We start from the raw sequence: 71,631 nt of genomic DNA, 5'->3' as shown, positions 1-71,631 counted from the left end.
TCAGAGGCGGGGAATCAGAGGCGGGGATACAGAGGCGGTGAATCAGATATGGGGAATCAGAGGTGGCGAATCAGAGGTAGAGAATCAGAGATGGGGAAGCAGAGGTGGGGAATCAGATGTGATGAATTAGAGATGGGGAATCAGAGGCGGGGTATCAGAGGCGGCCAATCAGAGGCGGGGAAACAGAGGCTGGGAATAAGATATGGGGAATCAGAGGTGGGGAATCAGGGGCGGGGAATCAGTGGCAGGGAATCAGGGGCCGGGAATCAAAGGCGGGGAATCAGAGCTGGGGAATCAGAGGCGGGGAATCAGAGTTGGGGAATCAGAGGAGGGGAATCAGATATGGGGAAACAGAGGTGGGGAATTAGAGGTTGTGAATCAGAGGCAGGGAATCAGAGGCGGGGAATCAGAGGCGGGGAATCAGAGGCAGGGAATCAAATGTGCGGAATCAGAGATGGGGAATAAGAGTTGGGGATTCAGAGGTGCTGAATCAGAGAAGGGGAATCAGAGGCGGGGAATCAGAGGCAGGGAATCAGACGCAGGGAATCAGAGGCGGGGAATCATAGCTGGCGAATTAGAGGAGGGGAATCAGAGTTGGGGAATCAGAGGCGGGGAATCAGATATGGGGAAACAGAGGCGGGGATTCAGAGGCGGGGAAACAGAGGCGGGGAATCAGATATGGGGATTCAGAGGTGGGGATTCAGAGGTTGGGAATCAGAGGCAGGGAATCAGAGGCGGGGAATCAGAGGCAGGGAATCAGATGCGGGGAATCAGAGGCGGGGAAACAGAGCTGGGGAATCAGAGGCGGGGAATCAGAGTTGGGGAATCAGAGGCGTGGAATTAGATATGGGGAAACAGAGGCGGGGAATCAGAGGCGGGGAAACAGAGGCGGGGTATCAGATATGGGGAATCAGAGGTGGGGATTCAGAGGCAGGGAATCAGATGTGCAGAATCAGAGATGGGGAATCAGAGGCGGGGAATGAGATATGGGAAATCAGAGGCGGGGAATCAGAGGCGGGGATACAGAGGCAGGGAATCGGATGTGCGGAATCAGAGATGGGGAATCAGAGGTGGGGAATCAGAGGTGGTGAATCAGAGAAGGGGAATCAGAGGCGGGGAATCAGAGGCAGGGAATCAGATATGGGGAAACAGAGGCAGAGAAACAGAGGCGGGGAAACAGAGACGGGGAATCAGATATGGGGATTCAGAGGTTGGGAATCAGAGGCGGGGAATCAGAGGTGGGGAATCAGGGGCAGGGAATCAGTGGCAGGGAATCAGACGCGGGAATCAGAGGCGGGGAATCAGAGGCAGGGAATCAGACACGGGGAATCAGAGGCGGGGAATCAGAGATGGGGAATCAGAGGCGGGGAATCAGAGGCCGGGAATCGGATGCCGGGAATCAGAGGCGGGAAATCAGAGCTGGGGAATCAGAGGCGGGGAATCAGAGTTGGGGAATCAGAGGCGGGGAAGCAGATATGGGGAAATAGAGGCGGGGAATCAGATATGGGGAATCAGATGCGGGGAATCAGATATGGGGAATCAGAGGCTGGGAATCAGAGGCGGGGAAACAGAGGCGGGGAATAAGATATGGGGAATCAGAGGTGGGGAATCAGGGGCGGGGAATCAGTGGCAGGGAATCAGAGGCAGGGAATCAGAGGCGGGGAATCAGAGGCAGGGAATCAGACACGGGGAATCAGAGGTGGGGAATCAGAGATGGGGAATCAGAGGAGGGGAATCAGAGGCAGGGAATCAGACGCTTGGAATCAGAGGCGGGGAATCAGAGCTGGGGAATCAGAGGTGTGGAATCAGAGTCGGGGAATCAGAGGCAGGGAATCGGATGTGCGGAATCAGAGATGGGGAATCAGAGGTGGGGAATCAGAGGCGGTGAATCAGAGATGGGGAATCAGAGGTGGGGAATCAGGGGCGGGGAATCAGTGGCTGGGAATCAGAGGCCGGGAATAAAAGGCGGGGAATCAGAGCTGGGGAGTCAGAGGCGGGGAATCAGAGTTGGGGAATCAGAGGAGGGGAATCAGATATGGGGAAACAGAGGCCGGGATTCAGAGGCAGGGAAACAGAGGCGGAGAATCAGATATGGGGAATCAGAGGTGGGGAATTAGAGGTTGCGAATCAGAGGCGGGGAATCAGAGGCGGGGAATCAGAGGCAGGGAATCGGATGTGCGGAATCAGAGATGGGGAATCAGAGGTGGGGATTCAGAGGTGGTGAATCAGAGAAGGGGAATCAGAGGCTGGGAATCAGAGGCAGGGAATCAGACGCAGGGAATCAGAGGCGGGGAATCATAGCTGGCGAATTAGAGGAGGGGAATCAGAGTTGGGGAATCAGAGGCGGGGAATCAGATATGGGGAAACAGAGGCGGGGAATCAGAGGCGGGGAAACAGAGGCGGGGAATCAGATATGGGGAATCAGAGGTGGGGAATCAGGGGCAGGGAATCAGTGGCAGCGAATCAGACGCGGGGAATCAGAGGCGGGGAAACAGAGGCAGGGAATCAGACACGGGGAATCAGAGGCGGGGAAACAGAGATGGGGAATCAGAGGCGGGGAATCAGAGGCAGGGAATCGGATGCCGGAAATCAGAGGCGGGAAATCAGAGCTGGGGAATCAGAGGCGGGGAATCAGAGTTGGGGAATCAGAGGCGGCGAAGCAGATGTGGGGAAATAGAGGCGGGGAATCAGATATGGGGAATCAGAGGCGGGGAATCAGATATGGGGAATCAGAGGCTGGGAATCAGAGGGGGGAAACAGAGGCGGGGAATAAGATATGAAGAATCAGAGGTGGGGAATCAGGGGCGGGTAATCAGTGGCAGGGAATCAGAGGCGGGGAATCAGAGGCGGGGATTCAGAGGCAGGGAATCAGACACGGGGAATCAGAGGTGGGGAATCAGAGATGGGTAATCAGAGGCGGGGAATCAGAGGCGGGGAATCAGACGCGGGGAATCAGAGGCGGGGAATCAGAGCTGGGGAATCAGAGGTGGGGAATCAGAGTCGGGGAATCAGAGGCAGGGAATCGGATGTGCGGAATCATAGATGGGGAATCAGAGGTGGGGAATCAGAGGCGGTGAATCAGAGATGGGGAATCAGAGGTGGGTATCAGAGGCAGGAAATCAGACACGGGGATTCAGAGGCTGGGAATCAGACGGGGGGAATCAAAGGCGGGGAATCAGAGCTGGTGAATCAGAGGCAGGGAATCAGAGTTGGGGATTCAGAGGCGGGGAATCAGATATGGGGAAACAGAGGCGGGGAATCAGAGGCGGGCAAACAGAGGCGGGGAATTAGATATGGGGAATCAGAGGTGGGGAATCAGAGGTGGTGAATCAGAGATGGGGAATCACAGGCGGGGAATCAGAGGCCAGGAATAGAACGCGGTGAATCAGAGGCAGGGAATCAGAGCTGGGGAATCAGAGGTGGGGAATCAGATATGGGGAAACAGAGGCGGGGAATCAGAGGCGGGGAAACAGAGGCGGGGAATCAGACATGGGGAATCGGATGCGGGGAATCAGAGGTTGGGAATCAGAGCTGGAGAATCAGAGGCGGGGAATCAGAGTTGGGGCATCAGAGGCGGGGAATCAGATATGGGGAATCAGAGGTGGGGAATCAGAGGCAGGGAATTAGATGTGCGGAATCAGAGATGGGGAATCAGAGGCAGGGAATCAGAATCAGAAGCCGGGAATTAGAGGCCGGGAATCAGAGGCCGGGAATCAGATGCTGGGAATAAGAGGCCGCGAATCAGAGGTGGGGAATCAGAGTCCGGGAATCAGAGATGGGGATTCAGAGGCGGAGAATGAGATATGGAGAATCAGAGGCGGGGAATCAGAGGCGGGGAAACAGAGGTGGGGAATCAGATATGGGGAATCAGAGGTGGCGAATCAAAGGCGGTGAATCAGAGATGGGGAATCAGAGGCGGGGAATCAGAGGCAGGGAATCAGATGCGGGGAATCAGAGGCGAGGAATCAGAGCTGGCGAATCAGAGGCGGGGAATCAAAGGTGACGAATCACAGGCGGTGAATCAGAGATGGGGAAACAGAGGCGGGGAATCAGAGGCGGGGAAACAGAGGTGGGGAATCACATATGGGGAATCAGAGGCGGGGAAACAGAGGCAGGGAATCAGATATGGGGAATCAGAGGCGGGGAATCAGAGGTGGTGAATCAGAGATGGGGAATCAGAGGCGGTGAATCAGAGGCAGGGAATCAGACGTGGGGAATCAGAGGTGGGCAATCAGAGGCGGGGAATCAGATATGGGGAATCAGAGGCGGGGAATCAGAGGCGGGGAAACAGAGGCGGGGAATCAGATATGGGGAATCAGAGGTGGGGCATCAGAGGTTGTGAATCACAGATGGGGAATCAGAGGCGGGGAATCAGAGGCAGGGAATCAGACGCGGGAATCAGAGGCAGGGAATCGGATGCCGGAAATCAGAGGCGGGAAATCAGAGCTGGGGAATCAGAGGGAGGGAATCAGACGCCGGGAATCAGAGGCGGGGATTCAGAGCTGGGGAATCAGAGGCGGGGAATCAGAGTTGGGGAATCAGAGGCAGGGAATCAGATATGGGGAATCAGAGGCGGGGAATCAGAGGCGGGGAAACAGAGGCGGGGAATCAGATATGGGGAATCAGAGGTGGGGAATCAGGGGCAGGGAATCAGTGGCAGGGAATCAGATGCGGGGAATCAGAGGCGGGGAATCAGAGGCAGGGTATCAGACACGGGGAATCAGAGGCGGGGAATCAGAGATGGGGAATCAGAGGCGGGGAATCAGAGGCAGGGAATCGGATGCCGGGAATCAGAGGCGGGAAATCAGAGCTGGGGAATCAGAGGCTGGGAATCAGAGTTGGGGAATCAGAGGCGGCGAAGCAGATATGGGGAAATAGAGGCGGGGAATCAGATATGGGGAATCAGAGGCAGGGAATCAGATATGGGGAATCAGAGGCTGGGAATCAGGGGCGGGGAATCAGTGGCAGGGAATCAGAGGTGGGGAATCAGAGGCGGGGAATCAGGGGCGGGGAATCAGTGGCAGGGAATCAGAGGCGGGGAATCAGAGGCGGGGAATCAGAGGCAGGGAATCAGACACGGGGAATCAGAGGTGGGGAATCAGAGATGGGGAATCAGAGGCGGGGAATCAGAGGCAGGGAATCAGACGCGGGGAATCAGAGGCGGGGAATCAGAGCTGGGGAATCAGAGGTGGGGAATCAGAGTCGGGGAATCAGAGGCAGGGAATCGGATGTGCGGAATCAGAAATGGGGAATCAGAGGTGGGGAATCAGAGGCGGTGAATCAGAGATGGGGAATCAGAGGCGGGGAATCAGAGGAGGAAATCAGACACGGGGATTCAGAGGCTGGGAATCAGACGGGGGGAATCAAAGGCGCGGAATCAGAGCTGGTGAATCAGAGGCAGGGAATCAGAGTTGGGGATTCAGAGGCGGGGAATCAGATATGGGGAAACAGAGGCGGGGAATCAGAGGCGGGCAAACAGAGGCGGGGAATTAGATATGGGGAATCAGAGGTGGGGAATCAGAGGTGGTGAATCAGAGATGGGGAATCACAGGCGGGGAATCAGAGACAGGGAATAGAACGCGGGGAATCAGAGGCAGGGAATCAGAGCTGGGGAATCAGAGGCGGGGAATCAGATATGGGGAATCAGAAGGGGGGAATCAGAGGCGGGGAAACAGAGGTGGGGAATCAGACATGGGGAATCAGATGCGGGGAATCAGAGGCGGGGAATCATAGCTGGGGAATCAGAGGCGGGGAATCAGAGTTGAGGCATCAGAGGTGGGGAATTAGATATGGGGAAACAGAGGCGGGGAATCAGAGGCGGGGAAACAGAGGCGGGGAATCAGATATAGTGAATCAGAGGTGGGGAATCAGAGGCAGGGAATCAGATGTGCGGAATCAGAGATGGGGAATCAGAGGCAGGGAATCAGAATCAGTAGCGGGGAATCAAAGGCCCGGAATCAGAGGCCGGGAATCAAATGCTGGGAATAAGAGGCCGGGAATCAGAGGTGGGGAATCAGAGTCCGGGAATCAGAGATGGGGATTCAGAGGAGGAGAATGAGATATGGAGAATCAGAGGCGGGGAATCAGAGGCGGGGATTCAGAGCTGGGGAATCAGAGGCGGGGAATCAGAGTTGGGGAATCAGAGGCAGGGAATCAGATATGGGGAATCAGAGGCGGGGAATCAGAGGCGGGGAAACAGAGGCGGGGAATCAGATATGGGGAATCAGAAGTGGGGAATCAGGGGCAGGGAATCAGTGGCAGGGAATCAGAGGCGGGGAATCAGAGGCGGGGAATCAGAGGCAGGGGATCAGACACGGGGAATCAGAGGCGGTGAATCAGAGATGGGGAATCAGAGGCGGGGAATCAGAGGCAGGGAATCGGACGCCGGGAATCAGAGGCCGGGAATCAGAGCTGGGGAATCAGAGGCGGGGAATCAGAGTTGGGGAATCAGAGGCGGGGAATCAGATATGGGGAAATAGAGGCGGGGAATCAGATATGGGAAATCAGAGGTGTGGAATCAGAGGTTGGGAATCAGAGGCAGGGAATCAGAGGCGGGGAAACAGAGGTGGGGAATCAGATATGGGGAATCAGAGGTGGCGAATCAAAGGCGGTGAAACAGAGATGGGGAATCAGGGCAGGGAATCAGAGGCAGGGAATCAGAGCTGGGGAAACAGAGGCGGGGTATCTGATATGGGGATTCAGAGGTGGGGAATCAGGGGCGGGGAATCAGTGGCAGGGTATCAGAGCTGGGGAATCAGAGGTGGGGAATCAGAGCTGGGGAAACAGAGGCGGGGAATCAGATATGGGGAATCAGAGGTGGGGAATCAGGGGCGGGGAATCAGTGGCAGGGAATCAGAGGCCGGGAATAAAAGGCGGGGAATCAGAGCTGGGGAATCAGAGGCGGGGAATCAGAGTTGGGGAATCAGAGGAGGGGAATCAGATATGGGGAAACAGAGGCCGGGAATCAGAGGCAGGGAAACAGAGGGGGGGAATCAGATATGGGGAATCAGAGGTGGGGAATTAGAGGTTGCGAATCAGAGGCAGGGAATCAGAGGCGGGGAATCAGAGGCGGGGAATCAGAGGCAGGGAATGGGATGTGCGGAATCAGAGATGGGGAATCAGAGGTGGGGATTCAGAGGTGGTGAATCAGAGAAGGGGAATCAGAGGCGGGGAATCAGAGGCAGGGAATCAGACGCAGGGAATCAGAGGCGGGGAATCATAGCTGGCGAATTAGAGGAGGGGAATCCGAGTTGGGGAATCAGAGGCGGTGAATCAGATATGGGGAAACAGAGGCGGGGAATCAGAGGCGGGGAAACAGTGGCGGGGAATCAGATATGGGGAATCAGAGGTGGGGAATCAGGGGCAGGGAATCAGTGGCAGGGAATCAGACGCGGGGAATCAGATGCGGGGAATGAGAGGCAGGGAATCAGACACGGGGAATCAGAGGCGGGGAATCAGAGATGGGGAATCAGAGGCGGGGAATCAGAGGCAGGGAATCGGATGCCGGAAATCAGAGGCGGGAAATCAGAGCTGGGGAATCAGAGGCGGGGAATCAGAGTTGGGGAATCAGAGGCGGCGAAGCAGATATGGGGAAATAGAGGCGGGGAATCAGATATGGGGAATCAGAGGCGCGGAATCAGATATGGGGAATCAGAGGCTGGGAATCAGAGGGGGGAAACAGAGGCGGGGAATAAGATATGGGGAATCAGAGGTGGGGAATCAGAGGCGGGGAATCAGAGGCAGGGAATCAGACGCGGGGAATCAGAGGCGGGGAATCAGAGCTGGGGAATCAGAGGTGGGGAATCAGAGTCGGGGAATCAGAGGCAGGGAATCGGATGTGCGGAATCAGAGATGGGGAATCAGAGGTGGGGAATCAGAGGCGGTGAATCAGAGATGGGGAATAAGAGGCGGGGAATCAGAGGCAGGAAATCAGACACGGGGATTCAGAGGCTGGGAATCAGACGGGGGGAATCAAATGCGGGGAATCAGAGCTGGTGAATCAGAGGCAGGGAATCAGAGTTGGGGATTCAGAGGCGGGGAATCAGATATGGGGAAACAGAGGCGGGGAATCAGAGGAGGGCAAACAGAGGCGGGGAATTAGATATGGGGAACCAGAGGTGGGGAATCAGAGGTGGTGAGTCAGAGATGGGGAATCACAGGCGGGGAATCAGAGGCCGGGAATAGAACGCGGGGAATCAGAGGCAGGGAATCAGAGCTGGGGAATCAGAGGCGGGGAATCAGATATGGGGAAACAGAGGCGGGGAATCAGAGGCGGGGAAACAGAGGCGGGGAATCAGACATGGGGAATCGGATGCGGGGAATCAGAGGTGGGGAATCAGAGCTGGGGAATCAGAGGCGGGGAATCAGAGTTGGGGCATCAGAGGTGGGGAATTAGATATGGGGAAACAGAGGCGGGGAATCAGAGGCAGGGAAACAGAGGCGGGGAATCAGATATGGGGATTCAGAGGTGGGGAATCAGAGGCAGGGAATCAGATGTGCGGAATCAGAGATGGGGAATCAGAGGCAGGGAATCAGAATCAGAAGTGGGGAATTAGAGGCCGGGAATCAGAGGCCGGGAATCAGATGCTGGTAATAAGAGGCCGGGAATCAGAGGTGGGGAATCAGAGTCCGGGAATCAGAGATGGGGATTCAGAGGTGGGGAATGAGATATGGAGAATCAGAGGCGGGGAATCAGAGGCGGGGATTCAGAGCTGGGGAATCAGAGGCGGGGAATCAGAGTTGGGGAATCAGAGGCAGGGAATCAGATATGGGGAATCAGAGGCGGGGAATCAGAGGCGGGGAAACAGAGGCGGGGAATCAGATATGGGGAATCAGAAGTGGGGAATCAGGGGCAGGGAATCAGTGGCAGGGAATCAGAGGCGGGGAATCAGAGGCGGGGAATCAGAGGCAGGGAATCAGACACGGGGAATCAGAGTCGGGGAATCAGAGATGGGGAATCAGAGGCCGGGAATCAGAGCTGGGGAATCAGAGGCGGGGAATCAGAGTTGGGGAATCAGAGGCGGGGAATCAGATATGGGGAAATAGAGGCGGGGAATCAGATATGGGGAATCGGAGGTGTGGAATCAGAGGTTGGGAATCAGAGGCAGGGAATCAGAGGCGGGGAAACAGAGGCGGGGAATCAGATATGGGGAATCAGAGGTGGGGAATCAGGGGCGGGGAATCAGTGGCAGGGAATCAGAGCTGGGGAATCAGAGGTGGGGAATCAGAGCTGGGGAAACAGAGGCGGGGAATCAGATATGGGGAATCAGAGGTGGGGAATCAGGGGCGGGGAATCAGTGGCAGGGAATCAGAGGCCGGGAATAAAAGGCGGGGAATCAGAGCTGGGGAATCAGAGGCGGGGAATCAGAGTTGGGGAATCAGAGGAGGGGAATCAGATATGGGGAAACAGAGGCCGGGAATCAGAGGCAGGGAAACAGAGGCGGGGAATCAGATATGGGGAATCAGAGGTGGGGAATTAGAGGTTGCGAATCAGAGGCAGGGAATCAGAGGCGGGGAATCAGAGGCGGGGAATCAGAGGCAGGGAATCGGATGTGCGGAATCAGAGATGGGGAATCAGAGGTGGGGATTCAGAGGTGGTGAATCAGAGAAGGGGAATCAGAGGCGGGGAATCAGAGGCAGGGAATCAGACGCAGGGAATCAGAGGCGGGGAATCATAGGTGGCGAATTAGAGGAGGGGAATCAGAGTTGGGGAATCAGAGGCGGTGAATCAGATATGGGGAAACAGAGGCGGGGAATCAGAGGCGGGGAAACAGAGGCGGGGAATCAGATATGGGGAATCAGAGGTGGGGAATCAGGGGCAGGGAATCAGTGGCAGGGAATCAGACGCGGGGAATCAGAGGCGGGGAATCAGAGGCAGGGAATCAGACACGGGGAATCAGAGGCGGGGAATCAGAGATGGGGAATCAGAGGCGGGGAATCAGAGGCAGGGAATCGGATGCCGGAAATCAGAGGCGGGAAATCAGAGCTGGGGAATCAGAGGCGGGGAATCAGCGTTGGGGAATCAGAGGCGGCGAAGCAGATATGGGGAAATAGAGGCGGGGAATCAGATATGGGGAATCAGAGGCGGGGAATCAGGTATGGGGAATCAGAGGCTGGGAATCAGAGGGGGGAAACTGAGGCGGGGAATAAGATATGGGGAATCAGAGGTGGGGAATCAGGGGCGGGTAATCAGTGGCAGGGAATCAGAGGCGGGGAATCAGAGGCGGGGATTCAGAGGCAGGGAATCAGACACGGGGAATCAGAGGTGGGGAATCAGAGATGGGGAATCAGAGGCGGGGAATCAGAGGCAGGGAATCAGACGCGGGGAATCAGAGGCGGGGAATCAGAGCTGGGGAATCAGAGGTGGGGAATCAGAGTCGGGGAAACAGAGGCAGGGAATCGGATGTGCGGAATCAGAGATGGGGAATCAGAGGTGGGGAATCAGAGGCGGTGAATCAGAGATGGGGAATCAGAGGCGGGGAATCAGAGGCAGGAAATCAGACACGGGGACTCAGAGGCTGGGAATCAGACGGGGGGAATCAAAGGCGGGGAATCAGAGCTGGTGAATCAGAGGCAGGGAATCAGAGTTGGGGATTCAGAGGCGGGGAATCAGATATGGGGAAACAGAGGCGGGGAATCAGAGGCGGGCAAACAGAGGCGGGGAATTAGATATGGGGAATCTGAGGTGGGGAATCAGAGGTGGTGAATCAGAGATGGGGAATCACAGGCGGGGAATCAGAGGCCGGGAATAGAACGCGGGGAATCAGAGGCAGGGAATCAGAGCTGGGGAATCAGAGGCGGGGAATCAGATATGGGGAAACAGGGGCGGGGAATCAGAGGCGGGGAAACAGAGGCGGGGAATCAGACATGGGGAATCGGATGCGGGGAATCAGAGGTGGGGAATCAGAGCTGGGGAATCAGAGGCGGGGAATCAGAGTTGGGGCATCAGAGGTGGGGAATTAGATATGGGGAAACAGAGGCGGGGAATCAGAGGCAGGGAAACAGAGGCGGGGTATCAGATATGGGGAATCAGAGGTGGGGAATCAGAGCCAGGGAATCAGATGTGCGGAATCAGAGATGGGGAATCAGAGGCAGGGAATCAGAATCAGAAGCGGGGAATTAGAGGCCGGGAATCAGAGGCCGGGAATCAGATGCTGGGAATAAGAGGCCGGGAATCAGAGGTGGGGAATCAGAGTCCGGGAATCAGAGATGGGGATTCAGAGGCGGGGAATGAGATATGGAGAATCAGAGGCGGGGAATCAGAGGCGGGGAAACAGAGGTGGGGAATCAGATATGGGGAATCAGAGGTGGCGAATCACAGGCGGTGAATCAGAGATGGGGAAACAGAGGCGGGGAATCAGAGGCGGGGAAACAGAGGTGGGGAATCACATATGGTGAATCAGAGGCGGGGAAACAGAGGCAGGGAATCAGATATGGGGAATCAGAGGTGGGGAATCAGAGGTGGGGAATCATAAGCAGGGAATCGGATGTGCGGCATCAGAGATGGGGAATCAGAGGCCGGGAATCAGAGGTGGTGAATCAGAGATGGGGAATCAGAGGCGGTGAATCAGAGGCAGGGAATCAGACGCGGGGAATCAGAGGTGGGCAATCAGAGGCGGGGAATCAGATATGGGGAATCAGAGGCGGGGAATCAGAGGCGGGGAAACAGAGGCGGGGAATCAGATATGGGGAATCAGAGGTGGGGCATCAGTGGTTGTGAATCACAGATTGGGAATCAGAGGCGGGGAATCAGAGGCAGGGAATCAGACGCGGGGAATCAGAGGCGGGGATTCAGAGCTGGGGAATCAGAGGCGGGGAATCAGAGTTGGGGAATCAGAGGCGGGGAATCAGATATGGGGAATAAGAGGCAGGGGATCAGAGGCAAGAAAACAGAGGCGGGGAATCAGATATGGGGAATCAGAGGTGGGGAATCAGGGGCAGGGAATCAGTGGCAGGGAATCAGATGCGGGGAATCAGAGGCGGGGAAACAGAGGCAGGGAATCAGACACGGGGAATCAGAGGCGGGGAATCAGAGATGGGGAATCAGAGGCGGGGAATCAGAGGCAGGGAATCGGATGCCGGGAATCAGAGGCGATAAATCAGAGCTGGGGTATCAGAGGCTGGGAATCAGAGTTGGGGAATCAGAGGCGGCGAAGCAGATATGGGGAAATAGAGGCGGGGAATCAGATATGGGGAATCAGAGGCAGGGAATCAGATATGGGGAATCAGAGGCTGGGAATCAGGGGCGGGGAATCAGTGGCAGGGAATCAGAGGCGGGGAATCAGAGGCGGGGAATCAGGGGCGGGGAATCAGTGGCAGGGAATCAGAGGCGGGGAATCAGAGGCGGGGAATCAGAGGAAGGGAATCAGACACGGGGAATCAGAGGTGGGGAATCAGAGGCGGTGAATCAGAGATGGGGAATCAGAGGCGGGGAATCAGAGGCAGGAAATCAGACACGGGGATTCAGAGGCTGGGAATCAGACGGGGGGAATCAAGGGCGGGGAATCAGAGCTGGTGAATCAGAGGCAGGGAATCAGAGTTGGGGATTCAGAGGCGGGGAATCAGATATGGGGAAACAGAGGCGGGGATTCAGAGGCGGGCAAACAGAGGCGGGGAATTAGATATGGGGAATCAGAGGTGGGGAATCAGAGGTGGTGAATCAGAGATGAGGAATCACAGGCGGGGAATCAGAGGCAGGGAATAGAACGCAGGGAATCAGAGGCAGGGAATCAGAGCTGGGGAATCAGAGGCGGGGAATCAGATATGGGGAAACAGAGGCGGGGAATCAGACATGGGGAATCAGATGCGGGGAATCAGAGGCGGGGAATCAGAGCTGGGGAATTAGAGGCGGGGAATCAGAGTTGGGGCATCAGAGGTGGGGAATTAGATATGGGGAAACAGAGGCGGGGAATCAGAGGCGGGGAAACAGAGGCGGGGAATCAGATATAGGAAATCAGATGTGGGGAATCAGAGGCAGGGAATCAAATGTGCGGAATCAGAGATGGGGAATCAGAGGCAGGGAATCAGAATCAGAAGCGGGGAATCAAAGGCCGGGAATCAGAGGCCGGGAATCAAATGCTGGGAATAAGAGGCCGGGAATCAGAGGTGGGGAATCAGAGTCCGGGAATCAGAGATGGGGATTCAGAGGCGGGGAATTAGATATGGAGAATCAGAGGCGGGGAATCAGAGGCGGGGAATCAGATATGGGGAATCAGAAGTGGGGAATCAGGGGCAGGGAATCAGTGGCAGGGAATCAGAGGCGGGGAATCAGAGGCGGGGAATCAGAGGCAGGGAATCAGACACGGGGAATCAGAGGCGGGGAATCAGAGATGGGGAATCAGAGGCGGGGAATCAGAGGCAGGGAATCGGACGCCGGGAATCAGAGGCCGGGAATCAGAGCTGGGGAATCAGAGGCGGGGAATCAGAGTTGGGGAATCAGAGGCGGGGAATCAGATATGGGGAAATAGAGGCGGGGAATCAGATATGGGGAATCAGAGGTGTGGAATCAGAGGTTGGGAATCAGAGGCAGGGAATCAGAGGAGGGGAAACAGAGGCGGGGAATCAGATATGGGGAATCAGAGGTGGCGAATCAAAGGCGGTGAAACAGAGATGGGGAATCAGGGCAGGGAATCAGAGGCAGGGAATCAGAGCTGGGGAAACAGAGGCGGGGAATCAGATATGGGGAATCAGAGGTGGGGAATCAGGGGCGGGGAATCAGTGGCAGGGAATCAGAGCTGGGGAATCAGAGGTGGGGAATCAGAGCTGGGGAAACAGAGGCGGGAAATCAGATATGGGGAATCAGAGGTGGGGAATCAGGGGCGGGGAATCAGTGGCAGGGAATCAGAGGCCGGGAATAAAAGGCGGGGAATCAGAGCTGGGGAATCAGAGGCGGGGAATCAGAGTTGGGGAATCAGAGGAGGGGAATCAGATATGGGGAAACAGAGGCCGGGAATCAGAGGCAGGGAAACAGAGGCGGGGAATCAGATATGGGGAATTAGAGGTGGGGAATTAGAGGTTGCGAATCAGAGGCAGGGAATCAAAGGCGGGGAATCAGAGGTGGGGATTCAGAGGTGGTGAATCAGAGAAGGGGAATCAGAGGCGGGGAATCACAGGCGGGGAATCAGAGGCCGGGAATAGAACGCGGTGAATCAGAGGCAGGGAATCAGAGCTGGGGAATCAGAGGTGGGGAGTCAGATATGGGGAAACAGAGGCGGGGAATCAGAGGCGGGGAAACAGAGGCGGGGAATCAGACATGGGGAATCGGATGCGGGGAATCAGAGGTTGGGAATCAGAGCTGGGGAATCAGAGGCGGGGAATCAGAGTTGGGGCATCAGAGGCGGGGAATCAGATATGGGGAATCAGAGGTGGGGAATCAGAGGCAGGGAATTAGATGTGCGGAATCAGAGATGGGGAATCAGAGGCAGGGAATCAGAATCAGAAGCGGGGAATTAGAGGCCGGGAATCAGAGGCCGGGAATCAGATGCTGGGAATAAGAGGCCGCGAATCAGAGGTGGGGAATCAGAGTCCGGGAATCAGAGATGGGGATTCAGAGGCGGAGAATGAGATATGGAGAATCAGAGGCGGGGAATCAGAGGCGGGGAAACAGAGGTGGGGAATCAGATATGGGGAATCAGAGGTGGCGAATCAAAGGCGGTGAATCAGAGATGGGGAATCAGAGGCGGGGAATCAGAGGCAGGGAATCAGATGCGGGGAATCAGAGGCGGGGAATCAGAGCTGGCGAATCAGAGGCGGGGAATCAGAGGTGGCGAATCACAGGCGGTGAATCAGAGATGGGGAAACAGAGGCGGGGAATCAGAGGCGGGGAAACAGAGGTGGGGAATCACATATGGGGAATCAGAGGCGGGGAAACAGAGGCAGGGAATCAGATATGGGGAATCAGAGGCGGGGAATCAGAGGTGGGGAATCATAGGCAGGGAATCGGATGTGCGGAATCAGAGATGGGGAATCAGAGGCCGGGAATCAGAGGTGGTGAATCAGAGATGGGGAATCAGAGGCGGTGAATCAGAGGCAGGGAATCAGACGTGGGGAATCAGAGGTGGGCAATCAGAGGCGGGGAATCAGATATGGGGAATCAGAGGCGGGGAATCAGAGGCGGGGAAACAGAGGCGGGGAATCAGATATGGGGAATCAGAGGTGGGGCATCAGAGGTTGTGAATCACAGATGGGGAATCAGAGGCGGGGAATCAGAGGAAGGGAATCAGACGCGGGAATCAGAGGCAGGGAATCGGATGCCGGAAATTAGAGGCGGGAAATCAGAGCTGGGGAATCAGAGGGAGGGAATCAGACGCGGGGAATCAGAGGCGGGGATTCAGAGCTGGGGAATCAGAGGCGGGGAATCAGAGTTGGGGAATCAGAGGCAGGGAATCAGATATGGGGAATCAGAGGCGGGGAATCAGAGGCGGGGAAACAGAGGCGGGGAATCAGATATGGGGAATCAGAGGTGGGGAATCAGGGGCAGGGAATCAGTGGCAGGGAATCAGATGCGGGGAATCAGAGGCGGGGAATCAGAGGCAGGGAATCAGACACGGGGAATCAGAGACGGGGAATCAGAGATGGGGAATCAGAGGCGGGGAATCAGAGGCAGGGAATCGGATGCCGGGAATCAGAGGCGGGAAATCAGAGCTGGGGAATCAGAGGCTGGGAATCAGAGTTGGGGAATCAGAGGCGGCGAAGCAGATATGGGGAAATAGAGGCGGGGAATCAGATATGGGGAATAAGAGGCAGGGAATCAGATATGGGGAATCAGAGGCTGGGAATCAGGGACGGGGAATCAGTGGCAGGGAATCAGAGGTGGGGAGTCAGAGGCGGGGAATCAGGGGCGGGGTATCAGTGGCAGGGAATCAGAGGCGATGAATCAGAGGCGGGGAATCAGAGGCAGGGAATCAGACACGGGGAATCAGAGGTGGGGAATCAGAGATGGGGAATCAGAGGCGGGGAATCAGAGGCAGGGAATCAGACGCGGGGAATCAGAGGCGGGGAATCAGAGCTGGGGAATCAGAGGTGGGGAATCAGAGTCGGGGAATCAGAGGCAGGGAATCGGATGTGCGGAATCAGAAATGGGGAATCAGAGGTGGGGAATCAGAGGCGGTGAATCAGAGATGGGGAATCAGAGGCGGGGAATCAGAGGCAGGAAATCAGACACGGGGATTCAGAGGCTGGGAATCAGACGGGGGGAATCAAAGGCGGGGAATCAGAGCTGGTGAATCAGAGGCAGGGAATCAGAGTTGGGGATTCAGAGGCGGGGAATCAGATATGGGGAAACAGAGGCGGGGAATCAGAGGCGGGCAAACAGAGGCGGGGAATTAGATATGGGGAATCAGAGGTGGGGAATCAGAGGTGGTGAATCAGAGATGGGGAATCACAGGCGGGGAATCAGAGACAGGGAATAGAACGCGGGGAATCAGAGGCAGGGAATCAGAGCTGGGGAATCAGAGGCGGGGAATCAGATATGGGGAATCAGAGGCGGGGAATCAGAGGCGGGGAAACAGAGGTGGGGAATCAGACATGGGGAATCAGATGCGGGGAATCAGAGGCGGGGAATCATAGCTGGGGAATCAGAGGCGGGGAATCAGAGTTGGGGCATCATAGGTGGGGAATTAGATATGGGGAAACAGAGGCGGGGAATCAGAGGCGGGGAAACAGAGGCGGGGAATCAGATATAGTGAATCAGAGGTGGGGAATCAGAGGCAGGGAATCAGATGTGCGGAATCAGAGATGGGGAATCAGAGGCAGGGAATCAGAATCAGAAGCGGGGAATCAAAGGCCGGGAATCAGAGGCCGGGAATCAAATGCTGGGAATAAGAGGCCGGGAATCAGAGGTGGGGAATCAGAGTCCGGGAATCAGAGATGGGGATTCAGAGGCGGAGAATGAGATATGGAGAATCAGAGGCGGGGAATCAGAGGCGGGGATTCAGAGCTGGGGAATCAGAGGCGGGGAATCAGAGTTGGGGAATCAGAGGCAGGGAATCAGATATGGGGAATCAGAGGCGGGGAATCAGAGGTGGGGAAACAGAGGCGGGGAATCGGATATGGGGAATCAGAAGTGGGGAATCAGGGGCAGGGAATCAGTGGCAGGGAATCAGAGGCGGGGAATCAGAGGCGGGGAATCAGAGGCAGGGAATCAGACACGGGGAATCAGAGGCGGGGAATCAGAGATGGGGAATCAGAGGCAGGGAATCAGAGGCAGGGAATCGGACGCCGGGAATCAGAGGCCGGGAATCAGAGCTGGGGAATCAGAGGCGGGGAATCAGAGTTGGGGAATCAGAGGCGGGGAATCAGATATGGGGAAATAGAGGCGGGGAATCAGATATGGGAAATCAGAGGTGTGGAATCAGAGGTTGGGAATCAGAGGTAGGGAATCAGAGGCGGGGAAACAGAGGTGGGGAATCAGATATGGGGAATCAGAGGTGGCGAATCAAAGGCGGTGAAACAGAGATGGGGAATCAGGGCAGGGAATCAGAGGCAGGGAATCAGAGCTGGGGAAACAGAGGCGGGGTATCAGATATGGGGATTAAGAGGTGGGGAATCAGGGGCGGGGAATCAGTGGCAGGGAATCAGAGCTGGGGAATCTGAGGTGGGGAATCAGAGCTGGGGAAACAGAGGCGGGGAATCAGATATGGGGAATCAGAGGTGGGGAATCAGGGGCGGGGAATCAGTGGCAGGGAATCAGAGGCCGGGAATAAAAGGCGGGGAATCAGAGCTGGGGAATCAGAGGAGGGGAATCAGATATGGGGAAACAGAGGCCGGGAATCAGAGGCAGGGAAACAGAGGCGGGGAATCAGATATGGGGAATCAGAGGCGGGGAATCAGATATAGGGAAACAGATGCGGGGAATCAGAGGCGGGGAAACAGAGGCGGGGAATCAGATATGGGGAATCAGAGGTGGGGAATCAGAGGTGGGGAATTAGTGGTTGCGAATCTGAGGCAGGGAATCAGAGGCGGGGAATCAGAGGCGGGGAATCAGAGGCAGGGAATCGGATGTGCGGAATCAGAGATGGGGAATCAGAGGTGGGGAATCAGAGGTGGTGAATCAGAGAAGGGAATCAGAGGCGGGGAATCAGAGGCAGGGAATCAGATATGGGGAAACAGAGGCGGAGAATCAGAGGCGGGGAAACAGAGACGGGGAATCAGATATGGGGATTCAGAGGTGGGGAATCAGAGGTTGGGAATCAGAGGCGGGGAATCAGAGTTGGGGAATCAGAGGTGGGGAATCAGATATGGGGAAACAGAGGCGGGGAATCAGAGGCGGGGAAACAGAGGCGGGGAATCAGATATGGGGAATCAGAGGTGGGGAATCAGAGGTTGGCAATAAGAGGCAGGGAATCAGAGGCGGAGAATCAGAGGCAGGGAATCAGATGTGCAGAATCAGAGATGGGGAATCAGACGCGGGGATTCAGAGGTTGTAATTCAGAGATGGGGAATCAGAGGCGGGGAATCAGAGGCGTGGAAACAGAGGTGGGGAATCAGATATGGGGAATCAGAGGTGGGGAATAAGAGGCCAGGAATCAGAAGGCATGAATCAGAGGCCGGGAATCAGAGGTGGGTAATCAGAGGCCGGGAATCAGAGATGGGGAATCAGAGGTGGTGAATCAGAGATGGGGAATCAGAGGAAGGGACTCAGAGGCGGGGAATCAGATGCGGGGAATCAGTGGCGGGGAATCAGAGCTCAGGAATAAGAGTCGGGGAATCAGAGATGGCGAATCAGAGGCGGGGAATCAGAGATAGGGAATCAGAGGTGGGGAATCAGAGGCGGGGAAACAGAGGCGGGGAGTCAGATATGGGGAATCAGAGGCGGGGAATCAGAGGCGGGGATACAGAGGCGGTGAATCAGATATGGGGAATCAGAGGTGGCGAATCAGAGGTAGAGAATCAGAGATGGGGAAGCAGAGGTGGGGAATCAGATGTGATGAATTAGAGATGGGGAATCAGAGGCGGGGTATCAGAGGCGGCCAATCAGAGGCGGGGAAACAGAGGCTGGGAATAAGATATGGGGAATCAGAGGTGGGGAATCAGGGGCGGGGAATCAGTGGCAGGGAATCAGGGGCCGGGAATCAAAGGCGGGGAATCAGAGCTGGGGAATCAGAGGCGGGGAATCAGAGTTGGGGAATCAGAGGAGGGGAATCAGATATGGGGAAACAGAGGTGGGGAATTAGAGGTTGTGAATCAGAGGCAGGGAATCAGAGGCGGGGAATCAGAGGCGGGAAATCAGAGGCAGGGAATCGGATGTGCGGAATCAGAGATGGGGAATAAGAGTTGGGGATTCAGAGGTGCTGAATCAGAGAAGGGGAATCAGAGGCGGGGAATCAGAGGCAGGGAATCAGACGCAGGGAATCAGAGGCGGGGAATCATAGCTGGCGAATTAGAGGAGGGGAATCAGAGTTGGGGAATCAGAGGCGGGGAATCAGATATGGGGAAACAGAGGCGGGGATTCAGAGGCGGGGAAACAGAGGCGGGGAATCAGATATGGGGATTCAGAGGTGGGGATTCAGAGGTTGGGAATCAGAGGCAGGGAATCAGAGGCGGGGAATCAGAGGCAGGGAATCAGATGCGGGGAATCAGAGGCGGGGAAACAGAGCTGGGGAATCAGAGGCGGGGAATCAGAGTTGGGGAATCAGAGGCGTGGAATTAGATATGGGGAAACAGAGGCGGGGAATCAGAGGCGGGGAAACAGAGGCGGGGTATCAGATATGGGGAATCAGAGGTGGGGATTCAGAGGCAGGGAATCAGATGTGCAGAATCAGAGATGGGGAATCAGAGGCGGGGAATGAGATGTGGGAAATCAGAGGCGGGGAATCAGAGGCGGGGATACAGAGGCAGGGAATCGGATGTGCGGAATCAGAGATGGGGAATCAGAGGTGGGGAATCAGAGGTGGTGAATCAGAGAAGGGGAATCAGAGGCGGGGAATCAGAGGCAGGGAATCAGATATGGGGAAACAGAGGCAGAGAAACAGAGGCGGGGAAACAGAGACGGGGAATCAGATATGGGGATTCAGAGGTTGGGAATCAGAGGCGGGGAATCAGAGGTGGGGAATCAGGGGCAGGGAATCAGTGGCAGGGAATCAGACGCGGGAATCAGAGGCGGGGAATCAGAGGCAGGGAATCAGACACGGGGAATCAGAGGCGGGGAATCAGAGATGGGGAATCAGAGGCGGGGAATCAGAGGCCGGGAATCGGATGCCGGGAATCAGAGACGGGAAATCAGAGCTGGGGAATCAGAGGCGGGGAATCAGAGTTGGGGAATCAGAGGCGGGGAAGCAGATATGGGGAAATAGAGGCGGGGAATCAGATATGGGGAATCAGATGCGGGGAATCAGATATGGGGAATCAGAGGCTGGGAATCAGAGGCGGGGAAACAGAGGCGGGGAATAAGATATGGGGAATCAGAGGTGGGGAATCAGGGGCGGGGAATCAGTGGCAGGGAATCAGAGGCAGGGAATCAGAGGCGGGGAATCAGAGGCAGGGAATCAGACACGGGGAATCAGAGGTGGGGAATCAGAGATGGGGAATCAGAGGAGGGGAATCAGAGGCAGGGAATCAGACGCTTGGAATCAGAGGCGGGGAATCAGAGCTGGGGAATCAGAGGTGTGGAATCAGAGTCGGGGAATCAGAGGCAGGGAATCGGATGTGCGGAATCAGAGATGGGGAATCAGAGGTGGGGAATCAGAGGCGGTGAATCAGAGATGGGGAATCAGAGGTGGGGAATCAGGGGCGGGGAATCAGTGGCTGGGAATCAGAGGCCGGGAATAAAAGGCGGGGAATCAGAGCTGGGGAGTCAGAGGCGGGGAATCAGAGTTGGGGAATCAGAGGAGGGGAATCAGATATGGGGAAACAGAGGCCGGGATTCAGAGGCAGGGAAACAGAGGCGGAGAATCAGATATGGGGAATCAGAGGTGGGGAATTAGAGGTTGCGAATCAGAGGCGGGGAATCAGAGGCGGGGAATCAGAGGCAGGGAATCGGATGTGCGGAATCAGAGATGGGGAATCAGAGGTGGGGATTCAGAGGTGGTGAATCAGAGAAGGGGAATCAGAGGCTGGGAATCAGAGGCAGGGAATCAGACGCAGGGAATCAGAGGCGGGGAATCATAGCTGGCGAATTAGAGGAGGGGAATCAGAGTTGGGGAATCAGAGGCGGGGAATCAGATATGGGGAAACAGAGGCGGGGAATCAGAGGCGGGGAAACAGAGGCGGGGAATCAGATATGGGGAATCAGAGGTGGGGAATCAGGGGCAGGGAATCAGTGGCAGCGAATCAGACGCGGGGAATCAGAGGCGGGGAAACAGAGGCAGGGAATCAGACACGGGGAATCAGAGGCGGGGAATCAGAGATGGGGAATCAGAGGCGGGGAATCAGAGGCAGGGAATCGGATGCCGGAAATCAGAGGCGGGAAATCAGAGCTGGGGAATCAGAGGCGGGGAATCAGAGTTGGGGAATCAGAGGCGGCGAAGCAGATGTGGGGAAATAGAGGCGGGGAATCAGATATGGGGAATCAGAGGCGGGGAATCAGATATGGGGAATCAGAGGCTGGGAATCAGAGGGGGGAAACAGAGGCGGGGAATAAGATATGAAGAATCAGAGGTGGGGAATCAGGGGCGGGTAATCAGTGGCAGGGAATCAGAGGCGGGGAATCAGAGGCGGGGATTCAGAGGCAGGGAATCAGACACGGGGAATCAGAGGTGGGGAATCAGAGATGGGTAATCAGAGGCGGGGAATCAGAGGCGGGGAATCAGACGCGGGGAATCAGAGGCGGGGAATCAGAGCTGGGGAATCAGAGGTGGGGAATCAGAGTCGGGGAATCAGAGGCAGGGATTCGGATGTGCGGAATCAGAGATGGGGAATCAGAGGTGGGGAATCAGAGGCGGTGAATCAGAGATGGGGAATCAGAGGCGGGGTATCAGAGGCAGGAAATCAGACACGGGGATTCAGAGGCTGGGAATCAGACGGGGGGAATCAAAGGCGGGGAATCAGAGCTGGTGAATCAGAGGCAGGGAATCAGAGTTGGGGATTCAGAGGCGGGGAATCAGATATGGGGAAACAGAGGCGGGGAATCAGAGGCGGGCAAACAGAGGCGGGGAATTAGATATGGGGAATCAGAGCTGGGGAATCAGAGGTGGGGAATCAGATATGGGGAAACAGAGGCGGGGAATCAGAGGCGGGGAAACAGAGGCGGGGAATCAGACATGGGGAATCGGATGCGGGGAATCAGAGGTTGGGAATCAGAGCTGGGGAATCAGAGGCGGGGAATCAGAGTTGGGGCATCAGAGGCGGGGAATCAGATATGGGGAATCAGAGGTGGGGAATCAGAGGCAGGGAATTAGATGTGCGGAATCAGAGATGGGGAATCAGAGGCAGGGAATCAGAATCAGAAGCCGGGAATTAGAGGCCGGGAATCAGAGGCCGGGAATCAGATGCTGGGAATAAGAGGCCGCGAATCAGAGGTGGGGAATCAGAGTCCGGGAATCAGAGATGGGGATTCAGAGGCGGAGAATGAGATATGGAGAATCAGAGGCGGGGAAACAGAGGTGGGGAATCAGATATGGGGAATCAGAGGTGGCGAATCAAAGGCGGTGAATCAGAGATGGGGAATCAGAGGCGGGGAATCAGAGGCAGGGAATCAGATGCGGGGAATCAGAGGCGGGGAATCAGAGCTGGCGAATCAGAGGCGGGGAATCAGAGGTGGCGAATCACAGGCGGTGAATCAGAGATGGGGAAACAGAGGCGGGGAATCAGAGGCGGGGAAACAGAGGTGGGGAATCACATATGGGGAATCAGAGGCGGGGAAACAGAGGCAGGGAATCAGACGTGGGGAATCAGAGGTGGGCAATCAGAGGCGGGGAATCAGATATGGGGAATCAGAGGCGGGGAATCAGAGGCGGGGAAACAGAGGCGGGGAATCAGAGGCGGTGAATCAGAGGCAGGGAATCAGACGTGGGGAATCAGAGGTGGGCAATCAGAGGCGGGGAATCAGATATGGGGAATCAGAGGCGGGGAATCAGAGGCAGGGAAACAGAGGCGGGGAATCAGATATGGGGAATCAGAGGTGGGGCATCAGAGGTTGTGAATCACAGATGGGGAATCAGAGGCGGGGAATCAGAGGCAGGGAATCAGACGCGGGAATCAGAGGCAGGGAATCGGATGCCGGAAATCAGAGGTGGGAAATCAGAGCTGGGGAATCAGAGGGAGGGAATCAGACGCCGGGAATCAGAGGCGGGGATTCAGAGCTGGGGAATCAGAGGCGGGGAATCAGAGTTGGGGAATCAGAGGCAGGGAATCAGATATGGGGAATCAGAGGCGGGGAATCAGAGGCGGGGAAACAGAGGCGGGGAATCAGATATGGGGAATCAGAGGTGGGGAATCAGGGGCAGGGAATCAGTGGCAGGGAATCAGATGCGGGGAATCAGAGGCGGGGAATCAGAGGCAGGGTATCAGACACGGGGAATCGGAGGCGGGGAATCAGAGATGGGGAATCAGAGGCGGGGAATCAGAGGCAGGGAATCGGATGCCGGGAATCAGAGGCGGGAAATCAGAGCTGGGGAATCAGAGGCTGGGAATCAGAGTTGGGGAATCAGAGGCGGCGAAGCAGATATGGGGAAATAGATGCGGGGAATCAGATATGGGGAATCAGAGGCAGGGAATCAGATATGGGGAATCAGAGGCTGGGAATCAGGGGTGGGGAATCAGTGGCAGGGAATCAGAGGTGGGGAATCAGAGGCGGGGAATCAGGGGCGGGGAATCAGTGGCAGGGAATCAGAGGCGGGGAATCAGAGGCGGGGAATCAGAGGCAGGGAATCAGACACGGGGAATCAGAGGTGGGGAATCAGAGATGGGGAATCAGAGGCGGGGAATCAGAGGCAGGGAATCAGACGCGGGGAATCAGAGGCGGGGAATCAGAGCTGGGGAATCAGAGGTGGGGAATCAGAGTCGGGGAATCAGAGGCAGGGAATCGGATGTGCGGAATCAGAAATGGGGAATCAGAGGTGGGGAATCAGAGGCGGTGAATCAGAGATGGGGAATCAGAGGCGGGGAATCAGAGGCAGGAAATCAGACACGGGGATTCAGAGGCTGGGAATCAGACGGGGGGAATCAAAGGCGGGGAATCAGAGCTGGTGAATCAGAGGCAGGGAATCAGAGTTGGGGATTCAGAGGCGGGGAATCAGATATGGGGAAACAGAGGCGGGGAATCAGAGGCGGGCAAACAGAGGCGGGGAATTAGATATGGGGAATCAGAGGTGGGGAATCAGAGGTGGTGAATCAGAGATGGGGAATCACAGGCGGGGAATCAGAGACAGGGAATAGAACGCGGGGAATCAGAGGCAGGGAATCAGAGCTGGGGAATCAGAGGCGGGGAATCAGATATGGGGAATCAGAAGGGGGGAATCAGAGGCGGGGAAACAGAGGTGGGGAATCAGACATGGGGAATCAGATGCGGGGAATCAGAGGCGGGGAATCATAGCTGGGGAATCAGAGGCGGGGAATCAGAGTTGAGGCATCAGAGGTGGGGAATTAGATATGGGGAAACAGAGGCGGGGAATCAGAGGCGGGGAAACAGAGGCGGGGAATCAGATATAGTGAATCAGAGGTGGGGAATCAGAGGCAGGGAATCAGATGTGCGGAATCAGAGATGGGGAATCAGAGGCAGGGAATCAGAATCAGTAGCGGGGAATCAAAGGCCCGGAATCAGAGGCCGGGAATCAAATGCTGGGAATAAGAGGCCGGGAATCAGAGGTGGGGAATCAGAGTCCGGGAATCAGAGATGGGGATTCAGAGGAGGAGAATGAGATATGGAGAATCAGAGGCGGGGAATCAGAGGCGGGGATTCAGAGCTGGGGAATCAGAGGCGGGGAATCAGAGTTGGGGAATCAGAGGCAGGGAATCAGATATGGGGAATCAGAGGCGGGGAATCAGAGGCGGGGAAACAGAGGCGGGGAATCAGATATGGGGAATCAGAAGTGGGGAATCAGGGGCAGGGAATCAGTGGCAGGGAATCAGAGGCGGGGAATCAGAGGCGGGGAATCAGAGGCAGGGGATCAGACACGGGGAATCAGAGGCGGTGAATCAGAGATGGGGAATCAGAGGCGGGGAATCAGAGGCAGGGAATCGGACGCCGGGAATCAGAGGCCGGGAATCAGAGCTGGGGAATCAGAGGCGGTGAATCAGAGTTGGGGAATCAGAGGCGGGGAATCAGATATGGGGAAATAGAGGCGGGGAATCAGATATGGGAAATCAGAGGTGTGGAATCAGAGGTTGGGAATCAGAGGCAGGGAATCAGAGGCGGGGAAACAGAGGTGGGGAATCAGATATGGGGAATCAGAGGTGGCGAATCAAAGGCGGTGAAACAGAGATGGGGAATCAGGGCAGGGAATCAGAGGCAGGGAATCAGAGCTGGGGAAACAGAGGCGGGGTATCTGATATGGGGATTCAGAGGTGGGGAATCAGGGGCGGGGAATCAGTGGCAGGGAATCAGAGCTGGGGAATCAGAGGTGGGGAATCAGAGCTGGGGAAACAGAGGCGGGGAATCAGATATGGGGAATCAGAGGTGGGGAATCAGGGGCGGGGAATCAGTGGCAGGGAATCAGAGGCCGGGAATAAAAGGCGGGGAATCAGAGCTGGGGAATCAGAGGCGGGGAATCAGAGTTGGGGAATCAGAGGAGGGGAATCAGATATGGGGAAACAGAGGCCGGGAATCAGAGGCAGGGAAACAGAGGGGGGGAATCAGATATGGGGAATCAGAGGTGGGGAATTAGAGGTTGCGAATCAGAGGCAGGGAATCAGAGGCGGGGAATCAGAGGCGGGGAATCAGAGGCAGGGAATGGGATGTGCGGAATCAGAGATGGGGAATCAGAGGTGGGGATTCAGAGGTGGTGAATCAGAGAAGGGGAATCAGAGGCGGGGAATCAGAGGCAGGGAATCAGACGCAGGGAATCAGAGGCGGGGAATCATAGCTGGCGAATTAGAGGAGGGGAATCCGAGTTGGGGAATCAGAGGCGGTGAATCTGATATGGGGAAACAGAGGCGGGGAATCAGAGGCGGGGAAACAGTGGCGGGGAATCAGATATGGGGAATCAGAGGTGGGGAATCAGGGGCAGGGAATCAGTGGCAGGGAATCAGACGCGGGGAATCAGATGCGGGGAATCAGAGGCAGGGAATCAGACACGGGGAATCAGAGGCGGGGAATCAGAGATGGGGAATCAGAGGCGGGGAATCAGAGGCAGGGAATCGGATGCCGGAAATCAGAGGCGGGAAATCAGAGCTGGGGAATCAGAGGCGGGGAATCAGAGTTGGGGAATCAGAGGCGGCGAAGCAGATATGGGGAAATAGAGGCGGGGAATCAGATATGGGGAATCAGAGGCGCGGAATCAGATATGGGGAATCAGAGGCTGGGAATCAGAGGGGGGAAACAGAGGCGGGGAATAAGATATGGGGAATCAGAGGTGGGGAATCAGGGGTGGGTAATCAGTGGCAGGGAATCAGAGGCGGGGAATCAGAGGCGGAGATTCAGAGGCAGGGAATCAGACACGGGGAATCAGAGGTGGGGAATCAGAGATGGGGAATCAGAGGAGGGGAATCAGAGGCAGGGAATCAGACGCGGGGAATCAGAGGCGGGGAATCAGAGCTGGGGAATCAGAGGTGGGGAATCAGAGTCGGGGAATCAGAGGCAGGGAATCGGATGTGCGGAATCAGAGATGGGGAATCAGAGGTGGGGAATCAGAGGCGGTGAATCAGAGATGGGGAATCAGAGGCGGGGAATCAGAGGCAGGAAATCAGACACGGGGATTCAGAGGCTGGGAATCAGACGGGGGGAATCAAATGCGGGGAATCAGAGCTGGTGAATCAGAGGCAGGGAATCAGAGTTGGGGATTCAGAGGCGGGGAATCAGATATGGGGAAACAGAGGCGGGGAATCAGAGGAGGGCAAACAGAGGCGGGGAATTAGATATGGGGAACCAGAGGTGGGGAATCAGAGGTGGTGAGTCAGAGATGGGGAATCACAGGCGGGGAATCAGAGGCCGGGAATAGAACGCGGGGAATCAGAGGCAGGGAATCAGAGCTGGGGAATCAGAGGCGGGGAATCAGATATGGGGAAACAGAGGCGGGGAATCAGAGGCGGGGAAACAGAGGCGGGGAATCAGACATGGGGAATCGGATGCGGGGAATCAGAGGTGGGGAATCAGAGCTGGGGAATCAGAGGCGGGGAATCAGAGTTGGGGCATCAGAGGTGGGGAATTAGATATGGGGAAACAGAGGCGGGGAATCAGAGGCAGGGAAACAGAGGCGGGGAATCAGATATGGGGATTCAGAGGTGGGGAATTTGAGGCAGGGAATCAGATGTGCGGAATCAGAGATGGGGAATCAGAGGCAGGGAATCAGAATCAGAAGTGGGGAATTAGAGGCCGGGAATCAGAGGCCGGGAATCAGATGCTGGTAATAAGAGGCCGGGAATCAGAGGTGGGGAATCAGAGTCCGGGAATCAGAGATGGGGATTCAGAGGTGGGGAATGAGATATGGAGAATCAGAGGCGGGGAATCAGAGGCGGGGATTCAGAGCTGGGGAATCAGAGGCGGGGAATCAGAGTTGGGGAATCAGAGGCAGGGAATCAGATATGGGGAATCAGAGGCGGGGAATCAGAGGCGGGGAAACAGAGGCGGGGAATCAGATATGGGGAATCAGAAGTGGGGAATCAGGGGCAGGGAATCAGTGGCAGGGAATCAGAGGCGGGGAATCAGAGGCGGGGAATCAGAGGCAGGGAATCAGACACGGGGAATCAGAGTCGGGGAATCAGAGATGGGGAATCAGAGGCCGGGAATCAGAGCTGGGGAATCAGAGGCGGGGAATCAGAGTTGGGGAATCAGAGGCGGGGAATCAGATATGGGGAAATAGAGGCGGGGAATCAGATATGGGGAATCAGAGGTGTGGAATCAGAGGTTGGGAATCAGAGGCAGGGAATCAGAGGCGGGGAAACAGAGGCGGGGAATCAGATATGGGGAATCAGAGGTGGCGAATCAAAGGCGGTGAAACAGAGATGGGGAATCAGGGCAGGGAATCAGAGGCAGGGAATCAGAGCTGGGGAAACAGAGGCGGGGAATCAGATATGGGGAATCAGAGGTGGGGAATCAGGGGCGGGGAATCAGTGGCAGGGAATCAGAGCTGGGGAATCAGAGGTGGGGAATCAGAGCTGGGGAAACAGAGGCGGGGAATCAGATATGGGGAATCAGAGGTGGGGAATCAGGGGCGGGGAATCAGTGGCAGGGAATCAGAGGCCGGGAATAAAAGGCGGGGAATCAGAGCTGGGGAATCAGAGGCGGGGAATCAGAGTTGGGGAATCAGAGGAGGGGAATCAGATATGGGGAAACAGAGGCCGGGAATCAGAGGCAGGGAAACAGAGGCGGGGAATCAGATATGGGGAATCAGAGGTGGGGAATTAGAGGTTGCGAATCAGAGGCAGGGAATCAGAGGCGGGGAATCAGAGGCGGGGAATCAGAGGCAGGGAATCGGATGTGCGGAATCAGAGATGGGGAATCAGAGGTGGGGATTCAGAGGTGGTGAATCAGAGAAGGGGAATCAGAGGCGGGGAATCAGAGGCAGGGAATCAGACGCAGGGAATCAGAGGCGGGGAATCATAGGTGGCGAATTAGAGGAGGGGAATCAGAGTTGGGGAATCAGAGGCGGTGAATCAGATATGGGGAAACAGAGGCGGGGAATCAGAGGCGGGGAAACAGAGGCGGGGAATCAGATATGGGGAATCAGAGGTGGGGAATCAGGGGCAGGGAATCAGTGGCAGGGAATCAGACGCGGGGAATCAGAGGCGGGGAATGAGAGGCAGGGAATCAGACACGGGGAATCAGAGGCGGGGAATCAGAGATGGGGAATCAGAGGCGGGGAATCAGAGGCAGGGAATCGGATGCCGGAAATCAGAGGCGGGAAATCAGAGCTGGGGAATCAGAGGCGGGGAATCAGCGTTGGGGAATCAGAGGCGGCGAAGCAGATATGGGGAAATAGAGGCGGGGAATCAGATATGGGGAATCAGAGGCGGGGAATCAGGTATGGGGAATCAGAGGCTGGGAATCAGAGGGGGGAAACTGAGGCGGGGAATAAGATATGGGGAATCAGAGGTGGGGAATCAGGGGCGGGTAATCAGTGGCAGGGAATCAGAGGCGGGGAATCAGAGGCGGGGATTCAGAGGCAGGGAATCAGACACGGGGAATCAGAGGTGGGGAATCAGAGATGGGGAATCAGAGGCGGGGAATCAGAGGCAGGGAATCAGACGCGGGGAATCAGAGGCGGGGAATCAGAGCTGGGGAATCAGAGGTGGGGAATCAGAGTCGGGGAAACAGAGGCAGGGAATCGGATGTGCGGAATCAGAGATGGGGAATCAGAGGTGGGGAATCAGAGGCGGTGAATCAGAGATGGGGAATCAGAGGCGGGGAATCAGAGGCAGGAAATCAGACACGGGGACTCAGAGGCTGGGAATCAGACGGGGGGAATCAAAGGCGGGGAATCAGAGCTGGTGAATCAGAGGCAGGGAATCAGAGTTGGGGATTCAGAGGCGGGGAATCAGATATGGGGAAACAGAGGCGGGGAATCAGAGGCGGGCAAACAGAGGCGGGGAATTAGATATGGGGAATCTGAGGTGGGGAATCAGAGGTGGTGAATCAGAGATGGGGAATCACAGGCGGGGAATCAGAGGCCGGGAATAGAACGCGGGGAATCAGAGGCAGGGAATCAGAGCTGGGGAATCAGAGGCGGGGAATCAGATATGGGGAAACAGGGGCGGGGAATCAGAGGCGGGGAAACAGAGGCGGGGAATCAGACATGGGGAATCGGATGCGGGGAATCAGAGGTGGGGAATCAGAGCTGGGGAATCAGAGGCGGGGAATCAGAGTTGGGGCATCAGAGGTGGGGAATTAGATATGGGGAAACAGAGGCGGGGAATCAGAGGCAGGGAAACAGAGGCGGGGTATCAGATATGGGGAATCAGAGGTGGGGAATCAGAGCCAGGGAATCAGATGTGCGGAATCAGAGATGGGGAATCAGAGGCAGGGAATCAGAATCAGAAGCGGGGAATTAGAGGCCGGGAATCAGAGGCCGGGAATCAGATGCTGGGAATAAGAGGCCGGGAATCAGAGGTGGGGAATCAGAGTCCGGGAATCAGAGATGGGGATTCAGAGGCGGGGAATGAGATATGGAGAATCAGAGGCGGGGAATCAGAGGCGGGGAAACAGAGGTGGGGAATCAGATATGGGGTATCAGAGGTGGCGAATCACAGGCGGTGAATCAGAGATGGGGAAACAGAGGCGGGGAATCAGAGGCGGGGAAACAGAGGTGGGGAATCACATATGGTGAATCAGAGGCGGGGAAACAGAGGCAGGGAATCAGATATGGGGAATCAGAGGTGAGGAATCAGAGGTGGGGAATCATAAGCAGGGAATCGGATGTGCGGAATCAGAGATGGGGAATCAGAGGCCGGGAATCAGAGGTGGTGAATCAGAGATGGGGAATCAGAGGCGGTGAATCAGAGGCAGGGAATCAGACGCGGGGAATCAGAGGTGGGCAATCAGAGGCGGGGAATCAGATATGGGGAATCAGAGGCGGGGAATCAGAGGCGGGGAAACAGAGGCGGGGAATCAGATATGGGGAATCAGAGGTGGGGCATCAGGGGTTGTGAATCACAGATTGGGAATCAGAGGCGGGGAATCAGAGGCAGGGAATCAGACGCGGGGAATCAGAGGCGGGGATTCAGAGCTGGGGAATCAGAGGCGGGGAATCAGAGTTGGGGAATCAGAGGCGGGGAATCAGATATGGGGAATAAGAGGCAGGGAATCAGAGGCAAGAAAACAGAGGCGGGGAATCAGATATGGGGAATCAGAGGTGGGGAATCAGGGGCAGGGAATCAGTGGCAGGGAATCAGATGCGGGGAATCAGAGGCGGGGAATCAGAGGCAGGGAATCAGACACGGGGAATCAGAGGCGGGGAATCAGAGATGGGGAATCAGAGGCGGGGAATCAGAGGCAGGGAATCGGATGCCGGGAATCAGAGGCGATAAATCAGAGCTGGGGTATCAGAGGCTGGGAATCAGAGTTGGGGAATCAGAGGCGGCGAAGCAGATATGGGGAAATAGAGGCGGGGAATCAGATATGGGGAATCAGAGGCAGGGAATCAGATATGGGGAATCAGAGGCTGGGAATCAGGGGCGGGGAATCAGTGGCAGGGAATCAGAGGCGGGGAATCAGAGGCGGGGAATCAGGGGCGGGGAATCAGTGGCAGGGAATCAGAGGCGGGGAATCAGAGGCGGGGAATCAGAGGAAGGGAATCAGACACGGGGAATCAGAGGTGGGGAATCAGAGGCGGTGAATCAGAGATGGGGAATCAGAGGCGGGGAATCAGAGGCAGGAAATCAGACACGGGGATTCAGAGGCTGGGAATCAGACGGGGGGAATCAAGGGCGGGGAATCAGAGCTGGTGAATCAGAGGCAGGGAATCAGAGTTGGGGATTCAGAGGCGGGGAATCAGATATGGGGAAACAGAGGCGGGGAATCAGAGGCGGGCAAACAGAGGCGGGGAATTAGATATGGGGAATCGGAGGTGGGGAATCAGAGGTGGTGAATCAGAGATGAGGAATCACAGGCGGGGAATCAGAGGCAGGGAATAGAACGCAGGGAATCAGAGGCAGGGAATCAGAGCTGGGGAATCAGAGGCGGGGAATCAGATATGGGGAAACAGAGGCGGGGAATCAGAGGCGGGGAAACAGAGGCGGGGAATCAGACATGGGGAATCAGATGCGGGGAATCAGAGGCGGGGAATCAGAGCTGGGGAATTAGAGGCGGGGAATAAGAGTTGGGGCATCAGAGGTGGGGAATTAGATATGGGGAAACAGAGGCGGGGAATCAGAGGCGGGGAAACAGAGGCGGGGAATCAGATATAGGGAATCAGATGTGGGGAATCAGAGGCAGGGAATCAGATGTGCGGAATCAGAGATGGGGAATCAGAGGCAGGGAATCAGAATCAGAAGCGGGGAATCAAAGGCCGGGAATCAGAGGCCGGGAATCAAATGCTGGGAATAAGAGGCCGGGAATCAGAGGTGGGGAATCAGAGTCCGGGAATCAGAGATGGGGATTCAGAGGCGGGGAATGAGATATGGAGAATCAGAGGCGGGGAATCAGAGGCGGGGAATCAGATATGGGGAATCAGAAGTGGGGAATCAGGGGCAGGGAATCAGTGGCAGGGAATCAGAGGCGGGGAATCAGAGGCGGGGAATCAGAGGCAGGGAATCAGACACGGGGAATCAGAGGCGGGGAATCAGAGATGGGGAATCAGAGGCGGGGAATCAGAGGCAGGGAATCGGACGCCGGGAATCAGAGGCCGGGAATCAGAGCTGGGGAATCAGAGGCGGGGAATCAGAGTTGGGGAATCAGAGGCGGGGAATCAGATATGGGGAAATAGAGGCGGGGAATCAGATATGGGGAATCAGAGGTGTGGAATCAGAGGTTGGGAATCAGAGGCAGGGAATCAGAGGAGGGGAAACAGAGGCGGGGAATCAGATATGGGGAATCAGAGGTGGCGAATCAAAGGCGGTGAAACTGAGATGGGGAATCAGGGCAGGGAATCAGAGGCAGGGAATCAGAGCTGGGGAAACAGAGGCGGGGAATCAGATATGGGGAATCAGAGGTGGGGAATCAGGGGCGGGGAATCAGTGGCAGGGAATCAGAGCTGGGGAATCAGAGGTGGGGAATCAGAGCTGGGGAAACAGAGGCGGGAAATCAGATATGGGGAATCAGAGGTGGGGAATCAGGGGCGGGGAATCAGTGGCAGGGAATCAGAGGCCGGGAATAAAAGGCGGGGAATCAGAGCTGGGGAATCAGAGGCGGGGAATCAGAGTTGGGGAATCAGAGGAGGGGAATCAGATATGGGGAAACAGAGGCCGGGAATCAGAGGCAGGGAAACAGAGGCGGGGAATCAGATATGGGGAATCAGAGGTGGGGAATTAGAGGTTGCGAATCAGAGGCAGGGAATCAGAGGCGGGGAATCAGAGGTGGGGATTCAGAGGTGGTGAATCAGAGAAGGGGAATCAGAGGCGGGGAATCAGAGGCAGGGAATCAGACGCAGGGAATCAGAGGCGGGGAATCATAGCTGGCGAATTAGAGGAGGGGAATCAGAGTTGGGGAATCAGAGGCGGTGAATCAGATATGGGGAAACAGAGGCGGGGAATCAGAGGCGGGGAAACAGAGGCGGGGAATCAGATATGGGGAATCAGAGGTGGGGAATCAGGGGCAGGGAATCAGTTGCAGGGAATCAGACGCGGGGAATCAGAGGCGGGGAATCAGAGGCAGGGAATCAGACACGGGGAATCAGAGGCGGGGAATCAGAGATGGGGAATCAGATGCGGGGAATCAGAGGCAGGGAATCGGATGCCGGAAATCAGAGGCGGGAAATCAGAGCTGGGGAATCAGAGGCGGGGAATCAGCGTTGGGGAATCAGAGGCGGCGAAGCAGATATGGGGAAATAGAGGCGGGGAATCATATATGGGGAATCAGAGGCGGGGAATCAGGTATGGGGAATCAGAGGCTGGGAATCAGAGGGGGGAAACAGAGGCGGGGAATAAGATATGGGGAATCAGAGGTGGGGAATCAGGGGCGGGTAATCAGTGGCAGGGAATCAGAGGCGGGGAATCAGAGGCGGGGATTCAGAGGCAGGGAATCAGACACGGGGAATCAGAGGTGGGGAATCAGAGATGGGGAATCAGAGGCGGGGAATCAGAGGCAGGGAATCAGACGCGGGGAATCAGAGGCGGGGAATCAGAGCTGGGGAATCAGAGGTGCGGAATCAGATTCGGGGAAACAGAGGCAGGGAATCGGATGTGCGGAATCAGAGATGGGGAATCAGAGGTGGGGAATCAGAGGCGGGGAATCAGAGATGGGGAATCACAGGCGGGGAATCAGAGGCCGGGAATAGAACGCGGGGAATCAGAGGCAGGGAATCAGAGCTGGGGAATCAGAGGCGGGGAATCAGATATGGGGAAACAGAGGCGGGGAATCAGAGGCGGGGAAACAGAGGCGGGGAATCAGACATGGGGAATCGGATGCGGGGAATCAGAGGTGGGGAATCAGAGCTGGGGAATCAGAGGCGGGGAATCAGAGTTGGGGCATCAGAGGTGGGGAATTAGATATGGGGAAACAGAGGCGGGGAATCAGAGGCAGGGAAACAGAGGCGGGGAATCAGATATGGGGAATCAGAGGTGGGGAATCAGAGCCAGGGAATCAGATGTGCGGAATCAGAGATGGGGAATCAGAGGCAGGGAATCAGAATCAGAAGCGGGGAATTAGAGGCCGGGAATCAGAGGCCGGGAATCAGATGCTGGGAATAAGAGGCCGGGAATCAGAGGTGGGGAATCAGAGTCCGGGAATCAGAGATGGGGATTCAGAGGCGGGGAATGAGATATGGAGAATCAGAGGCGGGGAATCAGAGGCGGGGAAACAGAGGTGGGGAATCAGATATGGGGAATCAGAGGTGGCGAATCACAGGCGGTGAATCAGAGATGGGGAAACAGAGGCGGGGAATCAGAGGCGGGGAAACAGAGGTGGGGAATCACATATGGGGAATCAGAGACGGGGAAACAGAGGCAGGGAATCAGATATGGGGAATCAGAGGCGGGGAATCAGAGGTGGGGAATCATAAGCAGGGAATCGGATGTGCGGAATCAGAGATGGGGAATCAGAGGCCGGGAATCAGAGGTGGTGAATCAGAGATGGGGAATCAGAGGCGGTGAATCAGAGGCAGGGAATCAGACGCGGGGAATCAGAGGTGCGCAATCAGAAGCGGGGAATCAGATATGGGGAATCAGAGGCGGGGAATCAGAGGCGGGGAAACAGAGGCGGGGAATCAGATATGGGGAATCAGAGGTGGGGCATCAGAGGTTGTAAATCACAGATTGGGAATCAGAGGCGGGGAAACAGAGGCAGGGAATCAGACGCGGGGAATCAGAGGCGGGGATTCAGAGCTGGGGAATCAGAGGCGGGGAATCAGAGTTGGGGAATCAGAGGCGGGGAATCAGATATGGGGAATAAGAGGCAGGGAATCAGAGGCAAGAAAACAGAGGCGGGGAATCAGATATGGGGAATCAGAGGTGGGGAATCAGGGGCAGGGAATCAGTGGCAGGGAATCAGATGCGGGGAATCAGAGGCGGGGAATCAGAGGCAGAGAATCAGACACGGGGAATCAGAGGCGGGGAATCAGAGATGGGGAATCAGAGGCGGGGAATCAGAGGCAAGGAATCGGATGCCGGGAATCAGAGGCGTGAAATCAGAGCTGGGGAATCAGAGGCTGGGAATCAGAGTTGGGGAATCAGAGGCGGCGAAGCAGATATGGGGAAATAGAGGCGGGGAATCAGATATGGGGAATCAGAGGCAGGGAATCAGATATGGGGAATCAGAGGCTGGGAATCAGGGGCGGGGAATCAGTGGCAGGGAATCAGAGGCGGGGAAACAGAGGCGGGGAATCAGGGGCGGGGAATCAGTGGCAGGGAATCAGAGGCGGGGAATCAGAGGCGGGGAATCAGAGGAAGGGAATCAGACACGGGGAATCAGAGGTGGGGAATCAGAGGCGGTGAATCAGAGATGGGGAATCAGAGGCGGGGAATCAGAGGCAGGAAATCAGACACGGGGATTCAGAGGCTGGGAATCAGACGGGGGAATCAAAGGCGGGGAATCAGAGCTGGTGAATCAGAGGCAGGGAATCAGAGTTGGGGATTCAGAGGCGGGGAATCAGATATGGGGAAACAGAGGCGGGGAATTAGATATGGGGAATCAGAGGTGGGGAATCAGAGGTGGTGAATCAGAGATGGGGTATCACAGGCGGGGAATCAGAGGCAGGGAATAGAACGCAGGGAATCAGAGGCAGGGAATCAGAGCTGGGGAATCAGAGGCGGGGAATCAGATATGGGGAAACAGAGGCGGGGAATCAGAGGCGGGGAAACAGAGGCGGGGAATCAGACATGGGGAATCAGATGCGGGGAATCAGAGGCGGGGAATCAGAGCTGGGGAATCAGAGGCGGGGAATCAGAGTTGGGGCATCAGAGGTGGGGAATTAGATATGGGGAAACAGAGGCGGGGAATCAGAGGCGGGGAAACAGAGGCGGGGAATCAGATATAGGGAATCAGAGGTGGGGAATCAGAGGCAGGGAATCAGATGTGCGGAATCAGAGATGGGGAATCAGAGGCAGGGAATCAGAATCAGAAGCGGGGAATCAAAGGCCGGGAATCAGAGGCCGGGAATCAAATGCTGGGAATAAGAGGCCGGGAATCAGAGGTGGGGAATCAGAGTCCGGGAATCAGAGATGGGGATTCAGAGGCGGGGAATGAGATATGGAGAATCAGAGGTGGGGAATCAGAGGCGGGGATTCAGAGCTGGGGAATCAGAGGCGGGGAATCAGAGTTGGGGAATCAGAGGCAGGGAATCAGATATGGGGAATCAGAGGCGGGGAATCAGAGGCGGGGAAACAGAGGCGGGGAATCAGATATGGGGAATCAGAAGTGGGGAATCAGGGGCAGGGATTCAGTGGCAGGGAATCAGAGGCGGGGAATCAGAGGCGGGGAATCAGAGGCAGGGAATCAGACACTGGGAATCAGAGGCGGGGAATCAGAGATGCGGAATCAGAGGCGGGGAATCAGAGGCAGGGAATCGGACGCCGGGAATCAGAGGCCGGGAATCAGAGCTGGGGAATCAGAGGCGGGGAATCAGAGTTGGGGAATCAGAGGCGGGGAATCAGATATGGGGAAATAGAGGCGGGGAATCAGATATGGGGAATCAGAGGTGTGGAATCAGAGGTTGGGAATCAGAGGCAGGGAATCAGAGGCGGGGAAACAGAGGCGGGGAATCAGATATGGGGAATCAGAGGCAGGGAATCAGAATCAGAAGCGGGGAATTAGAGGCCGGGAATCAGAGGCCGGGAATTAGATGCTGGGAATAAGAGGCCGGGAATCAGAGGTGGGGAATCAGAGTCCGGGAATCAGAGATGGGGATTCAGAGGCGGGGAATGAGATATGGAGAATCAGAGGCGGGGAATCAGAGGCGGGGAAACAGAGGTGGGGAATCAGATATGGGGAATCAGAGGTGGCGAATCACAGGCGGTGAATCAGAGATGGGGAAACAGAGGCGGGGAATCAGAGGCGGGGAAACAGAGGTGGGGAATCACATATGGTGAATCAGAGGCGGGGAAACAGAGGCAGGGAATCAGATATGGGGAATCAGAGGTGGGGAATCAGAGGTGGGGAATCATAAGCAGGGAATCGGATGTGCGGAATCAGAGATGGGGAATCAGAGGCCGGGAATCAGAGGTGGTGAATCAGAGATGGGGAATCAGAGGCGGTGAATCAGAGGCAGGGAATCAGACGCGGGGAATCAGAGGTGGGCAATCAGAGGCGGGGAATCAGATATGGGGAATCAGAGGCGGGGAATCAGAGGCGGGGAAACAGAGGCGGGGAATCAGATATGGGGAATCAGAGGTGGGGCATCAGGGGTTGTGAATCACAGATTGGGAATCAGAGGCGGGGAATCAGAGGCAGGGAATCAGACGCGGGGAATCAGAGGCGGGGATTCAGAGCTGGGGAATCAGAGGCGGGGAATCAGAGTTGGGGAATCAGAGGCGGGGAATCAGATATGGGGAATAAGAGGCAGGGAATCAGAGGCAAGAAAACAGAGGCGGGGAATCAGATATGGGGAATCAGAGGTGGGGAATCAGGGGCAGGGAATCAGTGGCAGGGAATCAGATGCGGGGAATCAGAGGCGGGGAATCAGAGGCAGGGAATCAGACACGGGGAATCAGAGGCGGGGAATCAGAGATGGGGAATCAGAGGCGGGGAATCAGAGGCAGGGAATCGGATGCCGGGAATCAGAGGCGTGAAATCAGAGCTGGGGTATCAGAGGCTGGGAATCAGAGTTGGGGAATCAGAGGCGGCGAAGCAGATATGGGGAAATAGAGGCGGGGAATCAGATATGGGGAATCAGAGGCAGGGAATCAGATATGGGGAATCAGAGGCTGGGAATCAGGGGCGGGGAATCAGTGGCAGGGAATCAGAGGCGGGGAATCAGAGGCGGGGAATCAGGGGCGGGGAATCAGTGGCAGGGAATCAGAGGCGGGGAATCAGAGGCGGGGAATCAGAGGAAGGGAATCAGACACGGGGAATCAGAGGTGGGGAATCAGAGGCGGTGAATCAGAGATGGGGAATCAGAGGCGGGGAATCAGAGGCAGGAAATCAGACACGGGGATTCAGAGGCTGGGAATCAGACGGGGGGAATCAAGGGCGGGGAATCAGAGCTGGTGAATCAGAGGCAGGGAATCAGAGTTGGGGATTCAGAGGCGGGGAATCAGATATGGGGAAACAGAGGCGGGGAATCAGAGGCGGGCAAACAGAGGCGGGGAATTAGATATGGGGAATCAGAGGTGGGGAATCAGAGGTGGTGAATCAGAGATGAGGAATCACAGGCGGGGAATCAGAGGCAGGGAATAGAACGCAGGGAATCAGAGGCAGGGAATCAGAGCTGGGGAATCAGAGGCGGGGAATCAGATATGGGGAAACAGAGGCGGGGAATCAGAGGCGGGGAAACAGAGGCGGGGAATCAGACATGGGGAATCAGATGCGGGGAATCAGAGGCGGGGAATCAGAGCTGGGGAATTAGAGGCGGGGAATCAGAGTTGGGGCATCAGAGGTGGGGAATTAGATATGGGGAAACAGAGGCGGGGAATCAGAGGCGGGGAAACAGAGGCGGGGAATCAGATATAGGGAATCAGATGTGGGGAATCAGAGGCAGGGAATCAGATGTGCGGAATCAGAGATGGGGAATCAGAGGCAGGGAATCAGAATCAGAAGCGGGGAATCAAAGGCCGGGAATCAGAGGCCGGGAATCAAATGCTGGGAATAAGAGGCCGGGAATCAGAGGTGGGGAATCAGAGTCCGGGAATCAGAGATGGGGATTCAGAGGCGGGGAATGAGATATGGAGAATCAGAGGCGGGGAATCAGAGGCGGGGAATCAGATATGGGGAATCAGAAGTGGGGAATCAGGGGCAGGGAATCAGTGGCAGGGAATCAGAGGCGGGGAATCAGAGGCGGGGAATCAGAGGCAGGGAATCAGACACGGGGAATCAGAGGCGGGGAATCAGAGATGGGGAATCAGAGGCGGGGAATCAGAGGCAGGGAATCGGACGCCGGGAATCAGAGGCCGGGAATCAGAGCTGGGGAATCAGAGGCGGGGAATCAGAGTTGGGGAATCAGAGGCGGGGAATCAGATATGGGGAAATAGAGGCGGGGAATCAGATATGGGGAATCAGAGGTGTGGAATCAGAGGTTGGGAATCAGAGGCAGGGAATCAGAGGAGGGGAAACAGAGGCGGGGAATCAGATATGGGGAATCAGAGGTGGCGAATCAAAGGCGGTGAAACAGAGATGGGAAATCAGGGCAGGGAATCAGAGGCAGGGAATCAGAGCTGGGGAAACAGAGGCGGGGAATCAGATATGGGGAATCAGAGGTGGGGAATCAGGGGCGGGGAATCAGTGGCAGGGAATCAGAGCTGGGGAATCAGAGGTGGGGAATCAGAGCTGGGGAAACAGAGGCGGGAAATCAGATATGGGGAATCAGAGGTGGGGAATCAGGGGCGGGGAATCAGTGGCAGGGAATCAGAGGCCGGGAATAAAAGGCGGGGAATCAGAGCTGTGGAATCAGAGGCGGGGAATCAGAGTTGGGGAATCAGAGGAGGGGAATCAGATATGGGGAAACAGAGGCCGGGAATCAGAGGCAGGGAAACAGAGGCGGGGAATCAGATATGGGGAATCAGAGGTGGGGAATTAGAGGTTGCGAATCAGAGGCAGGGAATCAGAGGCGGGGAATCAGAGGTGGGGATTCAGAGGTGGTGAATCAGAGAAGGGGAATCAGAGGCGGGGAATCAGAGGCAGGGAATCAGACGCAGGGAATCAGAGGCGGGGAATCATAGCTGGCGAATTAGAGGAGGGGAATCAGAGTTGGGGAATCAGAGGCGGTGAATCAGATATGGGGAAACAGAGGCGGGGAATCAGAGGCGGGGAAACAGAGGCGGGGAATCAGATATGGGGAATCAGAGGTGGGGAATCAGGGGCAGGGAATCAGTTGCAGGGAATCAGACGCGGGGAATCAGAGGCGGGGAATCAGAGGCAGGGAATCAGACACGGGGAATCAGAGGCGGGGAATCAGAGATGGGGAATCAGAGGCGGGGAATCAGAGGCAGGGAATCGGATGCCGGAAATCAGAGGCGGGAAATCAGAGCTGGGGAATCAGAGGCGGGGAATCAGCGTTGGGGAATCAGAGGCGGCGAAGCAGATATGGGGAAATAGAGGCGGGGAATCATATATGGGGAATCAGAGGCGGGGAATCAGGTATGGGGAATCAGAGGCTGGGAATCAGAGGGGGGAAACAGAGGCGGGGAATAAGATATGGGGAATCAGAGGTGGGGAATCAGGGGCGGGTAATCAGTGGCAGGGAATCAGAGGCGGGGAATCAGAGGCGGGGATTCAGAGGCAGGGAATCAGACATGGGGAATCAGAGGTGGGGAATCAGAGATGGGGAATCAGAGGCGGGGAATCAGAGGCAGGGAATCAGACGCGGGGAATCAGAGGCGGGGAATCAGAGCTGGGGAATCAGAGGTGCGGAATCAGATTCGGGGAAACAGAGGCAGGGAATCGGATGTGCGGAATCAGAGATGGGGAATCAGAGGCGGTGAATCAGAGATGGGGAATCAGAGGCGGGGAATCAGAGGCAGGAAATCAGACACGGGGACTCAGAGGCTGGGAATCAGACGGGGGGAATCAAAGGCGGGGAATCAGAGCTGGTGAATCAGAGGCAGGGAATCAGAGTTGGGGATTCAGAGGCGGGGAATCAGATATGGGGAAACAGAGGCGGGGAATCAGAGGCGGGCAAACAGAGGCGGGGAATTAGATATGGGGAATCTGAGGTGGGGAATCACAGGTGGTGAATCAGAGATGGGGAATCACAGGCGGGGAATCAGAGGCCGGGAATAGAACGCTGGGAATCAGAGGCAGGGAATCAGAGCTGGGGAATCAGAGGCGGGGAATCAGATATGGGGAAACAGAGGCGGGGAATCAGAGGCGGGGAAACAGAGGCGGGGAATCAGACATGGGGAATCGGATGCGGGGAATCAGAGGTGGGGAATCAGAGCTGGGGAATCAGAGGCGGGGAATCAGAGTTGGGGCATCAGAGGTGGGGAATTAGATATGGGGAAACAGAGGCGGGGAATCAGAGGCAGGGAAACAGAGGCGGGGAATCAGATATGGGGAATCAGAGGTGGGGAATCAGAGCCAGGGAATCAGATGTGCGGAATCAGAGATGGGGAATCAGAGGCAGGGAATCAGAATCAGAAGCGGGGAATTAGAGGCCGGGAATCAGAGGCCGGGAATCAGATGCTGGGAATAAGAGGCCGGGAATCAGAGGTGGGGAATCAGAGTCCGGGAATCAGAGATGGGGATTCAGAGGCGGGGAATGAGATATGGAGAATCAGAGGCGGGGAATCAGAGGCGGGGAAACAGAGGTGGGGAATCAGATATGGGGAATCAGAGGTGGCGAATCACAGGCGGTGAATCAGAGATGGGGAAACAGAGGCGGGGAATCAGAGGCGGGGAAACAGAGGTGGGGAATCACATATGGGGAATCAGAGACGGGGAAACAGAGGCAGGGAATCAGATATGGGGAATCAGAGGCGGGGAATCAGAGGTGGGGAATCATAAGCAGGGAATCGGATGTGCGGAATCAGAGATGGGGAATCAGAGGCCGGGAATCAGAGGTGGTGAATCAGAGATGGGGAATCAGAGGCGGTGAATCAGAGGCAGGGAATCAGACGCGGGGAATCAGAGGTGCGCAATCAGAGGCGGGGAATCAGATATGGGGAATCAGAGGCGGGGAATCAGAGGCGGGGAAACAGAGGCGGGGAATCAGATATGGGGAATCAGAGGTGGGGCATCAGAGGTTGTAAATCACAGATTGGGAATCAGAGGCGGGGAAACAGAGGCAGGGAATCAGACGCGGGGAATCAGAGGCGGGGATTCAGAGCTGGGGAATCAGAGGCGGGGAATCAGAGTTGGGGAATCAGAGGCGGGGAATCAGATATGGGGAATAAGAGGCAGGGAATCAGAGGCAAGAAAACAGATGCGGGGAATCAGATATGGGGAATCAGAGGTGGGGAATCAGGGGCAGGGAATCAGTGGCAGGGAATCAGATGCGGGGAATCAGTGGCGGGGAATCAGAGGCAGAGAATCAGACACGGGGAATCAGAGGCGGGGAATCAGAGATGGGGAATCAGAGGCGGGGAATCAGAGGCAGGGAATCGGATGCCGGGAATCAGAGGCGTGAAATCAGAGCTGGGGAATCAGAGGCTGGGAATCAGAGTTGGGGAATCAGAGGCGGCGAAGCAGATATGGGGAAATAGAGGCGGGGAATCAGATATGGGGAATCAGAGGCAGGGAATCAGATATGGGGAATCAGAGGCTGGGAATCAGGGGCGGGGAATCAGTGGCAGGGAATCAGAGGCGGGGAATCAGAGGCGGGGAATCAGGGGCGGGGAATCAGTGGCAGGGAATCAGAGGCGGGGAATCAGAGGCGGGGAATCAGAGGAAGGGAATCAGACACGGGGAATCAGAGGTGGGGAATCAGAGGCGGTGAATCAGAGATGGGGAATCAGAGGCGGGGAATCAGAGGCAGGAAATCAGACACGGGGATTCAGAGGCTGGGAATCAGACGGGGGAATCAAAGGCGGGGAATCAGAGCTGGTGAATCAGAGGCAGGGAATCAGAGTTGGGGATTCAGAGGCGGGGAATCAGATATGGGGAAACAGAGGCGGGGAATTAGATATGGGGAATCAGAGGTGGGGAATCAGAGGTGGTGAATCAGAGATGGGGAATCACAGGCGGGGAATCAGAGGCAGGGAATAGAACGCAGGGAATCAGAGGCAGGGAATCAGAGCTGGGGAATCAGAGGCGGGGAATCAGATATGGGGAAATAGAGGCGGGGAATCAGATATGGGGAATCAGAGGTGTGGAATCAGAGGTTGGGAATCAGAGGCAGGGAATCAGAGGCGGGGAAACAGAGGCGGGGAATCAGATATGGGGAATCAGAGGTGGCGAATCAAAGGCGGTGAAACAGAGATGGGGAATCAGGGCAGGGAATCAGAGGCAGGGAATCAGAGCTGGGGAAACAGAGGCGGGGAATCAGATATGGGGAATCAGAGGTGGGGAATCAGGGGCGGGGAATCAGTGGCAGGGAATCAGAGCTGGGGAATCAGAGGTGGGGAATCAGAGCTGGGGAAACAGAGGCGGGGAATCAGATATGGGGAATCAGAGGTGGGGAATCAGGGGCGGGGAATCAGTGGCAGGGAATCAGAGGCCGGGAATAAAAGGCGGTGAATCAGAGCTGGGGAATCAGAGGCGGGGAATCAGAGTTGGGGAATCAGAGGAGGGGAATCAGATATGGGGAAACAGAGGCCGGGAATCAGAGGCAGGGAAACAGAGGCGGGGAATCAGATATGGGGAATCAGAGGTGGGGAATTAGAGGTTGCGAATCAGAGGCAGGGAATCAGAGGCGGGGAATCAGAGGCGGGGAATCAGAGGCAGGGAATCGGATATGCGGAATCAGAGATGGGGAATCAGAGGTGGGGATTCAGAGGTGGTGAATCAGAGAAGGGGAATCAGAGGCGGGTAATCAGAGGCAGGGAATCAGACGCAGGGAATCAGAGGCGGGGAATCATAGCTGGCGAATTAGAGGAGGGGAATCAGAGGCAGGGAATCAGAGGCGGGGAATCAGAGGCGGGGAATCAGAGGCAGGGAATCAGACACGGGGAATCAGAGGCGGGGAATCAGAGATGGGGAATCAGAGGCGGGGAATCAGAGGCAGGGAATCGGACGCCGGGAATCAGAGGCGGGGAATCAGAGCTGGGGAAACAGAGGCGGGGAATCAGAGTTGGGGAATCAGAGGCGGGGAATCAGATATGGGGAAATAGAGGCGGGGAATCAGATATGGGGAATCAGAGGTGTGGAATCAGAGGTTGGGAATCAGAGGCAGGGAATCAGAGGCGGGGAAACAGAGGCGGGGAATCAGATATGGGGAATCAGAGGTGGCGAATCAAAGGCGGTGAAACAGAGATGGGGAATCAGGGCAGGGAATCAGAGGCAGGGAATCAGAGCTGGGGAAACAGAGGCGGGGAATCAGATATGGGGAATCAGAGTTGGGGAATCAGGGGCGGGGAATCAGTGGCAGGAAATCAGAGCTGGGGAATCAGAGGTGGGGAATCAGAGCTGGGGAAACAGAGGCGGGGAATCAGATATGGGGAATCAGAGGTGGGGAATCAGGGGCGGGGAATCAGTGGCAGGGAATCAGAGGCCGGGAATAAAAGGCTGGGAATCAGAGCTGGGGAATCAGAGGCGGGGAATCAGAGTTGGGGAATCAGAGGAGGGGAATCAGATATGGGGAAACAGAGGCCGGAATCAGAGGCAGGGAAACAGAGGCGGGGAATCAGATATGGGGAATCAGAGGTGGGGAATTAGAGGTTGCGAATCAGAGGTAGGGAATCAGAGGCGGGGAATCAGAGGTGGGGAATAAGAGGCAGGGAATCGGATGTGCGGAATCAGAGATGGGGTATCAGAGGTGGGGATTCAGAGGTGGTGAATCAGAGAAGGGGAATCAGAGGCGGGGAATCAGAGGCAGGGAATCAGATGCAGGGAATCAGAGGCGGGGAATCATAGCTGGCGAATTAGAGGAGGGGAATCAGAGTTGGGGAATCAGAGGCGGGGAATCAGATATGGGGAATCAGAGGCGGGGATTCAGAGGCGGCGAAACAGAGGCGGGGAATCAGATATGGGGAATCAGGGGCAGGGATTCAGTGGCAGGGAATCAGAGGCGGGGAATCAGAGGCGGGGAATCAGAGGCAGGGAATCAGACACTGGGAATCAGAGGCGGGGAATCAGAGATGCGGAATCAGAGGCGGGGAATCAGAGGCAGGGAATCGGACGCCGGGAATCAGAGGCCGGGAATCAGAGCTGGGGAATCAGAGGCGGGGAATCAGAGTTGGGGAATCAGAGGCGGGGAATCAGATATGGGGAAATAGAGGCGGGGAATCAGATATGGGGAATCAGAGGTGTGGAATCAGAGGTTGGGAATCAGAGGCAGGGAATCAGAGGCGGGGAAACAGAGGCGGGGAATCAGATATGGGGAATCAGAGGTGGCGAATCAAAGGCGGTGAAACAGAGATGGGGAATCAGGGCAGGGAATCAGAGGCAGGGAATCAGAGCTGGGGAAACAGAGGCGGGGAATCAGATATGGGGAATCAGAGGTGGGGAATCAGGGGCGGGGAATCAGTGGCAGGGAATCAGAGCTGGGGAATCAGAGGTGGGGAATCAGAGCTGGGGAAACAGAGGCGGGGAATCAGATATGGGGAATCAGAGGTGGGGAATCAGGGGCGGGGAATCAGTGGCAGGGAATCAGAGGCCGGGAATAAAAGGCGGTGAATCAGAGCTGGGGAATCAGAGGCGGGGAATCAGAGTTGGGGAATCAGAGGAGGGGAATCAGATATGGGGAAACAGAGGCCGGGAATCAGAGGCAGGGAAACAGAGGCGGGGAAACAGATATGGGGAATCAGAGGTGGGGAATTAGAGGTTGCGAATCAGAGGCAGGGAATCAGAGGCGGGGAATCAGAGGCGGGGAATCAGAGGCAGGGAATCGGATGTGCGGAATCAGAGATGGGGAATCAGAGGTGGGGATTCAGAGGTGGTGAATCAGAGAAGGGGAATCAGAGGCGGGTAATCAGAGGCAGGGAATCAGACGCAGGGAATCAGAGGCGGGGAATCATAGCTGGCGAATTAGAGGAGGGGAATCAGAGGCAGGGAATCAGAGGCGGGGAATCAGAGGCGGGGAATCAGAGGCAGGGAATCGGACACGGGGAATCAGAGGCGGGGAATCAGAGATGGGGAATCAGAGGCGGGGAATCAGAGGCAGGGAATCGGACGCCGGGAATCAGAGGCGGGGAATCAGAGCTGGGGAAACAGAGGCGGGGAATCAGAGTTGGGGAATCAGAGGCGGGGAATCAGATATGGGGAAATAGAGGCGGGGAATCAGATATGGGGAATCAGAGGTGTGGAATCAGAGGTTGGGAATCAGAGGCAGGGAATCAGAGGCGGGGAAACAGAGGCGGGGAATCAGATATGGGGAATCAGAGGTGGCGAATCAAAGGCGGTGAAACAGAGATGGGGAATCAGGGCAGGGAATCAGAGGCAGGGAATCAGAGCTGGGGAAACAGAGGCGGGGAATCAGATATGGGGAATCAGAGTTGGGGAATCAGGGGCGGGGAATCAGTGGCAGGAAATCAGAGCTGGGGAATCAGAGGTGGGGAATCAGAGCTGGGGAAACAGAGGCGGGGAATCAGATATGGGGAATCAGAGGTGGGGAATCAGGGGCGGGGAATCAGTGGCAGGGAATCAGAGGCCGGGAATAAAAGGCTGGGAATCAGAGCTGGGGAATCAGAGGCGGGGAATCAGAGTTGGGGAATCAGAGGAGGGGAATCAGATATGGGGAAACAGAGGCCGGAATCAGAGGCAGGGAAACAGAGGCGGGGAATCAGATATGGGGAATCAGAGGTGGGGAATTAGAGGTTGCGAATCAGAGGTAGGGAATCAGAGGCGGGGAATCAGAGGTGGGGAATCAGAGGCAGGGAATCGGATGTGCGGAATCAGAGATGGGGTATCAGAGGTGGGGATTCAGAGGTGGTGAATCAGAGAAGGGGAATCAGAGGCGGGGAATCAGAGGCAGGGAATCAGATGCAGGGAATCAGAGGCGGGGAATCATAGCTGGCGAATTAGAGGAGGGGAATCAGAGTTGGGGAATCAGAGGCGGGGAATCAGATATGGGGAATCAGAGGCGGGGATTCAGAGGCGGGGAAACAGAGGCGGGGAATCAGATATGGGGAATCAGAGGCGGGGAATCAGAGGCAGGAAATCAGACACGGGGATTCAGAGGTGGGGAATCAGAGGCGGTGAATCAGAGATGGGGAATCAGAGGCGGGGAATCAGAGGCAGGAAATCAGACACGGGGATTCAGAGGCTGGGAATCAGACGGGGGGAATCAAAGGCGGGGAATCAGAGCTGGTGAATCAGAGGCAGGGAATCAGAGTTGGGGATTCAGAGGCGGGGAATCAGATATGGGGAAACAGAGGCGGGGAATCAGAGGCGGGCAAACAGAGGCGGGGATTTAGATATGGGGAATCAGAGGTGGGGAATCAGAGGTGGTGAATCAGAGATGGGGAATCACAGGCGGGGAATCAGAGGCAGGGAATAGAACGCAGGGAATCAGAGGCAGGGAATCAGAGCTGGGGAATCAGAGGCGGGGAATCAGATATGGGGAAACAGAGGTGGGGAATCAGAGGCGGGGAAACAGAGGCGGGGAATCAGACATGGGGAATCAGATGCGGGGAATCAGAGGCGGGGAATCAGAGCTGGGGAATCAGAGGCGGGGAATCAGAGTTGGGGCATCAGAGGTGGGGAATTAGATATGGGGAAACAGAGGCGGGGAATCAGAGGCGGGGAAACAGAGGCGGGGAATCAGATATAGGGAATCAGAGGTGGGGAATCAGAGGCAGGGAATCAGATGTGCGGAATCAGAGATGGGGAATCAGAGGCAGGGAATCAGAATCAGAAGCGGGGAATCAAAGGCCGGGAATCAGAGGCCGGGAATCAAATGCTGGGAATAAGAGGCCGGGAATCAGAGGTGGGGAATCAGAGTCCGGGAATCAGAGATGGGGATTCAGAGGCGGGGAATGAGATATGGAGAATCAGAGGTGGGGAATCAGAGGCGGGGATTCAGAGCTGGGGAATCAGAGGCGGGGAATCAGAGTTGGGGAATCAGAGGCAGGGAATCAGATATGGGGAATCAGAGGCGGGGAATCAGAGGCGGGGAAACAGAGGCGGGGAATCAGATATGGGGAATCAGAAGTGGGGAATCAGGGGCAGGGAATCAGTGGCAGGGAATCAGAGGCGGGGAATCAGAGGCGGGGAATCAGAGGCAGGGAATCAGACACTGGGAATCAGAGGCGGGGAATCAGAGATGCGGAATCAGAGGCGGGGAATCAGAGGCAGGGAATCGGACGCCGGGAATCAGAGGCCGGGAATCAGAGCTGGGGAATCAGAGGCGGGGAATCAGAGTTGGGGAATCAGAGGCGGGGAATCAGATATGGGGAAATAGAGGCGGGGAATCAGATATGGGGAATCAGAGGTGTGGAATCAGAGGTTGGGAATCAGAGGCAGGGAATCAGAGGCGGGGAAACAGAGGCGGGGAATCAGATATGGGGAATCAGAGGTGGCGAATCAAAGGCGGTGAAACAGAGATGGGGAATCAGGGCAGGGAATCAGAGGCAGGGAATCAGAGCTGGGGAAACAGAGGCGGGGAATCAGATATGGGGAATCAGAGGTGGGGAATCAGGGGCGGGGAATCAGTGGCAGGGAATCAGAGCTGGGGAATCAGAGGTGGGGAATCAGAGCTGGGGAAACAGAGGCGGGGAATCAGATATGGGGAATCAGAGGTGGGGAATCAGGGGCGGGGATTCAGTGGCAGGGAATCAGAGGCCGGGAATAAAAGGCGGTGAATCAGAGCTGGGGAATCAGAGGCGGGGAATCAGAGTTGGGGAATCAGAGGAGGGGAATCAGATATGGGGAAACAGAGGCCGGGAATCAGAGGCAGGGAAACAGAGGCGGGGAATCAGATATGGGGAATCAGAGGTGGGGAATTAGAGGTTGCGAATCAGAGGCAGGGAATCAGAGGCGGGGAATCAGAGGCGGGGAATCAGAGGCAGGGAATCGGATGTGCGGAATCAGAGATGGGGAATCAGAGGTGGGGATTCAGAGGTGGTGAATCAGAGAAGGGGAATCAGAGGCGGGTATTCAGAGGCAGGGAATCAGACGCAGGGAATCAGAGGCGGGGAATCATAGCTGGCGAATTAGAGGAGGGGAATCAGAGGCAGGGAATCAGAGGCGGGGAATCACAGGCGGGGAATCAGAGGCAGGGAATCAGACACGGGGAATCAGAGGCGGGGAATCAGAGATGGGGAATCAGAGGCGGGGAATCAGAGGCAGGGAATCGGACGCCGGGAATCAGAGGCGGGGAATCAGAGCTGGGGAAACAGAGGCGGGGAATCAGAGTTGGGGAATCAGAGGCGGGGAATCAGATATGGGGAAATAGAGGCGGGGAATCAGATATGGGGAATCAGAGGTGTGGAATCAGAGGTTGGGAATCAGAGGCAGGGAATCAGAGGCGGGGAAACAGAGGCGGGGAATCAGATATGGGGAATCAGAGGTGGCGAATCAAAGGCGGTGAAACAGAGATGGGGAATCAGGGCAGTGAATCAGAGGCAGGGAATCAGAGCTGGGGAAACAGAGGCGGGGAATCAGATATGGGGAATCAGAGTTGGGGAATCAGGGGCGGGGAATCAGAGGCGGGGAATCAGAGCTGGGGAAACAGAGGCGGGGAATCAGAGTTGGGGAATCAGAGGCGAGGAATCAGATATGGGGAAATAGAGGCGGGGAATCAGATATGGGGAATCAGAGGTGTGGAATCAGAGGTTGGGAATCAGAGGCAGGGAATCAGAGGCGGGGAAACAGAGGCGGGGAATCAGATATGGGGAATCAGAGGTGGCGAATCAAAGGCGGTGAAACAGAGATGGGGAATCAGGGCAGGGAATCAGAGGCAGGGAATCAGAGCTGGGGAAACAGAGGCGGGGAATCAGATATGGGGAATCAGAGTTGGGGAATCAGGGGCGGGGAATCAGTGGCAGGGAATCAGAGCTGGGGAATCAGAGGTGGGGAATCAGAGCTGGGGAAACAGAGGCGGGGAATCAGATATGGGGAATCAGAGGTGGGGAATCAGGGGCGGGGAATCAGTGGCAGGGAATCAGAGGCCGGGAATAAAAGGCTGGGAATCAGAGCTGGGGAATCAGAGGCGGGGAATCAGAGTTGGGGAATCAGAGGAGGGTAATCAGATATGGGGAAACAGAGGCCGGAATCAGAGGCAGGGAAACAGAGGCGGGGAATCAGATATGGGGAATCAGAGGTGGGGAATTAGAGGTTGCGAATCAGAGGCAGGGAATCAGAGGCGGGGAATCAGAGGTGGGGAATCAGAGGCAGGGAATCGGATGTGCGGAATCAGAGATGGGGAATCAGAGGTGGGGATTCAGAGGTGGTGAATCAGAGAAGGGGAATCAGAGGCGGGGAATCAGAGGCAGGGAATCAGATGCAGGGAATCAGAGGCGGGGAATCATAGCTGGCGAATTAGAGGAGGGGAATCAGAGTTGGGGAATCAGAGGCGGGGAATCAGATATGGGGAAACAGAGGCGGGGAATCAGAGGCGGGGAAACAGAGGCGGGGAATCAGATATGGGGAATCAGGGGCAGGGAATCAGTGGCAGGGAATCAGACGCGGGGAATCAGAGGCGGGGAATCAGAGACGGGGAATCAGAGGCGGGAAATCAGAGGCAGGGAATCGGATGCCGGAAATCAGAGGCGGGAAATCAGAGCTGGGGAATCAGAGGCGGGGAATCAGATATGGGGAATCAGAGGCGGGGAATCAGATATGGGGAATCAGAGGCTGGGAATCAGAGGGGGGGAAGCAGAGGCTAGGAATAAGATATGGGGAATCAGAGGTGGGGAATCAGGGGCGGGTAATCAGTGGCAGGGAATCAGAGGCGGGGAATCAGAGGCGGGGATTCAGAGGCAGGGAATCAGACACGGGGAATCAGAGGTGGGGAATCAGAGATGGGGAATCAGAGGCGGGGAATCAGAGGCAGGGAATCAGACGCGGGGAATCAGAGGCGGGGAATCAGAGCTGGGGAATCTGAGGTGGGGAATCAGAGTCGGGGAATCAGAGGCAGGGAATCGGATGTGCGGAATCAGAGATGGGGAATCACAGGTGGGGAATCAGAGGCGGTGAATCAGAGATGGGGAATCAGAGGCGGGGAATCAGAGGCGGGGAATCAGAGGCGGGGATTCAGAGGCAGGGAATCAGACACGGGGAATCAGAGGTGGGGAATCAGAGATGGGGAATCAGAAGCGGGGAATCAGAGGCAGGGAATCAGACGCGGGGAATCAGAGGCGGGGAATCAGAGCTGGGGAATCAGAGATGGGGAATCAGAGGCGGGGAATCAGAGGCAGGGAATCGGATGTGCGGAATCAGAGATGGGGAATCACAGGTGGGGAATCAGACGCGGTGAATCAGAGATGGGGAATCAGAGGCGGGGAATCAGAGGCAGGAAATCAGACACGGGGATTCAGAGGCTGGGAATCAGACGGGGGGAATCAAAGGCGGGGAATCAGAACTGGTGAATCAGAGGCAGGGAATCAGAGTTGGGGATTCAGAGGCGGGGAATCAGATATGGGGAAACAGAGGTGGGGAATCAGAGGCGGGCAAACAGAGGCGGGGAATTAGATATGGGGAATCAGAGGTGGGGAATCAGAGGCGGGGAATCAGAGACGGGGAATCAGAGGCGGGAAATCAGAGGCAGGGAATCGGATGCCGGAAATCAGAGGCGGGAAATCAGAGCTGGGGAATCAGAGGCGGGGAATCAGATATGGGGAATCAGAGGCGGGGAATCAGATATGGGGAATCAGAGGCTGGGAATCAGAGGGGGGGAAGCAGAGGCGGGGAATAAGATATGGGGAATCAGAGGTGGGGAATCAGGGGCGGGTAATCAGTGGCAGGGAATCAGAGGCGGGGAATCAGAGGCGGGGATTCAGAGGCAGGGAATCAGACACGGGGAATCAGAGGTGGGGAATCAGAGATGGGGAATCAGAGGCGGGGAATCAGAGGCAGGGAATCAGACGCGGGGAATCAGAGGCGGGGAATCAGAGCTGGGGAATCTGAGGTGGGGAATCAGAGTCGGGGAATCAGAGGCAGGGAATCGGATGTGCGGAATCAGAGATGGGGAATCACAGGTGGGGAATCAGAGGCGGTGAATCAGAGATGGGGAATCAGAGGCGGGGAATCAGAGGCGGGGAATCAGAGGCGGGGATTCAGAGGCAGGGAATCAGACACGGGGAATCAGAGGTGGGGAATCAGAGATGGGGAATCAGAAGCGGGGAATCAGAGGCAGGGAATCAGACGCGGGGAATCAGAGGCGGGGAATCAGAGCTGGGGAATCAGAGATGGGGAATCAGAGGCGGGGAATCAGAGGCAGGGAATCGGATGTGCGGAATCAGAGATGGGGAATCACAGGTGGGGAATCAGACGCGGTGAATCAGAGATGGGGAATCAGAGGCGGGGAATCAGAGGCAGGAAATCAGACACGGGGATTCAGAGGCTGGGAATCAGACGGGGGGAATCAAAGGCGGGGAATCAGAACTGGTGAATCAGAGGCAGGGAATCAGAGTTGGGGATTCAGAGGCGGGGAATCAGATATGGGGAAACAGAGGTGGGGAATCAGAGGCGGGCAAACAGAGGCGGGGAATTAGATATGGGGAATCAGAGGTGGGGAATCAGAGGTGGTGAATCAGAGATGGGGAATCACAGGCGGGGAATCAGAGGCAGGGAATAGAACGCGGGGAATCAGAGGCAGGGAATCAGAGCTGGGGAATCAGAGGCGGGGAATCAGATATGGGGAAACAGAAGCGGGGAATCAGAGGCGGGGAAACAGAGGCGGGGAATCAGACATGGGGAATCGGATGCGGAGAATCAGAGGTGGGGAATCAGAGCTGGGGAATCAGAGGCGGGGAATCAGAGTTGGGGCATCAGAGGTGGGGAATTAGATATGGGGAAACAGAGGCGGGGAATCAGAGGCGGGGAAACAGAGGCGGGGAATCAGATATGGGGAATCAGAGGTGGGGAATCAGAGGCAGGGAATCAGATGTGCAGAATCAGAGATCGGGAATCAGAGGCAGGGAATCAGAATCAAAAGGGGGGAATCAGAGGCCGGGAATCAGAGGCCGGGAATCAGATGCTGAGAATAAGAGGCCGGGAATCAGAGGTGGGGAATCAGAGTCCGGGAATCACAGATGGGGATTCAGAGGCGGGGAATGAGATATGGAGAATCAGAGGCGGGGAATCAGAGGCGGGGAAACAGAGGTGGTGAATCAGATATGGGGAATCAGAGGTGGCGAATCAAAGGCGGTGAATCAGAGATGGGGAATCAGAGGCGGGGAATCAGAGGCAGGGAATCAGATGCGGGGAATCAGGGCGGCGAATCAGAGCTGGCGAATCAGAGGCGGGGAATCAGAGGTGGGCAATCAGAGCCGGGGAATCAGATATGGGGAAACAGAGGCGGGGAATCAGATATGGGGAATCAGAGGTGGGGAATCAGAGGTTGTGAATCAGAGATGGGGAATCAAGGAGGGGAATCAGAGGCAGGGAATTAGATGCGGGGAATCACAGGCGGGGATTCAGAGCTGGGGAATCAGAGGCGGGGAATCAGAGTTGGGGAATCAGAGGCAGGGAATCAGATATGGGGAATCAGAGGCAGGGAATCAGAGGCGGGGAAACAGAGGCAGGGAATCAGATATGGGGAATCAGAGGTGGGGAATCAGGGGCAGGGAATCAGTGGCAGGGAATCAGAGGCGGGGAATCAGAGGCGGGGAATCTGAGGCAGGGAATCAGACACGGGGAATCAGAGGCGGGGAATCAGAGATGGGGAATCAGAGGCGGGGAATCAGAGGCAGGGAATCGGACGCCGGGTATCAGAGGCGGGGAATCAGAGCTGGGGAATCAGAGGCGGGGAATCAGAGTTGGGGAATCAGAGGCGGGGAATCAGATATGGGGAAATAGAGGCGGGGAATCAGATATGGGGAATCAGAGGTGTGGAATCAGAGGTTGGGAATCAGAGGCAGGGAATCAGAGGCGGGGAAACAGAGGCGGGGAATCAGATATGGTGAATCAGAGGTTGCGAATCAAAGGCGGTGAAACAGAGATGGGGAATCAGGGCAGGGAATCAGAGGCAGGGAATCAGAGCTGGGGAAAAAGAGGCGGGGAATCAGATATGGGGAATCAGAGGTGGGGAATCAGGGGCGGGGAATCAGTGGCAGGGAATCAGAGCTGGGGAATCAGAGGTGGGGAATCAGAGCTGGGGAAACAGAGGCGGGGAATCAGATATGGGGAATCAGCGGTGGGGAATCAGGGGCGGGGAATCAGTGGCAGGGAATCAGAGGCCGGGAATAAAAGGTGGGGAATCAGAGCTGGGGAATCAGAGGCGGGGAATCAGAGTTGGGGAATCAGAGTTGGGGAATCAGGGGCGGGGAATCAGTGGCAGGGAATCAGAGCTGGGGAATCAGAGGTGGGGAATCAGAGCTGGGGAAACAGAGGCGGGGAATCAGATATGGGGAATCAGAGGTGGGGAATCAGGGGCGGGGAATCAGTGGCAGGGAATCAGAGGCCGGGAATAAAAGGCTGGGAATCAGAGCTGGGGAATCAGAGGCGGGGAATCAGAGTTGGGGAATCAGAGGAGGAGAATCAGATATGGGGAAACAGAGGCCGGAATCAGAGGCAGGGAAACAGAGGCGGGGAATCAGATATGGGGAATCAGAGGTGGGGAATTAGAGGTTGCGAATCAGAGGCAGGGAATCAGAGGCGGGGAATCAGAGGTGGGGAATCAGAGGCAGGGAATCGGATGTGCGGAATCAGAGATGGGGAATCAGAGGTGGGGATTCAGAGGTGGTGAATCAGAGAAGGGGAATCAGAGGCGGGGAATCAGAGGCAGGGAATCAGATGCAGGGAATCAGAGGCGGGGAATCATAGCTGGCGAATTAGAGGAGGGGAATCAGAGTTGGGGAATCAGAGGCGGGGAATCAGATATGGGGAAACAGAGGCGGGGAATCAGAGGCGGGGAAACAGAGGCGGGGAATCAGATATGGGGAATCAGGGGCAGGGAATCAGTGGCAGGGAATCAGACGCGGGGAATCAGAGGCGGGGAATCAGAGACGGGGAATCAGAGGCGGGAAATCAGAGGCAGGGAATCGGATGCCGGAAATCAGAGGCGGGAAATCAGAGCTGGGGAATCAGAGGCGGGGAATCAGATATGGGGAATCAGAGGCGGGGAATCAGATATGGGGAATCAGAGGCTGGGAATCAGAGGGGGGGAAGCAGAGGCGGGGAATAAGATATGGGGAATCAGAGGTGGGGAATCAGGGGCGGGTAATCAGTGGCAGGGAATCAGAGGCGGGGAATCAGAGGCGGGGATTCAGAGGCAGGGAATCAGACACGGGGAATCAGAGGTGGGGAATCAGAGATGGGGAATCAGAGGCGGGGAATCAGAGGCAGGGAATCAGACGCGGGGAATCAGAGGCGGGGAATCAGAGCTGGGGAATCTGAGGTGGGGAATCAGAGTCGGGGAATCAGAGGCAGGGAATCGGATGTGCGGAATCAGAGATGGGGAATCACAGGTGGGGAATCAGAGGCGGTGAATCAGAGATGGGGAATCAGAGGCGGGGAATCAGAGGCGGGGAATCAGAGGCGGGGATTCAGAGGCAGGGAATCAGACACGGGGAATCAGAGGTGGGGAATCAGAGATGGGGAATCAGAAGCGGGGAATCAGAGGCAGGGAATCAGACGCGGGGAATCAGAGGCGGGGAATCAGAGCTGGGGAATCAGGGATGGGGAATCAGAGGCGGGGAATCAGAGGCAGGGAATCGGATGTGCGGAATCAGAGATGGGGAATCACAGGTGGGGAATCAGAGGCGGTGAATCAGAGATGGGGAATCAGAGGCGGGGAATCAGAGGCAGGAAATCAGACACGGGGATTCAGAGGCTGGGAATCAGACGGGGGGAATCAAAGGCGGGGAATCAGAGCTGGTGAATCAGAGGCAGGGAATCAGAGTTGGGGATTCAGAGGCGGGGAATCAGATATGGGGAAACAGAGGTGGGGAATCAGAGGCGGGCAAACAGAGGCGGGGAATTAGATATGGGGAATCAGAGGTGGGGAATCAGAGGTGGTGAATCAGAGATGGGGAATCACAGGCGGGGAATCAGAGGCAGGGAATAGAACGCTGGGAATCAGAGGCAGGGAATCAGAGCTGGGGAATCAGAGGCGGGGAATCAGATATGGGGAAACAGAAGCGGGGAATCAGAGGCGGGGAAACAGAGGCGGGGAATCAGACATGGGGAATCGGATGCGGAGAATCAGAGGTGGGGAATCAGAGCTGGGGAATCAGAGGCGGGGAATCAGAGTTGGGGCATCAGAGGTGGGGAATTAGATATGGGGAAACAGAGGCGGGGAATCAGAGGCGGGGAAACAGAGGCGGGGAATCAGATATGGGGAATCAGAGGTGGGGAATCAGAGGCAGGGAATCAGATGTGCAGAATCAGAGATAGGGAATCAGAGGCAGGGAATCAGAATCAGAAGAGGGGATTCAGAGGCCGGGAATCAGAGGCCGGGAATCAGATGCTGGGAATAAGAGGCCGGGAATCAGAGGTGGGGAATCAGAGTCCGGGAATCAGAGATGGGGATTCAGAGGCGGGGAATGAGATATGGAGAATCAGAGGTGGGGAATCAGAGGCGGGGAAACAGAGGTGGTGAATCAGATATGGGGAATCAGAGGTGGCGAATCAAAGGCGGTGAATCAGAGATGGGGAATCAGAGGCGGGGAATCAGAGGCAGGGAATCAGATGCGGGGAATCAGGGCGGCGAATCAGAGCTGGCGAATCAGAGGCGGGGAATCAGAGGTGGGCAATCAGAGCCGGGGAATCAGATATGGGGAAACAGAGGCGGGGAATCAGATATGGGGAATCAGAGGTGGGGAATCAGAGGTTGTGAATCAGAGATGTGGAATCAAGGAGGGGAATCAGAGGCAGGGAATTAGATGCGGGGAATCACAGGCGGGGATTCAGAGCTGGGGAATCAGAGGTGGGGAATCAGAGTTGGGGAATCAGAGGCAGGGAATCAGATATGGGGAATCAGAGGCAGGGAATCAGAGGCGGGGAAACAGAGGTAGGGAATCAGATATGGGGAATCAGAGGTGGGGAATCAGGGGCAGGGAATCAGTGGCAGGGAATCAGAGGCGGGGAATCAGAGGCGGGGAATCTGAGGCAGGGAATCAGACACGGGGAATCAGAGGCAGGGAATCAGAGATGGGGAATCAGAGGCGGGGAATCAGAGGCAGGGAATCGGACGCCGCGTATCAGAGGCGGGGAATCAGAGCTGGGGAATCAGAGGCGGGGAATCAGAGTTGGGGAATCAGAGGCGGGGAATCAGATATGGGGAAATAGAGGCGGGGAATCAGATATGGGGAATCAGAGGTGTGGAATCAGAGGTTGGGAATCAGAGGCAGGGAATCAGAGGCGGGGAAACAGAGGCGGGGAATCAGATATGGTGAATCAGAGGTTGCGAATCAAAGGCGGTGAAACAGAGATGGGGAATCAGGGCAGGGAATCAGAGGCAGGGAATCAGAGCTGGGGAAAAAGAGGCGGGGAATCAGATATGGGGAATCAGAGGTGGGGAATCAGGGGCGGGGAATCAGTGGCAGGGAATCAGAGCTGGGGAATCAGAGGTGGGGAATCAGAGCTGGGGAAACAGAGGCGGGGAATCAGATATGGGGAATCAGCGGTGGGGAATCAGGGGCGGGGAATCAGTGGCAGGGAATCAGAGGCCGGGAATAAAAGGTGGGGAATCAGAGCTGGGGAATCAGAGGCGGGGAATCAGAGTTGGGGAATCAGAGGAGGGGAATCAGATATGGGGAAACAGAGGCCGGGAATCAGAGACAGGGAAACAGAGGCGGGGAATCAGATATGGGGAATCAGAGGTGGGGAATTAGAGGTTGCGAATCAGAGGCAGGGAATCAGAGGCGGGGAATCAGAGGCGGGGAATCAGAGGCAGGGAATCGGATGTGCGGAATCAGAGATGGGGAATCAGATGTGGGGATTCAGAGGTGGTGAATCAGAGAAGGGGAATCAGAGGCGGGGAATCAGAGGCAGGGAATCAGACGCAGGGAATCAGAGGCGGGGAATCATAGCTGGCGAATTAGAGGAGGGGAATCAGAGTTGGGGAATCAGAGGCGGGGAATCAGATATGGGGAAACAGAGGCGGGGAATCAGATATGGTGATTCAGAGGTGGGGAATCAGAGGTTGGGAATCAGAGGCAGGGAATCAGAGGCGGGGATTCAGAGGCAGGGAATCAGACACGGGGAATCAGAGGTGGGGAATCAGAGATGGGGAATCAGAGGCGGGGAATCAGAGGCAGGGAATCAGACGCGGGGAATCAGAGGCGGGGAATCAGAGCTGGGGAATCAGAGATGGGGAATCAGAGGCGGGGAATCAGAGGCAGGGAATCGGATGCGCGGAATCAGAGATGGGGAATCACAGGTGGGGAATCAGAGGCGGTGAATCAGAGATGGGGAATCAGAGGCGGGGAATCAGAGGCAGGAAATCAGACACGGGGATTCAGAGGCTGGGAATCAGACGGGGGGAATCAAAGGCGGGGAATCAGAGCTGGTGAATCAGAGGCAGGGAATCAGAGTTGGGGATTCAGAGGTGGGGAATCAGATATGGGGAAACAGAGGTGGGGAATCAGAGGCGGGCAAACAGAGGCGGGGAATTAGATATGGGGAATCAGAGGTGTGGAATCAGAGGTGGTGAATCAGAGATGGGGAATCACAGGCGGGGAATCAGAGGCAGGGAATAGAACGCGGGGAATCAGAGGCAGGGAATCAGAGCTGGGGAATCAGAGGCGGGGAATCAGATATGGGGAAACAGAAGCGGGGAATCAGAGGCGGGGAAACAGAGGCGGGGAATCAGACATGGGGAATCGGATGTGGAGAATCAGAGGTCGGGAATCAGAGCTGGGGAATCAGAGGCGGGGAATCAGAGTTGGGGCATCAGAGGTGGGGAATTAGATATGGGGAAACAGAGGCGGGGAATCAGAGGCGGGGAAACAGAGGCGGGGAATCAGATATGGGGAATCAGAGGTGGGGAATCAGAGGCAGGGAATCAGATATGCAGAATCAGAGATAGGGAATCAGAGGCAGGGAATCAGAATCAGAAGCGGGGAATCAGATATGGGGAATCAGAGGTGTGGAATCAGAGGTTGGGAATCAGAGGCAGTGAATCAGAGGCGGGGAAACAGAGGCGGGGAATCAGATATGGTGAATCAGAGGTGGCGAATCAAAGGCGGTGAAACAGAGATGGGGAATCAGGGCAGGGAATCAGAGTCAGGGGATCAGAGCTGGGGAAACAGAGGCGGGGAATCAGATATGGGGAATCAGAAGTGGGGAATCAGGGGCGGGGAATCAGTGGCAGGGAATCAGAGCTGGGGAATCAGAGGTGGGGAATCAGAGCTGGGGAAACAGAGGCGGGAAATAAGATATGGGGAATCAGAGGTGGGGAATCAGGGGCGTGGAATCAGTGGCAGGGAATCAGAGGCCGGGAATAAAAGGCGGGGAATCAGAGCTGGGGAATCAGAGGCGGGGAATCAGAGTTGGGGAATCAGAGGAGGGGAATCAGATATGGGGAAACAGAGGCCGGGAATCAGAGGCAGGGAAACAGAGGCGGGGAATCATATATGGGGAATCAGAGGTGGGGAATTAGAGGTTGCGAATCAGAGGCAGGGAATCAGAGGCGGGGAATCAGAGGCGGGGAATCAGAGTCAGGGAATCGGATGTGCGGAATCAGAGATGGGGAATCAGAGGTGGGGATTCAGAGGTGGTGAATCAGAGAAGGGGAATCAGAGGCGGGGAATCAGAGGCAGGGAATCAGAGGCAGGGAAACAGAGGCGGGGAATCAGATATGGGGAATCAGAGGTGGGGAATTAGAGGTTGCGAATCAGAGGCAGGGAATCAGAGGCGGGGAATCAGAGGTGGGGAATCAGAGGCAGGGAATCGGATGTGCGGAATCAGAGATGGGGAATCAGAGGTGGGGATTCAGAGGTGGTGAATCAGAGAAGGGGAATCAGAGGCGGGGAATCAGAGGCAGGGAATCAGATGCAGGGAATCAGAGGCGGGGAATCATAGCTGGCGAATTAGAGGAGGGGAATCAGAGTTGGGGAATCAGAGGCGGGGAATCAGATATGGGGAAACAGAGGCGGGGAATCAGAGGCGGGGAAACAGAGGCGGGGAATCAGATATGGGGAATCAGAGGCGGGGAATCAGAGGCAGGAAATCAGACACGGGGATTCAGAGGTGGGGAATCAGAGGCGGTGAATCAGAGATGGGGAATCAGAGGCGGGGAATCAGAGGCAGGAAATCAGACACGGGGATTCAGAGGCTGGGAATCAGACGGGGGGAATCAAAGGCGGGGAATCAGAGCTGGTGAATCAGAGGCAGGGAATCAGAGTTGGGGATTCAGAGGCGGGGAATCAGATATGGGGAAACAGAGGCGGGGAATCAGAGGCGGGCAAACAGAGGCGGGGAATTAGATATGGGGAATCAGAGTTGGGGCATCAGAGGTGGGGAATTAGATATGGGGAAACAGAGGCGGGGAATCAGAGGCGGGGAAACAGAGGCGGGGAATCAGATATAGGGAATCAGAGGTGGGGAATCAGAGGCAGGGAATCAGATGTGCGGAATCAGAGATGGGGAATCAGAGGCAGGGAATCAGAATCAGAAGCGGGGAATCAAAGGCCGGGAATCAGAGGCCGGGAATCAAATGCTGGGAATAAGAGGCCGGGAATCAGAGGTGGGGAATCAGAGTCCGGGAATCAGAGATGGGGATTCAGAGGCGGGGAATGAGATATGGAGAAACAGAGGTGGGGAATCAGAGGCGGGGATTCAGAGCTGGGGAATCAGAGGCGGGGAATCAGAGTTGGGGAATCAGAGGCAGGGAATCAGATATGGGGAATCAGAGGCGGGGAATCAGAGGCGGGGAAACAGAGGCGGGGAATCAGATATGGGGAATCAGAAGTGGGGAATCAGGGGCAGGGAATCAGTGGCAGGGAATCAGAGGCGGGGAATCAGAGGCGGGGAATCAGAGGCAGGGAATCAGACACTGGGAATCAGAGGCGGGGAATCAGAGATGCGGAATCAGAGGCGGGGAATCAGAGGCAGGGAATCGGACGCCGGGAATCAGAGGCCGGGAATCAGAGCTGGGGAATCAGAGGCGGGGAATCAGAGTTGGGGAATCAGAGGCGGGGAATCAGATATGGGGAAATAGAGGCGGGGAATCAGATATGGGGAATCAGAGGTGTGGAATCAGAGGTTGGGAATCAGAGGCAGGGAATCAGAGGCGGGGAAACAGAGGCGGGGAATCAGATATGGGGAATCAGAGGTGGCGAATCAAAGGCGGTGAAACAGAGATGGGGAATCAGGGCAGGGAATCAGAGGCAGGGAATCAGAGCTGGGGAAACAGAGGCGGGGAATCAGATATGGGGAATCAGAGGTGGGGAATCAGGGGCGGGGAATCAGTGGCAGGGAATCAGAGCTGGGGAATCAGAGGTGGGGAATCAGAGCTGGGGAAACAGAGGCGGGGAATCAGATATGGGGAATCAGAGGTGGGGAATCAGGGGCGGGGAATCAGTGGCAGGGAATCAGAGGCCGGGAATAAAAGGCGGTGAATCAGAGCTGGGGAATCAGAGGCGGGGAATCAGAGTTGGGGAATCAGAGGAGGGGAATCAGATATGGGGAAACAGAGGCCGGGAATCAGAGGCAGGGAAACAGAGGCGGGGAATCAGATATGGGGAATCAGAGGTGGGGAATTAGAGGTTGCGAATCAGAGGCAGGGAATCAGAGGCGGGGAATCAGAGGCGGGGAATCAGAGGCAGGGAATCGGATGTGCGGAATCAGAGATGGGGAATCAGAGGTGGGGATTCAGAGGTGGTGAATCAGAGAAGGGGAATCAGAGGCGGGTATTCAGAGGCAGGGAATCAGACGCAGGGAATCAGAGGCGGGGAATCATAGCTGGCGAATTAGAGGAGGGGAATCAGAGGCAGGGAATCAGAGGCGGGGAATCAGAGGCGGGGAATCAGAGGCAGGGAATCAGACACGGGGAATCAGAGGCGGGGAATCAGAGATGGGGAATCAGAGGCGGGGAATCAGAGGCAGGGAATCGGACGCCGGGAATCAGAGGCGGGGAATCAGAACTGGGGAAACAGAGGCGGGGAATCAGAGTTGGGGAATCAGAGGCGGGGAATCAGATATGGGGAAATAGAGGCGGGGAATCAGATATGGGGAATCAGAGGTGTGGAATTAGAGGTTGGGAATCAGAGGCAGGGAATCAGAGGTGGGGAAACAGAGGCGGGGAATCAGATATGGGGAATCAGAGGTGGCGAATCAAAGGCGGTGAAACAGAGATGGGGAATCAGGGCAGGGAATCAGAGGCAGGGAATCAGAGCTGGGGAAACAGAGGCGGGGAATCAAATATGGGGAATCAGAGTTGGGGAATCAGGGGCGGGGAATCAGTGGCAGGGAATCAGAGCTGGGGAATCAGAGGTGGGGAATCAGAGCTGGGGAAACAGAGGCGGGGAATCAGATATGGGGAATCAGAGGTGGGGAATCAGGGGCGGGGAATCAGTGGCAGGGAATCAGAGGCCAGGAATAAAAGGCTGGGAATCAGAGCTGGGGAATCAGAGGCGGGGAATCAGAGTTGGGGAATCAGAGGAGGGGAATCAGATATGGGGAAACAGAGGCCGGAATCAGAGGCAGGGAAACAGAGGCGGGGAATCAGATATGGGGAATCAGAGGTGGGGAATTAGAGGTTGCGAATCAGAGGCAGGGAATCAGAGGCGGGGAATCAGAGGTGGGGAATCAGAGGCAGGGAATCGGATGTGCGGAATCAGAGATGGGGAATCAGAGGTGGGGATTCAGAGGTGGTGAATCAGAGAAGGGGAATCAGAGGCGGGGAATCAGAGGCAGGGAATCAGATGCAGGGAATCAGAGGCGGGGAATCATAGCTGGCGAATTAGAGGAGGGGAATCAGAGTTGGGGAATCAGAGGCGGGGAATCAGATATGGGGAAACAGAGGCGGGGAATCAGAGGCGGGGAAACAGAGGCGGGGAATCAGATATGGGGAATCAGGGGCAGGGAATCAGTGGCAGGGAATCAGACGCGGGGAATCAGAGGCGGGGAATCAGAGGCAGGGAATCAGACACGGGGAATCAGAGGCGGAGAATCAGAGACGGGGAATCAGAGGCGGGAAATCAGAGGCAGGGAATCGGATGCCGGAAATCAGAGGCGGGAAATCAGAGCTGGGGAATCAGAGGCGGGGAATCAGATATGGGGAATCAGAGGCGGGGAATCAGATATGGGGAATCAGAGGCTGGGAATCAGAGGGGTGGAAGCAGAGGCGGGGAATAAAATATGGGGAATCAGAGGTGGGGAATCAGGGGCGGGTAATCAGTGGCAGGGAATCAGAGGCGGGGAATCAGAGGCGGGGATTCAGAGGCAGGGAATCAGACACGGGGAATCAGAGGTGGGGAATCAGAGATGGGGAATCAGAGGCGGGGAATCAGAGGCAGGGAATCAGACGCGGGGAATCAGAGGCGGGGAATCAGAGCTGGGGAATCTGAGGTGGGGAATCAGAGTCGGGGAATCAGAGGCAGGGAATCGGATGTGCGGAATCAGAGATGGGGAATCACAGGTGGGGAATCAGAGGCGGTGAATCAGAGATGGGGAATCAGAGGCGGGGAATCAGAGGCGGGGAATCAGAGGCGGGGATTCAGAGGCAGGGAATCAGACACGGGGAATCAGAGGTGGGGAATCAGAGATGGGGAATCAGAAGCGGGGAATCAGAGGCAGGGAATCAGACGCGGGGAATCAGAGGCGGGGAATCAGAGATGGGGATTCAGAGGCGGGGAATGAGATATGGAGAATCAGAGGCGGGGAATCAGAGGCGGGGAATCAGATATGAGGAATCAGAAGTGGGGAATCAGGGGCAGGGAATCAGTGGCAGGGAATCAGAGGCGGGGAATCAGAGGCGGGGAATCAGAGGCAGGGAATCAGACACGGGGAATCAGAGGCGGGGAATCAGAGATGGGGAATCAGAGGCGGGGAATCAGAGGCAGGGAATCGGACGCCGGGAATCAGAGGCCGGGAATCAGAGCTGGGGAATCAGAGGCGGGGAATCAGAGTTGGGGAATCAGAGGCGGGGAATCAGATATGGGGAAATAGAGGCGGGGAATCAGATATGGGGAATCAGAGGTGTGGAATCAGAGGTTGGGAATCAGAGGCAGGGAATCAGAGGAGGGGAAACAGAGGCGGGGAATCAGATATGGGGAATCAGAGGTGGCGAATCAAAGGCGGTGAAACAGAGATGGGGATTCAGGGCAGGGAATCAGAGGCAGGGAATCAGAGCTGGGGAAACAGAGGCGGGGAATCAGATATGGGGAATCAGAGGTGGGGAATCAGGGGCGGGGAATCAGTGGCAGGGAATCAGAGCTGGGGAATCAGAGGTGGGGAATCAGAGCTGGGGAAACAGAGGCGGGGAATCAGATATGGGGAATCAGAGGTGGGGAATCAGGGGCGGGGAATCAGTGGCAGGGAATCAGAGGCCGGGAATAAAAGGCAGGGAATTAGAGCTGGGGAATCAGAGGCGGGGAATCAGAGTTGGGGAATCAGAGGAGGGGAATCAGATATGGGGAAACAGAGGCCGGCAATCAGAGGCAGGGAAACAGAGGCGGGGAATCAGATATGGGGAATCAGAGGTGGGGAATTAGAGGTTGCGAATCAGAGGCAGGGAATCAGAGGCGGGGAATCAGAGGCGGGGAATCAGAGTCAGGGAATCGGATGTGCGGAATCAGAGATGGGGAATCAGAGGTGGGGATTCAGAGGTGGTGAATCAGAGAAGGGGAATCAGAGGCGGGGAATCAGAGGCAGGGAATCACACGCAGGGAATCAGAGGCGGGGAATCATAGCTGGCGAATTAGAGGTGGGGAATCAGAGTTGGGGAATCAGAGGCGGTGAATCAGATATGGGGAAACAGAGGCGGGGAATCAGAGGCGGGGAAACAGAGGCGGGGAATCAGATATGGGGAATCAGAGGTGGGGAATCAGGGGCAGGGAATCAGTGGCAGGGAATCAGACGCGGGGAATCAGAGGCGGGGAATCATAGCTGGCGAATTAGAGGAGGGGAATCAGAGTTGGGGAATCAGAGGCGGTGAATCAGATATGGGGAAACAGAGGCGGGGAATCAGAGGCGGGGAAATAGAGGCGGGGAATCATATATGGGGAATCAGAGGCGGGGAATCAGGTATGGGGAATCAGAGGCTGGGAATCAGAGGGGGGAAACAGAGGCGGGGAATAAGATACGGGGAATCAGAGGTGGGGAATCAGGGGCGGGTAATCAGTGGCAGGGAATCAGAGGCGGGGAATCAGAGGCGGGGATTCAGAGGCAGGGAATCAGACACGGGGAATCAGAGGTGGGGAATCAGAGATGGGGAATCAGAGGCGGGGAATCAGAGGCAGGGAATCAGACGCGGGGAATCAGAGGCGGGGAATCAGAGCTGGGGAATCAGAGGTGGGGAATCAGAGTCGGGGAAACAGAGGCAGGGAATCGGATGTGCGGAATCAGAGATGGGGAATCAGAGGTGGGGAATCAGAGGCGGTGAATCAGAGGTGGGGAATCAGGGGCGGGTAATCAGTGGCAGGGAATCAGAGGCGGGGAATCAGAGGCTGGGATTCAGAGGCAGGGAATCAGACACGGGGAATCAGAGGTGGGGAATCAGAGATGGGGAATCAGAGGCGGGGAATCAGAGGCAGGGAATCAGACGCGGGGAATCAGAGGCGGGGAATCAGAGCTGGGGAATCAGAGGTGGGGAATCAGAGTCGGGGAAACAGAGGCAGGGAATCGGATGTGCGGAATCAGAGATGGGGAATCAGAGGTGGGGAATCAGAGGCGGTGAATCAGAGATGGGGAATCAGAGGCGGGGAATCAGAGGCAGGAAATCAGACACGGGGACTCAGAGGCAGGGAATCAGAGTTGGGGATTCAGAGGCGGGGAATCAGATATGGGGAAACAGAGGCGGGGAATCAGAGGCGGGTAAACAGAGGCGGGGAATCAGACATGGGGAATCGGATGCGGGGAATCAGAGGTGGGGAATCAGAGCTGGGGAATCAGAGGCGGGGAATCAGAGTTGGGGCATCAGAGGTGGGGAATTAGATATGGGGAAACAGAGGCGGGGAATCAGAGGCAGGGAAACAGAGGCGGGGAATCAGATATGGGAAATCAGAGGTGGGGAATCAGAGCCAGGGAATCAGATGTGCGGAATCAGAGATGGGGAATCAGAGGCAGGGAATCAGAATCAGAAGCGGGGAATTAGAGGCCGGGAATCAGAGGCCGGGAATCAGATGCTGGGAATAAGAGGCCGGGAATCAGAGGTGGGGAATCAGAGTCCGGGAATCAGAGATGGGGATTCAGAGGCGGGGAATGAGATATGGAGAATCAGAGGCGGGGAATCAGAGGCGGGGAAACAGAGGTGGGGAATCAGATATGGGGAATCAGAGGTGGCGAATCACAGGCGGTGAATCAGAGATGGGGAAACAGAGGCGGGGAATCAGAGGCGGGGAAACAGAGGTGGGGAATCACATATGGGGAATCAGAGACGGGGAAACAGAGGCAGGGAATCAGATATGGGGAATCAGAGGAGGGGAATCAGAGGTGGGGAATCATAAGCAGGGAATCGGATGTGCGGAATCAGAGATGGGGAATCAGAGGCCGGGAATCAGAGGTGGTGAATCAGAGATGGGGAATCAGAGGCGGTGAATCAGAGGCAGGGAATCAGACGCGGGGAATCAGAGGTGGGCAATCAGAGGCGGGGAATCAGATATGGGGAATCAGAGGCGGGGAATCAGAGGCGGGGAAACAGAGGCGGGGAATCAGATATGGGGAATCAGAGGTGGGGCATCAGAGGTTGTGAATCACAGATTGGGAATCAGAGGCGGGGAAACAGAGGCAGGGAATCAGACGCGGGGAATCAGAGGCGGGGATACAGAGCTGGGGAATCAGAGGCGGGGAATCAGAGTTGGGGAATCAGAGGCGGGGAATCAGATATGGGGAATAAGAGGCAGGGAATCAGAGGCAAGAAAACAGAGGCGGGGAATCAGATATGGGGAATCAGAGGTGGGGAATCAGGGGCAGGGAATCAGTGGCAGGGAATCAGATGCGGGGAATCAGAGGCGGGGAATCAGAGGCAGGGAATCAGACACGGGGAATCAGAGGCGGGGAATCAGAGATGGGGAATCAGAGGCGGGGAATCAGAGGCAGGGAATCGGATGCCGGGAATCAGAGGCGTGAAATCAGAGCTGGGGAATCAGAGGCTGGGAATCAGAGTTGGGAGTCAGAGGCGGCGAAGCAGATATGGGGAAATAGAGGCGGGGAATCAGATATGGGGAATCAGAGGCAGGGAATCAGATATGGGGAATCAGAGGCTGGGAATCAGGGGCGGGGAATCAGTGGCAGGGAATCAGAGGCGGGGAATCAGAGGCGGGGAATCAGGGGCGGGGAATCAGTGGCAGGGAATCAGAGGCGGGGAATCAGAGGCGGGGAATCAGAGGAAGGGAATCAGACACGGGGAATCAGAGGTGGGGAATCAGAGGCGGTGAATCAGAGATGGGGAATCAGAGGCGGGGAATCAGAGGCAGGAAATCAGACACGGGGATTCAGAGGCTGGGAATCAGACGGGGGGAATCAAAGGCGGGGAATCAGAGCTGGTGAATCAGAGGCAGGGAATCAGAGTTGGGGATTCAGAGGCGGGGAATCAGATATGGGGAAACAGAGGCGGGGAATCAGAGGCGGGCAAACAGAGGCGGGGAATTAGATATGGGGAATCAGAGGTGGGGAATCAGAGGTGGTGAATCAGAGATGGGGAATCACAGGCGGGGAATCAGAGGCAGGGAATAGAACGCAGGGAATCAGAGGCAGGGAATCAGAGCTGGGGAATCAGAGGCGGGGAATCAGATATGGGGAAACAGAGGCGGGGAATCAGAGGCGGGGAAACAGAGGCGGGGAATCAGACATGGGGAATCAGATGCGGGGAATCAGAGGCGGGGAATCAGAGCTGGGGAATCAGAGGCGGGGAATCAGAGTTGGGGCATCAGAGGTGGGGAATTAGATATGGGGAAACAGAGGCGGGGAATCAGAGGCGGGGAAACAGAGGCGGGGAATCAGATATAGGGAATCAGAGGTGGGGAATCAGAGGCAGGGAATCAGATGTGCGGAATCAGAGATGGGGAATCAGAGGCAGGGAATCAGAATCAGAAGCGGGGAATCAAAGGCCGGGAATCAGAGGCCGGGAATCAAATGCTGGGAATAAGAGGCCGGGAATCAGAGGTGGGGAATCAGAGTCCGGGAATCAGAGATGGGGATTCAGAGGCGGGGAATGAGATATGGAGAATCAGAGGTGGGGAATCAGAGGCGGGGATTCAGAGCTGGGGAATCAGAGGCGGGGAATCAGAGGCAGGGAATCAGATATGGGGAATCAGAGGCGGGGAATCAGAGGCGGGGAATCAGAGGCGGGGAAACAGAGGCGGGGAATCAGATATGGGGAATCAGAAGTGGGGAATCAGGGGCAGGGAATCAGTGGCAGGGAATCAGAGGCGGGGAATCAGAGGCGGGGAATCAGAGGCAGGGAATCAGACACTGGGAATCAGAGGCGGGGAATCAGAGATGCGGAATCAGAGGCGGGGAATCAGAGGCAGGGAATCGGACGCCGGGAATCAGAGGCCGGGAATCAGAGCTGGGGAATCAGAGGCGGGGAATCAGAGTTGCGGAATCAGAGGCGGGGAATCAGATATGGGGAAATAGAGGCGGGGAATCAGATATGGGGAATCAGAGGTGTGGAATCAGAGGTTTGGAATCAGAGGCAGGGAATCAGAGGCGGGGAAACAGAGGCGGGGAATCAGATATGGGGAATCAGAGGTGGCGAATCAAAGGCGGTGAAACAGAGATCGGGAATCAGGGCAGGGAATCAGAGGCAGGGAATCAGAGCTGGGGAAACAGAGGCGGGGAATCAGATATGGGGAATCAGAGGTGGGGAATCAGGGGCGGGGAATCAGTGGCAGGGAATCAGAGCTGGGGAATCAGAGGTGGGGAATCAGAGCTGGGGAAACAGAGGCGGGGAATCAGATATGGGGAATCAGAGGTGGGGAATCAGGGGCGGGGAATCAGTGGCAGGGAATCAGAGGCCGGGAATAAAAGGCGGTGAATCAGAGCTGGGGAATCAGAGGCGGGGAATCAGAGTTGGGGAATCAGAGGAGGGGAATCAGATATGGGGAAACAGAGGCGGGGAATCAGATATGGGGAATCAGAGGTGGGGAATTAGAGGTTGCGAATCAGAGGCAGGGAATCAGAGGCGGGGAATCAGAGGCGGGGAATCAGAGGCAGGGAATCGGATGTGCGGAATCAGAGATGGGGAATCAGAGGTGGGGATTCAGAGGTGGTGAATCAGAGAAGGGGAATCAGAGGCGGGTAATCAGACGCAGGGAATCAGACGCAGGGAATCAGAGGCGGGGAATCATAGCTGGCGAATTAGAGGAGGGGAATCAGAGGCAGGGAATCAGAGGCGGGGAATCAGAGGCGGGGAATCAGAGGCAGGGAATCAGACACGGGGAATCAGAGGCGGGGAATCAGAGATGGGGAATCAGAGGCGGGGAATCAGAGGCAGGGAATCGGACGCCGGGAATCAGAGGCGGGGAATCAGAGCTGGGGAAACAGAGGCGGGGAATCAGAGTTGGGGAATCAGAGGCGGGGAATCAGATATGGGGAAATAGAGGCGGGGAATCAGATATGGGGAATCAGAGGTGTGGAATCAGAGGTTGGGAATCAGAGGCAGGGAATCAGAGGCGGGGAAACAGAGGCGGGGAATCAGATATGGGGAATCAGAGGTGGCGAATCAAAGGCGGTGAAACAGAGATGGGGAATCAGGGCAGGGAATCAGAGGCAGGGAATCAGAGCTGGGGAAACAGAGGCGGGGAATCAGATATGGGGAATCAGAGTTGGGGAATCAGGGGCGGGGAATCAGTGGCAGGGAATCAGAGCTGGGGAATCAGAGGTGGGGAATCAGAGCTGGGGAAACAGAGGCGGGGAATCAGATATGGGGAATCAGAGGTGGGGAATCAGGGGCGGGGAATCAGTGGCAGGGAATCAGAGGCCGGGAATAAAAGGCTGGGAATCAGAGCTGGGGAATCAGAGGCGGGGAATCAGAGTTGGGGAATCAGAGGAGGGGAATCAGATATGGGGAAACAGAGGCCGGAATCAGAGGCAGGGAAACAGAGGCGGGGAATCAGATATGGGGAATCAGAGGTGGGGAATTAGAGGTTGCGAATCAGAGGCAGGGAATCAGAGGCGGGGAATCAGAGGTGGGGAATCAGAGGCAGGGAATCGGATGTGCGGAATCAGAGATGGGGAATCAGAGGTGGGGATTCAGAGGTTGTGAATCAGAGAAGGGGAATCAGAGGCGGGGAATCAGAGGCAGGGAATCAGATGCAGGGAATCAGAGGCGGGGAATCATAGCTGGCGAATTAGAGGAGGGGAATCAGAGTTGGGGAATCAGAGGCGGGGAATCAGATATGGGGAAACAGAGGCGGGGAATCAGAGGCGGGGAAACAGAGGCGGGGAATCAGATATGGGGAATCAGAGGTGGGGAATCAGAGGCAGGAAATCAGACACGGGGATTCAGAGGCTGGGAATCAGACGGGGGGAATCAAAGGCGGAGAATCAGAGCTGGTGAATCAGAGGCAGGGAATCAGAGTTGGGGATTCAGAGGCGGGGAATCAGATATGGGGAAACAGAGGCGGGGAATCAGAGGCGGGCAAACAGAGGCGGGGAATTAGATATGGGGAATCAGAGGTGGGGAATCAGAGGTGGTGAATCAGAGATGGGGATTCACAGGCGGGGAATCAGAGGCAGGGAATAGAACGCAGGGAATCAGAGGCAGGGAATCAGAGCTGGGGAATCAGAGGCGGGGAATCAGATATGGGGAAACAGAGGCGGGGAATCAGAGGCGGGGAAACAGAGGCGGGGAATCAGACATGGGGAATCAGATGCGGGGAATCAGAGGCGGGGAATCAGAGCTGGGGAATCAGAGGCGGGGAATCAGAGTTGGGGCATCAGAGGTGGGGAATTAGATATGGGGAAACAGAGGCGGGGAATCAGAGGCGGGGAAGCAGAGGCGGGGAATCAGATATAGGGAATCAGAGGTGGGGAATCAGAGGCAGGGAATCAGATGTGCGGAATCAGAGATGGGGAATCAGAGGCAGGGAATCAGAATCAGAAGCGGGGAATCAAAGGCCGGGAATCAGAGGCCGGGAATCAAATGCTGGGAATAAGAGGCCGGGAATCAGAGGTGGGGAATCAGAGTCCGGGAATCAGAGATGGGGATTCAGAGGCGGGGAATGAGATATGGAGAATCAGAGGTGGGGAATCAGAGGCGGGGATTCAGAGCTGGGGAATCAGAGGCGGGGAATCAGAGTTGGGGAATCAGAGGCAGGGAATCAGATATGGGGAATCAGAGGCGGGGAATCAGAGGCGGGGAAACAGAGGTGGGGAATCAGATATGGGGAATCAGAAGTGGGGAATCAGGGGCAGGGAATCAGTGGCAGGGAATCAGAGGCGGGGAATCAGAGGCGGGGAATCAGAGGCAGGGAATCAGACACTGGGAATCAGAGGCGGGGAATCAGAGATGCGGAATCAGAGGCGGGGAATCAGAGGAAGGGAATCGGACG

The sequence above is a fragment of the Narcine bancroftii genome, chromosome 2, assembly GCF_036971445.1.
Source record: "Narcine bancroftii isolate sNarBan1 chromosome 2, sNarBan1.hap1, whole genome shotgun sequence".
Taxonomy (NCBI): Eukaryota; Metazoa; Chordata; class Chondrichthyes; order Torpediniformes; family Narcinidae; genus Narcine; species Narcine bancroftii.
Note: the sequence above shows the minus strand (reverse complement) of the source record.